Source organism: Toxotes jaculatrix, chromosome 5 (assembly GCF_017976425.1).
Source record: "Toxotes jaculatrix isolate fToxJac2 chromosome 5, fToxJac2.pri, whole genome shotgun sequence".
Taxonomy (NCBI): Eukaryota; Metazoa; Chordata; class Actinopteri; family Toxotidae; genus Toxotes; species Toxotes jaculatrix.
Genome location: NC_054398.1, coordinates 23,333,031 through 23,405,119, shown reverse-complemented (window position 1 = coordinate 23,405,119; position 72,089 = coordinate 23,333,031). Strand labels below are relative to the sequence as shown.

The 72,089-nt window shown below is 38.2% G+C and overlaps 1 protein-coding gene across 1 annotated transcript; it reads right to left on the bottom strand.

Moving 5' to 3' along the window:
- Window positions 1-25,632: 25,632 nt before the first annotated feature.
- On the bottom strand, window positions 25,633-39,703 carry map1ab (microtubule-associated protein 1Ab). Its single transcript, XM_041038319.1, has 4 exons — window positions 34,900-39,703; window positions 27,844-34,788; window positions 27,112-27,344; window positions 25,633-25,788 (listed from the first exon to the last, which is right to left on the bottom strand). The coding sequence occupies exons 1-4, from the start codon at window positions 39,686-39,688 to the stop codon at window positions 25,633-25,635; spliced, it is 12,123 nt and encodes a 4,040-aa protein (XP_040894253.1). The 5' UTR covers window positions 39,689-39,703.
- Between the last annotated feature and the right edge of the window lie 32,386 nt (window positions 39,704-72,089).

The window sequence follows — 72,089 nt, the reverse complement described above, 5'->3', positions numbered from 1 at the left end:
CGGCCAAAAAAAGTCAAAAATTTTTTGGACCTCAAAATGTCATAAAAAACGTCATAGTATAGTAAGGCGTCAAAATCGGCCAAAAAAAGTCAAAAATTTTTTTGACCTCAAAATGTCATAAAAAACGTCATAGTATAGTAAGGCGTTTTTTTTCGGCCAAAAAAAGTCAAAAAATTTTTTGACCTCAAAATGTCTTAAAAAACGTCATAGTATAGTAAGGCGTCAAAATCGGCCAAAGAAAGTCAAAATTTTTTTTGACCTCAAAATGTCATAAAAAACGTCATAGTATAGTAAGGCGTTTTTTTCGGCCAAAAAAAGTCAAACATTTTTTTGACCTCAAAATGTCATAAAAAAGGTCATAGTATAGTAAGGCGTCAAAATCGGCCAAAGAAAGTCAAAAAATTTTTTGACCTCAAAATGTCATAAAAAACGTCATAGTATAGTAAGGCGTCAAAATCGGCCAAAAAAAGTCAAAAAATTTTTGGACCTCAAAATGTCATAAAAAACGTCATAGTATAGTAAGGCGTTTTTTTCGGCCAAAAAAAGTCAAAAATTTTTTTGACTTCAAAATGTCATAAAAAACGTCATAGTATAGTAAGGCGTCAAAATCGGCCAAAGAAAGTCAAAAAATTTTTTGACCTCAAAATGTCATAAAAAACGTCATAGTATAGTAAGGCGTCAAAATCGGCCAAAAAAAGTCAAAACATTTTTGGACCTCAAAATGTCATAAAAAACGTCATAGTATAGTAAGGCGTCAAAATCGGCCAAAAAAAGTCAAAAATTTTTTGGACCTCAAAATGTCATAAAAAACGTCATAGTATAGTAAGGCGTTTTTTTCGGCCAAAAAAAGTCAAAATTTTTTTGGACCTCAAAATGTCATAAAAAACGTCATAGTATAGTAAGGCGTCAAAATCGGCCAAAAAAAGTCAAAAAAATTTTTGACCTCAAAATGTCATAAAAAACGTCATAGTATAGTAAGGCGTCAAAATCGGCCAAAAAAAGTCAAAAATTTTTTGGACCTCAAAATGTCATAAAAAACGTCATAGTATAGTAAGGCGTCAAAATCGGCCAAAGAAAGTCAAAAAATTTTTTGACCTCAAAATGTCATAAAAAACGTCATAGTATAGTAAGGCGTCAAAATCGGCCAAAAAAAGTCAAAAAATTTTTGGACCTCAAAATGTCATAAAAAACGTCATAGTATAGTAAGGCGTTTTTTTCGGCCAAAAAAAGTCAAAAATTTTTTTGACTTCAAAATGTCATAAAAAACGTCATAGTATAGTAAGGCGTCAAAATCGGCCAAAGAAAGTCAAAAAATTTTTTGACCTCAAAATGTCATAAAAAACGTCATAGTATAGTAAGGCGTCAAAATCGGCCAAAAAAAGTCAAAAAATTTTTGGACCTCAAAATGTCATAAAAAACGTCATAGTATAGTAAGGCGTCAAAATCGGCCAAAAAAAGTCAAAAAATTTTTGGACCTCAAAATGTCATAAAAAACGTCATAGTATAGTAAGGCGTTTTTTTCGGCCAAAAAAAGTCAAAATTTTTTTGGACCTCAAAATGTCATAAAAAACGTCATAGTATAGTAAGGCGTCAAAATCGGCCAAAAAAAGTCAAAAAAATTTTTGACCTCAAAATGTCATAAAAAACGTCATAGTATAGTAAGGCGTCAAAATCGGCCAAAAAAAGTCAAAAATTTTTTGGACCTCAAAATGTCATAAAAAACGTCATAGTATAGTAAGGCGTCAAAATCGGCCAAAGAAAGTCAAAAAATTTTTTGACCTCAAAATGTCATAAAAAACGTCATAGTATAGTAAGGCGTCAAAATCGGCCAAAAAAAGTCAAAATTTTTTTGGACCTCAAAATGTCATAAAAAACGTCATAGTATAGTAAGGCGTTTTCTTCGGCCAAAAAAAGTCAAAAATTTTTTGGACCTCAAAATGTCATAAAAAACGTCATAGTATAGTAAGGCGTTTTTTTCGGCCAAAAAAAGTCAAAAAATTTTTTGGACCTCAAAATGTCATAAAAAACGTCATAGTATAGTAAGGCGTCAAAATCGGCCAAAAAAAGTCAAAAAATTTTTTGACCTCAAAATGTCATAAAAAACGTCATAGTATAGTAAGGCGTCAAAATCGGCCAAAAAAAGTCAAAAATTTTTTGGACCTCAAAATGTCATAAAAAACGTCATAGTATAGTAAGGCGTCAAAATCGGCCAAAGAAAGTCAAAAAATTTTTTGACCTCAAAATGTCATAAAAAACGTCATAGTATAGTAAGGCGTTTTTTTCGGCCAAAAAAAGTCAAAAATTTTTTGGACCTCAAAATGTCATAAAAAACGTCATAGTATACTAAGGCGTTTTTTTCGGCCAAAAAAAGTCAAAAATTTTTTGGACCTCAAAATGTCATAAAAAACGTCATAGTATACTAAGGCGTTTTTTTCGGCCAAAAAAAGTCAAAAATTTTTTGGACCTCAAAATGTCATAAAAAACGTCATAGTATAGTAAGGCGTTTTTTTCGGCCAAAAAAAGTCAAAAAAATTTTTGACCTCAAAATGTCTTAAAAAACGTCATAGTATAGTAAGGCGTCAAAATCGGCCAAAGAAAGTCAAAAAATTTTTGGACCTCAAAATGTCATAAAAAACGTCATAGTATAGTAAGGCGTTTTCTTCGGCCAAAAAAAGTCAAACATTTTTTTGACCTCAAAATGTCTTAAAAAACGTCATAGTATAGTAAGGCGTTTTCTTCGGCCAAAAAAAGTCAAAAATTTTTTTGACCTCAAAATGTCATAAAAAACGTCATAGTATAGTAAGGCGTTTTTTTCGGCCAAAAAAAGTCAAACATTTTTTTGACCTCAAAATGTCATAAAAAACGTCATAGTATAGTAAGGCGTCAAAATCGGCCAAAGAAAGTCAAAAAATTTTTTGACCTCAAAATGTCATAAAAAACGTCATAGTATAGTAAGGCGTCAAAATCGGCCAAAAAAAGTCAAAAAATTTTTGGACCTCAAAATGTCATAAAAAACGTCATAGTATAGTAAGGCGTTTTTTTCGGCCAAAAAAAGTCAAAAATTTTTTTGACTTCAAAATGTCATAAAAAACGTCATAGTATAGTAAGGCGTCAAAATCGGCCAAAGAAAGTCAAAAAATTTTTTGACCTCAAAATGTCATAAAAAACGTCATAGTATAGTAAGGCGTCAAAATCGGCCAAAAAAAGTCAAAAAATTTTTGGACCTCAAAATGTCATAAAAAACGTCATAGTATAGTAAGGCGTCAAAATCGGCCAAAAAAAGTCAAAATTTTTTTGTACCTCAAAATGTCATAAAAAACGTCATAGTATAGTAAGGCGTCAAAATCGGCCAAAAAAAGTCAAAATTTTTTTGGACCTCAAAATGTCATAAAAAACGTCAAAGTATAGTAAGGCGTTTTTTTCGGCCAAAAAAAGTCAAAAATTTTTTGGACCTCAAAATGTCATAAAAAACGTCATAGTATAGTAAGGCGTCAAAATCGGCCAAAAAAAGTCAAAATTTTTTTGGACCTCAAAATGTCATAAAAAACGTCATAGTATAGTAAGGCGTTTTATTCGGCCAAAAAAAGTCAAAAAATTTTTTGACCTCAAAATGTCATAAAAAACGTCATAGTATAGTAAGGCGTTTTCATCGGCCAAAAAAAGTCAAAAATTTTTTGGACCTCAAAATGTCATAAAAAACGTCATAGTATAGTAAGGCGTCAAAATCGGCCAAAAAAAGTCAAAATTTTTTTGGACCTCAAAATGTCATAAAAAACGTCATAGTATACTAAGGCGTTTTTTTCCGCCAAAAAAAGTCAAAAATTTTTTGTACCTCAAAATGTCATAAAAAACGTCATAGTATAGTAAGGCTTCAAAATCGGCCAAAAAAAGTCAAAAAATTTTTGGACCTCAAAATGTCATAAAAAACGTCATAGTATAGTAAGGCGTCAAAATCGGCCAAAAAAAGTCAAAATTTTTTTGGACCTCAAAATGTCATAAAAAACGTCAAAGTATAGTAAGGCGTTTTTTTCGGCCAAAAAAAGTCAAAAATTTTTTGGACCTCAAAATGTCATAAAAAACGTCATAGTATAGTAAGGCGTCAAAATCGGCCAAAAAAAGTCAAAATTTTTTTGTACCTCAAAATGTCATAAAAAACGTCATAGTATAGTAAGGCGTCAAAATCAGCCAAAAAAAGTCACAAATTTTTTGGACCTCAAAATGTCATAAAAAACGTCATAGTATAGTAAGGCGTTTTTTTCGGCCAAAAAAAGTCAAACATTTTTTGGACCTCAAAATGTCATAAAAAACGTCAGGCGTTTTTTTCAGCCAAAAAAAGTCAAAAAATTTTTTCGGCCAAAAAAAGTCAAAAAATTTTTTGACCTCAAAATGTCATAAAAAACGTCATAGTATAGTAAGGCGTTTTCTTCGGCCAAAAAAAGTCAAAAATTTTTTGGACCTCAAAATGTCTTAAAAAACGTCATAGTATAGTAAGGCGTTTTCTTCGGCCAAAAAAAGTCAAAAATTTTTTGGACCTCAAAATGTCATAAAAAACGTCATAGTATAGTAAGGCGTCAAAATCGGCCAAAAAAAGTCAAAATTTTTTTGGACCTCAAAATGTCATAAAAAACGTCAAAGTATAGTAAGGCGTTTTTTTCGGCCAAAAAAAGTCAAAAATTTTTTGGACCTCAAAATGTCATAAAAAACGTCATAGTATAGTAAGGCATTTTTTTCGGCCAAAAAAAGTCAAAAAATTTTTGGACCTCAAAATGTCATAAAAAACGTCATAGTATAGTAAGGCGTTTTCATCGGCCAAAAAAAGTCAAAAATTTTTTGGACCTCAAAATGTCATAAAAAACGTCATAGTATAGTAAGGCGTTTTTTTCCGCCAAAAAAAGTCAAAAATTTTTTGTACCTCAAAATGTCATAAAAAACGTCATAGTATAGTAAGGCGTCAAAATCGGCCAAAAAAAGTCAAAAAATTTTTGGACCTCAAAATGTCATAAAAAACGTCATAGTATAGTAAGTCGTTTTCTTCGGCCAAAGAAAGTCAAAAAAATGTTTGACCTCAAAATGTCATAAAAAACGTCATAGTATAGTAAGGCGTTTTTTTCGGCCAAAAAAAGTCAAACATTTTTTTGACCTCAAAATGTCTTAAAAAACGTCATAGTATAGTAAGGCGTTTTTTTCGGCCAAAAAAAGTCAAAAATTTTTTGACCTCAAAATGTCATAAAAAACGTCATAGTATAGTAAGGCGTCAAAATCGGCCAAAAAAAGTCAAAAATTTTTTGGACCTCAAAATGTCATAAAAAACGTCATAGTATAGTAAGGCGTTTTTTTCGGCCAAAAAAAGTCAAAAATTTTTTTGACCTCAAAATGTCATAAAAAACGTCATAGTATAGTAAGGCGTTTTTTTCGGCCAAAAAAAGTCAAAAAAATTTTTGACCTCAAAAAGTCTTAAAAAACGTCATAGTATAGTAAGGCGTCAAAATCGGCCAAAAAAAGTCAAACATTTTTTGGACCTCAAAATGTCATAAAAAACGTCATAGTATAGAAAGGCGTTTTTTTCGGCCAAAAAAAGTCAAAAATTTTTTGGACCTCAAAATGTCATAAAAAACGTCATAGTATAGTAAGGCGTTTTTTTCGGCCAAAAAAAGTCAAAAATTTTTTGGACCTCAAAATGTCATAAAAAACGTCATAGTATAGTAAGGCGTTTTTTTCGGCCAAAAAAAGTCAAAAAATTTTTTGACCTCAAAATGTCATAAAAAACGTCATAGTATAGTAAGGCGTTTTTTTCGGCCAAAAAAAGTCAAAAATTTTTTGGACCTCAAAATGTCATAAAAAACGTCACAGTATAGTAAGGCGTCAAAATCGGCCAAAAAAAGTCAAAATTTTTTTTGACCTCAAAATGTCATAAAAAACGTCATAGTATAGTAAGGCGTCAAAATCGGCCAAAAAAAGTCACAAATTTTTTAGAACTGAAAATGTCATAAAAAACGTCATAGTATAGTAAGGCGTCAAAATCGGCCAAAAAAAGTCAAAAATTTTTTGGACCTCAAAATGTCATAAAAAACGTCATAGTATAGTAAGGCGTTTTTTTCGGCCAAAAAAAGTCAAAAAAATTTTTTGACCTCAAAGTGTCATAAAAAACGTCATAGTATATTAAGGCGTTTTTTTCGGCCAAAAAAAGTCAAACAATTTTTTGACCTCAAAATGTCATAAAAAACGTCATAGTATAGTAAGGCGTCAAAATCGGCCAAAAAAAGTCAAACATTTTTTGGACCTCAAAATGTCATAAAAAACGTCATAGTATAGTAAGGCGTCAAAATCGGCCAAAAAAAGTCAAAATTTTTTTTGACCTCAAAATGTCATAAAAAACGTCATAGTATAGTAAGGCGTCAAAATCGGCCAAAAAAAGTCAAAAATTTTTTGGACCTCAAAATGTCATAAAAAACGTCATAGTATAGTAAGGCGTCAAAATCGGCCAAAAAAAGTCAAAAATTTTTTGGACCTCAAAATGTCATAAAAAACGTCATAGTATAGTAAGGCGTCAAAATCGGCCAAAAAAAGTCAAAAATTTTTTGGACCTCAAAATGTCATAAAAAACGTCATAGTATAGTAAGGCGTCAAAATCGGCCAAAAAAAGTCAAAAATTTTTTGGACCTCAAAATGTCATAAAAAACGTCATAGTATAGTAAGGCGTTTTTTTCGGCCAAAAAACGTCAAAAATTTTTTGACCTCAAAATGTCATAAAAAACGTCATAGTATACTAAGGCGTTTTTTTCAGCCAAAAAAAGTCAAAAAATTTTTGGACCTCAAAATGTCATAAAAAACGTCATAGTATAGTAAGGCGTCAAAATCGGCCAAAAAAAGTCAAAAATTTTTTGGACCTCAAAATGTCATAAAAAACGTCATAGTATAGTAAGGCGTCAAAATCGGCCAAAAAAAGTCAAAAATTTTTTGGACCTCAAAATGTCATAAAAAACGTCATAGTATAGTAAGGCGTCAAAATCGGCCAAAAAAAGTCAAAAATTTTTTGGACCTCAAAATGTCATAAAAAACGTCATAGTATAGTAAGGCGTTTTTTTCGGCCAAAAAAAGTCAAAATTTTTTTTGACCTCAAAATGTCATAAAAAACGTCATAGTATAGTAAGGCCTCAAAATCGGCCAAAAAAAGTCAAAAAATTTTTTGGACCTCAAAATGTCATAAAAAACGTCATAGTATAGTAAGGCGTTTTTTTCGGCCAAAAAAAGTCAGACATTTTTTGGACCTCAAAATGTCATAAAAAACGTCATAGTATAGTAAGGCGTCAAAATCGGCCAAAGAAAGTCAAAAAAATTTTTGACCTCAAAATGTCATAAAAAACGTCATAGTATAGTAAGGCGTCAAAATCGGCCAAAGAGAGTCAAAAAATTTTTTGACCTCAAAATGTCATAAAAAACGTCATAGTATAGTAAGGCGTTTTCTTCGGCCAAAAAAAGTCAAAAATTTTTTGGACCTCAAAATGTCATAAAAAACGTCATAGTATAGTAAGGCGTTTTTTTCGGCCAAAAAAAGTCAAAAATTTTTTTGACCTCAAAATGTCATAAAAAACGTCATAGTATAGTAAGGCGTCAAAATCGGCCAAAAAAAGTCAAAAATTTTTTGGACCTCAAAATGTCATAAAAAACGTCATAGTATAGTAAGGCGTCAAAATCGGCCAAAGAAAGTCAAAAAATTTTTTGACCTCAAAATGTCATAAAAAACGTCATAGTATAGTAAGGCGTCAAAATCGGCCAAAAAAAGTCAAAAATTTTTTGGACCTCAAAATGTCATAAAAGACGTCATAGTATAGTAAGGCGTTTTTTTCGGCCAAAAAAAGTCAAAAATTTTTTGACCTCAAAATGTCATAAAAAACGTCATAGTATACTAAGGCGTTTTTTTCAGCCAAAAAAAGTCAAAAAATTTTTGGACCTCAAAATGTCATAAAAAACGTCATAGTATAGTAAGGCGTCAAAATCGGCCAAAAAAAGTCAAAAATTTTTTGGACCTCAAAATGTCATAAAAAACGTCATAGTATAGTAAGGCGTCAAAATCGGCCAAAAAAAGTCAAAAATTTTTTGGACCTCAAAATGTCATAAAAAACGTCATAGTATAGTAAGGCGTCAAAATCGGCCAAAGAAAGTCAAAAATTTTTTGGACCTCAAAATGTCATAAAAAACATCATAGTATAGTAAGGCGTTTTTTTCGGCCAAAAAAAGTCAAAAAATTTTTTGACCTCAAAATGTCATAAAAAACGTCATAGTATAGTAAGGCGTTTTTTTCGGCCAAAAAAAGTCAAAAAAATTTTTGACCTCAAAAAGTCTTAAAAAACGTCATAGTATAGTAAGGCGTCAAAATCGGCCAAAAAAAGTCAAAAATTTTTTGGACCTCAAAATGTCATAAAAAACGTCATAGTATAGAAAGGCGTTTTTTTCGGCCAAAAAAAGTCAAAAATTTTTTGGACCTCAAAATGTCATAAAAAACGTCATAGTATAGTAAGGCGTCAAAATCGGCCAAAAAAAGTCAAAAATTTTTTGGACCTCAAAATGTCATAAAAAACATCATAGTATAGTAAGGCGTTTTTTTCGGCCAAAAAAAGTCAAAAATTTTTTGGACCTCAAAATGTCATAAAAAACGTCACAGTATAGTAAGGCGTCAAAATCGGCCAAAAAAAGTCAAAATTTTTTTGGACCTCAAAATGTCATAAAAAACGTCATAGTATAGTAAGGCGTCAAAATCGGCCAAAAAAAGTCACAAATTTTTTAGAACTGAAAATGTCATAAAAAACGTCATAGTATAGTAAGGCGTCAAAATCGGCCAAAAAAAGTCAAAAATTTTTTGGACCTCAAAATGTCATAAAAAACGTCATAGTATAGTAAGGCGTTTTTTTCGGCCAAAAAAAGTCAAAAAAATTTTTTGACCTCAAAATGTCATAAAAAACGTCATAGTATAGTAAGGCGTTTTTTTCGGCCAAAAAAAGTCAAACAATTTTTTGACCTCAAAATGTCATAAAAAACGTCATAGTATAGTAAGGCGTTTTTTTCGGCCAAAAAAAGTCAAACATTTTTTGGACCTCAAAATGTCATAAAAAACGTCATAGTATAGTAAGGCGTCAAAATCGGCCAAAAAAAGTCAAAATTTTTTTTGACCTCAAAATGTCATAAAAAACGTCATAGTATAGTAAGGCGTCAAAATCGGCCAAAAAAAGTCAAAAATTTTTTGGACCTCAAAATGTCATAAAAAAGGTCATAGTATACTAAGGCGTTTTTTTTCCGCCAAAAAAAGTCAAAAATTTTTTGTACCTCAAAATGTCATAAAAAACGTCATAGTATAGTAAGGCGTCAAAATCGGCCAAAAAAAGTCAAAAAATTTTTGGACCTCAAAATGTCATAAAAAACGTCATAGTATAGTAAGTCGTTTTCTTCGGCCAAAGAAAGTCAAAAAAATTTTTGACCTCAAAATGTCATAAAAAACGTCATAGTATAGTAAGGCGTTTTTTTCGGCCAAAAAAAGTCAAACATTTTTTTGACCTCAAAATGTCTTAAAAAACGTCATAGTATAGTAAGGCGTTTTCTTCGGCCAAAAAAAGTCAAAAATTTTTTTGACCTCAAAATGTCATAAAAAACGTCATAGTATAGTAAGGCATCAAAATCGGCCAAAAAAAGTCAAAATTTTTTTTGACCTCAAAATGTCATAAAAAACGTCATAGTATAGTAAGGCGTTTTTTTCGGCCAAAAAAAGTCAAACATTTTTTTGACCTCAAAATGTCATAAAAAACGTCATAGTATAGTAAGGCGTCAAAATCGGCCAAAGAAAGTCAAAAAATTTTTTGACCTCAAAATGTCATAAAAAACGTCATAGTATAGCAAGGCGTCAAAATCGGCCAAAGAAAGTCAAAAAATTTTTTGACCTCAAAATGTCATAAAAAACGTCATAGTATAGTAAGGCGTTTTCTTCGGCCAAAAAAAGTCAAAAATTTTTTGGACCTCAAAATGTCATAAAAAACGTCATAGTATAGTAAGGCGTTTTTTTCGGCCAAAAAAAGTCAAAAAATTTTTTGACCTCAAAATGTCATAAAAAACGTCATAGTATAGTAAGGCGTTTTCTTCGGCCAAAAAAAGTCAAAAATTTTTTGGACCTCAAAATGTCATAAAAAACGTCATAGTATAGTAAGGCGTTTTTTTCGGCCAAAAAAAGTCAAACATTTTTTTGACCTCAAAATGTCATAAAAAACGTCATAGTATAGTAAGGCGTCAAAATCGGCCAAAGAAAGTCAAAAAAATTTTTGACCTCAAAATGTCATAAAAAACGTCATAGTATAGAAAGGCGTTTTTTTCGGCCAAAAAAAGTCAAAATTTTTTTTGACCTCAAAATGTCATAAAAAACGTCATAGTATAGTAAGGCGTTTTTTTCGGCCAAAAAAAGTCAAACATTTTTTTGACCTCAAAATGTCATAAAAAACGTCATAGTATAGTAAGGCGTCAAAATCGGCCAAAGAAAGTCAAAAAATTTTTTGACCTCAAAATGTCATAAAAAACGTCATAGTATAGCAAGGCGTCAAAATCGGCCAAAGAAAGTCAAAAAATTTTTTGACCTCAAAATGTCATAAAAAACGTCATAGTATAGTAAGGCGTTTTCTTCGGCCAAAAAAAGTCAAAAATTTTTTGGACCTCAAAATGTCATAAAAAACGTCATAGTATAGTAAGGCGTTTTTTTCGGCCAAAAAAAGTCAAAAAATTTTTTGACCTCAAAATGTCATAAAAAACGTCATAGTATAGTAAGGCGTTTTCTTCGGCCAAAAAAAGTCAAAAATTTTTTGGACCTCAAAATGTCATAAAAAACGTCATAGTATAGTAAGGCGTCAAAATCGGCCAAAAAAAGTCAAAATTTTTTTGGACCTCAAAATGTCATAAAAAACGTCAAAGTATAGTAAGGCGTTTTTTTCGGCCAAAAAAAGTCAAAAATTTTTTGGACCTCAAAATGTCATAAAAAACGTCATAGTATAGTAAGGCGTCAAAATCAGCCAAAAAAAGTCAAAAATTTTTTTGACCTCAAAATGTCATAAAAAACGCCATAGTATAGTAAGGCGTTTTTTTCGGCCAAAAAAAGTCAAAAATTTTTTTGACCTCAAAATGTCATAAAAAACGTCATAGTATAGTAAGGCGTCAAAATCGGCCAAAAAAAGTCAAAAAATTTTTTGACCTCAAAATGTCATAAAAAACGTCATAGTATAGCAAGGCGTCAAAATCGGCCAAAGAAAGTCAAAAAATTTTTTGACCTCAAAATGTCATAAAAAACGTCATAGTATAGTAAGGCGTTTTCTTCGGCCAAAAAAAGTCAAAAATTTTTTTGACCTCAAAATGTCATAAAAAACGTCATAGTATAGTAAGGCGTTTTTTTCGGCCAAAAAAAGTCAAACATTTTTTTGACCTCAAAATGTCATAAAAAACGTCATAGTATAGTAAGGCGTCAAAATCGGCCAAAGAAAGTCAAAAAATTTTTTGACCTCAAAATGTCATAAAAAACGTCATAGTATAGTAAGGCGTCAAAATCGGCCAAAAAAAGTCAAAAAATTTTTGGACCTCAAAATGTCATAAAAAACGTCATAGTATAGTAAGGCGTCAAAATCGGCCAAAAAAAGTCAAAATTTTTTTGGACCTCAAAATGTCATAAAAAACGTCATAGTATAGTAAGGCGTTTTTTTCGGCCAAAAAAAGTCAAAAATTTTTTTGACCTCAAAATGTCATAAAAAACGTCATAGTATAGTAAGGCATCAAAATCGGCCAAAAAAAGTCAAAATTTTTTTTGACCTCAAAATGTCATAAAAAACGTCATAGTATAGTAAGGCGTTTTTTTCGGCCAAAAAAAGTCAAACATTTTTTTGACCTCAAAATGTCATAAAAAACGTCATAGTATAGTAAGGCGTCAAAATCGGCCAAAGAAAGTCAAAAAAATTTTTGACCTCAAAATGTCATAAAAAACGTCATAGTATAGTAAGGCGTTTTTTTCGGCCAAAAAAAGTCAAAAAATTTTTGGACCTCAAAATGTCATAAAAAACGTCATAGTATAGTAAGGCGTCAAAATCGGCCAAAGAAAGTCAAAAAATTTTTTGACCTCAAAATGTCATAAAAAACGTCATAGTATAGTAAGGCGTCAAAATCGGCCAAAGAAAGTCAAAAAATTTTTTGACCTCAAAATGTCATAAAAAACGTCATAGTATAGCAAGGCGTCAAAATCGGCCAAAGAAACTCAAAAAATTTTTTGACCTCAAAATGTCATAAAAAACGTCATAGTATAGCAAGGCGTCAAAATCGGCCAAAGAAACTCAAAAAATTTTTTGACCTCAAAATGTCATAAAAAACGTCATAGTATAGTAAGGCGTTTTCTTCGGCCAAAAAAAGTCAAAAATTTTTTGGACCTCAAAATGTCATAAAAAACGTCATAGTATAGTAAGGCGTCAAAATCGGCCAAAAAAAGTCAAAATTTTTTTGGACCTCAAAATGTCATAAAAAACGTCAAAGTATAGTAAGGCGTTTTTTTCGGCCAAAAAAAGTCAAAAATTTTTTGGACCTCAAAATGTCATAAAAAACGTCATAGTATAGTAAGGCGTCAAAATCGGCCAAAAAAAGTCAAAATTTTTTTGGACCTCAAAATGTCATAAAAAAGGTCATAGTATACTAAGGCGTTTTTTTCCGCCAAAAAAAGTCAAAAATTTTTTGTACCTCAAAATGTCATAAAAAACGTCATAGTATAGTAAGGCGTCAAAATCGGCCAAAAAAAGTCAAAAAATTTTTGGACCTCAAAATGTCATAAAAAACGTCATAGTATAGTAAGTCGTTTTCTTCGGCCAAAGAAAGTCAAAAAAATTTTTGACCTCAAAATGTCATAAAAAACGTCATAGTATAGTAAGGCGTTTTTTTCGGCCAAAAAAAGTCAAACATTTTTTTGACCTCAAAATGTCTTAAAAAACGTCATAGTATAGTAAGGCGTTTTCTTCGGCCAAAAAAAGTCAAAAATTTTTTTGACCTCAAAATGTCATAAAAAACGTCATAGTATAGTAAGGCATCAAAATCGGCCAAAAAAAGTCAAAATTTTTTTTGACCTCAAAATGTCATAAAAAACGTCATAGTATAGTAAGGCGTTTTTTTCGGCCAAAAAAAGTCAAACATTTTTTTGACCTCAAAATGTCATAAAAAACGTCATAGTATAGTAAGGCGTCAAAATCGGCCAAAGAAAGTCAAAAAATTTTTTGACCTCAAAATGTCATAAAAAACGTCATAGTATAGCAAGGCGTCAAAATCGGCCAAAGAAAGTCAAAAAATTTTTTGACCTCAAAATGTCATAAAAAACGTCATAGTATAGTAAGGCGTTTTCTTCGGCCAAAAAAAGTCAAAAATTTTTTGGACCTCAAAATGTCATAAAAAACGTCATAGTATAGTAAGGCGTTTTTTTCGGCCAAAAAAAGTCAAAAAATTTTTTGACCTCAAAATGTCATAAAAAACGTCATAGTATAGTAAGGCGTCTTTTTCGGCCAAAAAAAGTCAAAAATTTTTTGTACCTCAAAATGTCATAAAAAACGTCATAGTATACTAAGGCGTTTTTTTCGGCCAAAAAAAGTCAAAATTTTTTTGGACCTCAAAATGTCATAAAAAACGTCATAGTATACTAAGGTGTTTTTTTTGGCCAAAAAAAGTCAAAAAATTTTTTGACCTCAAAATGTCTTAAAAAACGTCATAGTATAGTAAGGCGTTTTTTTCGGCCAAAAAAAGTCAAAAATTTTTTTGACCTCAAAATGTCATAAAAAACGTCATAGTATAGTAAGGCGTCAAAATCGGCCAAAAAAAGTCAAAAAATTTTTTGACCTCAAAATGTCATAAAAAACGTCATAGTATAGCAAGGCGTCAAAATCGGCCAAAGAAAGTCAAAAAATTTTTGGACCTCAAAATGTCATAAAAAACGTCATAGTATAGTAAGGCGTTTTCTTCGGCCAAAAAAAGTCAAAAATTTTTTGGACCTCAAAATGTCATAAAAAACGTCATAGTATAGTAAGGCGTTTTTTTCGGCCAAAAAAAGTCAAAAAATTTTTTGACCTCAAAATGTCATAAAAAACGTCATAGTATAGTAAGGCGTTTTCTTCGGCCAAAAAAAGTCAAAAATTTTTTGGACCTCAAAATGTCATAAAAAACGTCATAGTATAGTAAGGCGTCAAAATCGGCCAAAAAAAGTCAAAATTTTTTTGGACCTCAAAATGTCATAAAAAACGTCAAAGTATAGTAAGGCGTTTTTTTCCGCCAAAAAAAGTCAAAAATTTTTTGGACCTCAAAATGTCATAAAAAACGTCATAGTATAGTAAGGCGTCAAAATCGGCCAAAAAAAGTCAAAAATTTTTTGGACCTCAAAATGTCATAAAAAACGTCATAGTATAGTAAGGCGTCAAAATCGGCCAAAAAAAGTCAAAAAATTTTTTGACCTCAAAATGTCATAAAAAACCTCATAGTATAGTAAGGCGTTTTTTTCGGCCAAAAAAAGTCAAAAAAATTTTTGACCTCAAAATGTCATAAAAAACGTCATAGTATAGTAAGGCGTTTTTTTTCGGCCAAAAAAAGTCAAAAAATTTTTTGACCTCAAAATGTCATAAAAAACGTCATAGTATAGTAAGGCGTCAAAATCGGCCAAAAAAAGTCAAAATTTTTTTGGACCTCAAAATGTCATAAAAAACGTCATAGTATAGTAAGGCGTCAAAATCGGCCAAAAAAAGTCAAAAATTTTTTGGACCTCAAAATGTCATAAAAAACGTCATAGTATACTAAGGCGTTTTTTTCGGCCAAAAAAAGTCAAAAATTTTTTTGACCTCAAAATGTCATAAAAAACGTCATAGTATAGTAAGGCGTTTTTTTCGGCCAAAAAAAGTCAAAATTTTTTTGGACCTCAAAATGTCATAAAAAACGTCATAGTATAGTAAGGCGTTTTTTTCGGCCAAAAAAAGTCAAAAATTTTTTGGACCTCAAAATGTCATAAAAAACGTCATAGTATAGTAAGGCGTCAAAATCGGCCAAAAAAAGTCAAAAAATTTTTTGACCTCAAAATGTCATAAAAAACGTCATAGTATAGTAAGGCATCAAAATCGGCCAAAAAAAGTCAAACATTTTTTTGACCTCAAAATGTCATAAAAAACGTCATAGTATAGTAAGGCGTCAAAATCGGCCAAAGAAAGTCAAAAAATTTTTTGACCTCAAAATGTCATAAAAAACGTCATAGTATAGTAAGGCGTCAAAATCGGCCAAAGAAAGTCAAAAAATTTTTTGACCTCAAAATGTCATAAAAAACGTCATAGTATAGTAAGGCGTTTTCTTCGGCCAAAAAAAGTCAAAAATTTTTTGGACCTCAAAATGTCATAAAAAACGTCATAGTATAGTAAGGCGTTTTTTTCGGCCAAAAAAAGTCAAAATTTTTTTTGACCTCAAAATGTCATAAAAAACGTCATAGTATAGTAAGGCGTTTTTTTCGGCCAAAAAAAGTCAAAAATTTTTTGGACCTCAAAATGTCATAAAAAACGTCATAGTATAGTAAGGCGTCAAAATCGGCCAAAAAAAGTCAAAATTTTTTTGGACCTCAAAATGTCATAAAAAACGTCATAGTATAGTAAGGCATCAAAATCGGCCAAAAAAAGTCAAAAAATTTTTTGACCTCAAAATGTCATAAAAAACCTCATAGTATAGTAAGGCGTTTTTTTCGGCCAAAAAAAGTCAAACATTTTTTTGACCTCAAAATGTCATAAAAAACGTCATAGTATAGTAAGGCGTTTTTTTCGGCCAAAAAAAGTCAAAAAAATTTTTGACCTCAAAATGTCATAAAAAACGTCATAGTATAGTAAGGCGTTTTTTTCGGCCAAAAAAAGTCAAAAATTTTTTTGACCTCAAAATGTCATAAAAAACGTCATAGTATAGTAAGGCGTATTTTTCGGCCAAAAAAAGTCAAAAATTTTTTTGACCTCAAAATGTCATAAAAAACGCCATAGTATAGTAAGGCGTTTTTTTCGGCCAAAAAAAGTCAAAAATTTTTTTGACCTCAAAATGTCATAAAAAACGTCATAGTATAGTAAGGCGTATTTTTCGGCCAAAAAAAGTCAAAATTTTTTTTGACCTCAAAATGTCATAAAAAACGTCATAGTATAGTAAGGCGTCAAAATCGGCCAAAAAAAGTCAAAAATTTTTTGGACCTCAAAATGTCATAAAAAACATCATAGTATAGTAAGGCATCTTTTTCGGCCAAAAAAAGTCAAAAATTTTTTGGACCTCAAAATGTCATAAAAAACGTCATAGTATACTAAGGCGTTTTTTTCGCCAAAAAAAGTCAAAAATTATTTTGACCTCAAAATGTCATAAAAAACGTCATAGTATAGTAAGGCGTATTTTTCGGCCAAAAAAAGTCAAAAATTTTTTTTGACCTCAAAATGTCATAAAAAACGTCATAGTATAGTAAGGCGTCAAAATCGGCCAAAAAAAGTCAAAAATTTTTTGGACCTCAAAATGTCATAAAAAACGTCATAGTATAGTAAGGCGTCTTTTTCGGCCAAAAAAAGTCAAAAATTTTTTGTACCTCAAAATGTCATAAAAAACGTCATAGTATACTAAGGCGTTTTTTTCGCCAAAAAAAGTCAAAAATTTTTTGGACCTCAAAATGTCATAAAAAACGTCATAGTATACTAAGGTGTTTTTTTTGGCCAAAAAAAGTCAAAAAATTTTTTGACCTCAAAATGTCTTAAAAAACGTCATAGTATAGTAAGGCGTTTTTTTCGGCCAAAAAAAGTCAAAAATTTTTTTGACCTCAAAATGTCATAAAAAACGTCATAGTATAGTAAGGCGTCAAAATCGGCCAAAAAAAGTCAAAAAATTTTTTGACCTCAAAATGTCATAAAAAACGTCATAGTATAGCAAGGCGTCAAAATCGGCCAAAGAAAGTCAAAAAATTTTTGGACCTCAAAATGTCATAAAAAACGTCATAGTATAGTAAGGCGTTTTCTTCGGCCAAAAAAAGTCAAAAATTTTTTGGACCTCAAAATGTCATAAAAAACGTCATAGTATAGTAAGGCGTTTTTTTCGGCCAAAAAAAGTCAAAAAATTTTTTGACCTCAAAATGTCATAAAAAACGTCATAGTATAGTAAGGCGTTTTCTTCGGCCAAAAAAAGTCAAAAATTTTTTGGACCTCAAAATGTCATAAAAAACGTCATAGTATAGTAAGGCGTCAAAATCGGCCAAAAAAAGTCAAAATTTTTTTGGACCTCAAAATGTCATAAAAAACGTCAAAGTATAGTAAGGCGTTTTTTTCCGCCAAAAAAAGTCAAAAATTTTTTGGACCTCAAAATGTCATAAAAAACGTCATAGTATAGTAAGGCGTCAAAATCGGCCAAAAAAAGTCAAAAATTTTTTGGACCTCAAAATGTCATAAAAAACGTCATAGTATAGTAAGGCGTCAAAATCGGCCAAAAAAAGTCAAAAAATTTTTTGACCTCAAAATGTCATAAAAAACCTCATAGTATAGTAAGGCGTTTTTTTCGGCCAAAAAAAGTCAAAAAAATTTTTGACCTCAAAATGTCATAAAAAACGTCATAGTATAGTAAGGCGTTTTTTTTTCGGCCAAAAAAAGTCAAAAAATTTTTTGACCTCAAAATGTCATAAAAAACGTCATAGTATAGTAAGGCGTCAAAATCGGCCAAAAAAAGTCAAAATTTTTTTGGACCTCAAAATGTCATAAAAAACGTCATAGTATAGTAAGGCGTCAAAATCGGCCAAAAAAAGTCAAAAATTTTTTGGACCTCAAAATGTCATAAAAAACGTCATAGTATACTAAGGCGTTTTTTTCGGCCAAAAAAAGTCAAAAATTTTTTTGACCTCAAAATGTCATAAAAAACGTCATAGTATAGTAAGGCGTTTTTTTCGGCCAAAAAAAGTCAAAATTTTTTTGGACCTCAAAATGTCATAAAAAACGTCATAGTATAGTAAGGCGTTTTTTTCGGCCAAAAAAAGTCAAAAATTTTTTGGACCTCAAAATGTCATAAAAAACGTCATAGTATAGTAAGGCGTCAAAATCGGCCAAAAAAAGTCAAAAAATTTTTTGACCTCAAAATGTCATAAAAAACGTCATAGTATAGTAAGGCATCAAAATCGGCCAAAAAAAGTCAAACATTTTTTTGACCTCAAAATGTCATAAAAAACGTCATAGTATAGTAAGGCGTCAAAATCGGCCAAAGAAAGTCAAAAAATTTTTTGACCTCAAAATGTCATAAAAAACGTCATAGTATAGTAAGGCGTCAAAATCGGCCAAAGAAAGTCAAAAAATTTTTTGACCTCAAAATGTCATAAAAAACGTCATAGTATAGTAAGGCGTTTTCTTCGGCCAAAAAAAGTCAAAAATTTTTTGGACCTCAAAATGTCATAAAAAACGTCATAGTATAGTAAGGCGTTTTTTTCGGCCAAAAAAAGTCAAAATTTTTTTTGACCTCAAAATGTCATAAAAAACGTCATAGTATAGTAAGGCGTTTTTTTCGGCCAAAAAAAGTCAAAAATTTTTTGGACCTCAAAATGTCATAAAAAACGTCATAGTATAGTAAGGCGTCAAAATCGGCCAAAAAAAGTCAAAATTTTTTTGGACCTCAAAATGTCATAAAAAACGTCATAGTATAGTAAGGCATCAAAATCGGCCAAAAAAAGTCAAAAAATTTTTTGACCTCAAAATGTCATAAAAAACCTCATAGTATAGTAAGGCGTTTTTTTCGGCCAAAAAAAGTCAAACATTTTTTTGACCTCAAAATGTCATAAAAAACGTCATAGTATAGTAAGGCGTTTTTTTCGGCCAAAAAAAGTCAAAAAAATTTTTGACCTCAAAATGTCATAAAAAACGTCATAGTATAGTAAGGCGTTTTCTTCGGCCAAAAAAAGTCAAAAATTTTTTGGACCTCAAAATGTCATAAAAAACGTCATAGTATAGTAAGGCGTCAAAATCGGCCAAAAAAAGTCAAAATTTTTTTGGACCTCAAAATGTCATAAAAAACGTCAAAGTATAGTAAGGCGTTTTTTTCGGCCAAAAAAAGTCAAAAATTTTTTGGACCTCAAAATGTCATAAAAAACGTCATAGTATAGTAAGGCGTCAAAATCGGCCAAAAAAAGTCAAAATTTTTTTGGACCTCAAAATGTCATAAAAAACGTCATAGTATAGTAAGGCGTCAAAATCGGCCAAAAAAAGTCAAAAATTTTTTTGACCTCAAAATGTCATAAAAAACGTCATAGTATAGTAAGGCGTCAAAATCGGCCAAAAAAAGTCAAAATTTTTTTTGTCATAAAAAACGTCATAATATAGTAAGGTGTCTTTTTCAGCCAAAAAAAGTCAAATTTTTTTTTGACCTCAAAATGTCATAAAAAACGTCATAGTATAGTAAGGCGTCAAAATTTGCCAAAAAAAGTCAAAATGTTTTTGGACCTCAAAATGTCATAAAAAACGTCATAGTATAGTAAGGCGTCAAAATCGGCCAAAAAAAGTCAAAATATTTTTTTGGGTAAAAATATCATAAAAATGGTCATAGTATAGTAAGGCGTTTTTTTCGGCCAAAAAAAGTCAAAAAATTTTTTGACCTCAAAATGTCTTAAAAATGGTCATAGTATAGTAAGGTTTACCTTCATAGGACTACAGTATAGGACGTGGGTAACGAAAGACGAGTGTTTTGAAGTTTGTTAAACACGTATTCACTGTGTTTAATAACCTACAGGTTTTGTTTCAGTGTGCAGAAACCGTCCACAACATAATTTGGGGGTCACCGCAACTAGGTTGTCCTACAAAGTTAGTAAGTAAATGTTAGTCACTTCCTTATACCTAAGTTCAACTGGGTCCCTTTTTTTGTGTTTGATTTTCCATTTTTCCATGTTGTCACTTTTGGTTCCACTGTCAGGATGAATTGTAATAGGTATGGTAACCTTTACTTTTACTATCGTACTTAAATTCATGACCAAACACCTGCAGAACTAATGACACTCTCTTCAGCCACTTGTATTTAGTGTCAGGTGCAAATTAGCTAAGACGTGCTAACATGCTAAACTAAGATGTTAGTAATGGTAAGCGTTATACATGGTAAACATCAGTATGTTAGCATGCTAATGTTAGCATTTAGCTCAAAGCACTGCGGTGCCAAACTAAAGCCAAGTTAGAAAGGTGGGACTTATGTCATTTTACAGTTTAAGATTTAGGCAGTTACTTACAAAAACATGTTTACTACTCTATGCTTAACTATAAACTTTTTTTTTTCCTCCATAGGACAGAAACCGTCACCAGCACAATCTGAGAGACACTGCAAATAGAGTAATAAGGTAAGACCTGTGGCCATTAATATAATTACGTATTTTCTTTTTTTCTAATGTACAAATCTCTGGCTATGTTTACCAACCATATTTATTCATTAAATACGTCTAAGTGCATAAAGCTGTGCTAGGTCACAGCGGTATCATGTTAGCATGAAGATGTTAGCTTGTAGCTCAAACCACCACAGCCTCTAACTGCGGCCTTGCATGGTGGCTAGCGTTATGGACTGAGAGTGAGACAATGGGCCCCTGGTATCAAGTCTCTTTCAAGGATGCTGAAAGAGATTCAAATTTATTACAAATGGGGTGTTGTTTGTAGTTATTTTGTGGTTATTTGAGGACATTTTGCATCTCTGTTGTCATTTTGCAGCTCTTTGTGGTCATTTTGAATCTTGTGCAGTCGTTCTTTGTCTCTGTGGTTGTTTTGAGTCTCTTTGTAGTCATTTTGCATTTCTTTGGAGTTGTTTTTGGGTCTTTCTGTAGTTGATTTTTCATCATTCCGTGTCTTTTAACAGAGCTCTGTAACATTCAGACAAGATTAACAGTGACTTCCTGCAGAGGCTGTGGACCAGCCTGTAATGTTGTTTAGCCATAGATGATAAATTACTTTCCATTTTATCTTTTATGTGATTATGATTACTCTAATACTGGTATCATTTTGAATAACTCATTAGGATGTAATTGGCTACTCCCTAACACTCATACATATATATAAAAGAGACAAAACAACACCCATTTAGATTTAAATGTACTTTAATTGATGATCACCAGGCTGTTTCCCTTTTACAATGAATCTGCAGTAGTTCTAGTTTAACCAGTTAGATTTAAAGAGACAGAGAGATATTGAATATTGCGCTGAGGAAGAAAAACATAACTAAGATTAATACAATGCAAAAGAAGAGAGAGAGAGAGAGAGAGAGAGAGAGAGAGAGAGAGAGAGAGAGAGAGAGAGAATCAAACAGAACTATCAATACAGCGTCTTCTTAACAACATGTTAATAGGGCAAACAATAAAAGCACAGCCCAGTATTATATTACTGTAGGTCATTTCAGTACCAGTTAAGACAATTAGCTTTTTTCAAATATACCTCTTTAAAATAGCATTGTATTTTTTATTATTATTTCCATGTTAAACAATTACATTCAGGATTATAACTAAATAAATCACATGCAGAAAGATTAGATGGACAGATGACACCATGTTGTGATCAAATGATATCTTCCTTTTAATGTAGATATGGCGATGACGAAAAGAAAGATGTACTGTTTTTCATTCTGTATCTTGTCAGCGCTGTGTGTATTTCTCTTGGTTCAAGGAGTAGTTAGCAGTTTTGATCATACGGTCACTAAAACCAGCTAAAATGAACAGGTGTCACAAGAAGGATAGTTTGTTATATCTTTCAGTTTTGTTCTTTCCGGAGCAATATGTACACTTCATTGTACAGTACATAAGTGTACATGTAGCATTTGTTTAATTGTATTGATGGTTTTTGAGTCTGCATGTGTTTCAAGTCGTATTCAGGAAAAGGAAAAAGTTGCAGCTGCAGTTATTACTGTTTCTGAGTTACTTTTAATGTGTTTGTTATGGGATCTCAGTTCAGAAAATCAAACTTCTCTTCCTTTGGAACAGAACTATAACTGAAATGACAATTTGTCAAAACAGAAAACAGTGTCTGCCCGCTTTCTGTGCTCTCGAAAAATTTATTTCTGTCTTGGTTGGTGTGAATGTTTTTTTTTTTTTTTTTGTTGTTGTTTTTATTTATTTTTTGTCTATTGTTTTTGTTCCAGCAGCATTCGTATGGTAGTACCAACTCTACATTCAGAAAAATAGATCTCCTGTATAGTGCATTCAGCTTCTGTATAGTCATACAGTTCAGTATTGAGTGATTCACAGCGTTCTGCTAATGCCTTGAACATTTCAAGGCTGGGTATTTTGGAATCTGCAAACTTAAAAACATTATTTAAAGACAGTAAAACACATCAGACCATCCACGAAATCTGATCCATACATTAAAAAGCTTCTTCCTGTTTTGGACACATTTCCATACAGCATTGAAGAAGGGGTGAAAAGGACTTTGCTTGATCGTTTCACAAACATGTAGGTGTGAACTGAAACAGGGAGCCATTTTGAACTTTCACTGTCCCTTCTGTGTGCATGTCTTTATGTGCCCTTCAGTTAATCAGCTCCCTCCAGACTAGGGTGTGTGTGTACTTGTGCGTACCCAGCTATTTAAATACAACCTGCATCAAACTTAAGATTCTCCTCAGTGGGATTAAAAAAAAAAGAAGCTATGTGTGCCTCTCAAACATCACAAGAAATGAGATGCATATCAAGGCTTACACAGTGCATAATTGACAAGTATTATGCTAAAGAAAAAAAAAAAAGAAAAACATTCAGTGGCAATCTTATAAATCAGCTGGATTTGAAACTAAAGGCAGGCCAGGTAGGGCAGAGAACATGGCGGCTTTGGAAGATGAGGTATAAAGTAGTGCTAGTGTTGCGAGTATTGCAGGGAAAGAAAATGGCACTGGTCCCAGGCTAGTACAAGTTAACAAGATGTTCTAGCCTTCTAAAGGAGGTTTGTCCATATTGTTTTTTTTTCTATCAGGCTGAGGTAAAGAGCTGGGTGAAGTTAAACTGTGTAAGCAAAGGATCCTCCCTGCTTTTGTTGGCAACATCCTCACAATCAATCTGTTGTCAATAGCTCAAACAAAGTCCTTTCTGGAAATCCAGGCCTGCCCTGCTTCACCCAGCCTGGCCTGTCCCCTAGATTCAAATCTGTCTTCAACCAAAAAAAAAAAAAAAAAAAAAAAAAAAAGCATGAAATGAGCCATCTTGGCAGAAATCTATTACATATTTAGACAAAAATTAAAAGTAAGCACAAATTTGGAGAAAATGAAACTAATTGCAAATGTAAATCTGTTACTCTAAAAATTCAGATAGAAATAAAGAAATAAAACTTGGCCTCATGTAAATTTAATGTGAGCACACATATGAGATACTCTCGAGTCTGGTCGTGAACAAGCAGAGAGACCTTTCACACTGAGCCCACAAAAACACCTCACTCGCCACATAACCTACAGAAACAAACCATGCTGCATTATAAAAACAGCTATTCAGTGTGTATTGTATACTCTCACACACACACAAAACTACCTCTAAAACATTCCTTTATAACTGCGTCCAGTACAATCATAATCATCACATTCATGCTCATTCTATAAATATTACTCTGGGATTAATATTAGGTTCATATTAAGATGTCGTCCCTCGCTAAACATCAAGCTCAATTTGGAGAAACGTCTCAAACTTCATTTTATTTTACAGTGAAAAGTTATTTTCTGCTGCTACACTAACTCTCTGTGCTTCAACTACAAACACACACCCGACTTCTAAACTCTCCTCTCCCACCTCAGAAAAGTGCGTTCCTATTTGGTGCAATACCTTGCTCGAAGACATTCATATAGTTTTCTAAAGTGGAGTTTCAGGATGTGGAATTAATGCTTAATTAGATTATACAACTCCAAAGTTATTTCAATAGTTCGAACAATGTGTGAGTGTACTATTTTTTTGAATATCCTGGGTGTGGATTCAGTTTGTGTGTGTACTGTATGAACTGATTGGTCCTCTGTTTCAAAGCGTGTACTTGAGTTACCCTGGTTTCTGGCTCTGCTTCAAAATGTCCTTAAAATATATCCTGATCTCTCCAAAACCACAGGCTAAAGGCACATGAAAGAAGCCTCCTGTAACACGCCTCTTTTTCTCCTGAAAATTAACCCCAATACCACATATTAATATTGCAGTTCCCACTAGCGTTTTGTTCCCGCTAAAGGGACGAACAGACGAGCTTTCTTTGCTACATTTGTCACAGGTCACTGCTTGTTTTTTTTTTTCCCATCGCTTTGTGATATTGACAGAGACGGTAAAATGTAGCTGAACAGGAGGAAATGACGGAAATATTGATTAAACCTTCTCAAATTCATGATCAAAAACGCTGCATTCACCTCAGGATCATAATTTGCTGCATCATCACAAAATATATCATTTATTTAACATAACCTCTGTACTGATATAGAAACATTTATCCTATGTGTATACTGGAGTACATACAACCAACAAAGACCATGATAAAGACTTAAAGAAGAACCATTACATCCAGCAGATATATGATTAGTGTAGAAACATCGTCCCTTTGCCTGGCGCCTACTGAATTCAACTGAGCATAGACAGCCAAACAGTGTAGTAATCTATCTACACTATACTGCATTCCACATTTGAAGGCTGGCTAAATTAAGGATAAACCCTATGCAGTTCTCTCTGAAAAAGTCCAAGCTAAAACACAAGCATCATGCACCAGCTAAGCTGTGAAAGCCGAGAAGAAAGACTTCAAAGAATGGCAACTTCAGGCACCTCCTAAAACTTCACCACAAATGACAAGAAAGAACGTTTCTTTTCTTTTTTCATGTTTTTTTTAAACATTACATCAATTTATGTCATTGTCGAGTTAATCCAAACACTATTGTAGTGAGAGCAGAATTGCAGAGGATGAGTTTTGTTGTGCGCACTGATGGAAAAGAAAGCCTCAAACTGAGGAACAATTGAGAAAAAATCTACTCCTCTAAAAACAGAATTTATTGATTGCTGGAGATAATTTAGGAGATATTTTGGAGAAGTTACTTCATTCACATAAGAATTCATGTTTTGGCACTTGAATTGGCCTTTTGGATGTGAAATTTGCCACTGGGGAGTATACAATTTCTTAGTTAATCGTAATTTGAGCCACAAGTGTAAGAGCTACTTCCAACTAATCTATAATTCAACTGTGGCATTATGCATTTGTGGTAAAACTATGTCCATTTGTCTGTAAGATATGAGGCAAAGAAAGCTGTCAAGTGTGATTATGTTGTTGAAAATGATTTGAATTTTTACTACAGCTGTTAGTGCTAGTATAAGAAGTGTGTTAGGGCAGACATTTAACTCACAGAAGAAAACAAACGTAAAAGTACGATTTTACTTGCGTGATAACCCCACGGTCACAGAAAGCATAAACCCAGAGGTTTGACTTTGATTTCAGCTAACAGAATCTAGTGTTTTGAGGGCTGCAGCAAATGTGTTTGAGACTGCTACCACGAGAGAGCAAGGAGCTTTGAAGAAACAGAGTGCGCTGTTTGCTCTCGCTGTACCTCCGTTGTGAGCAGATGACAGGGATGGGGAAGATGGGAAGGACGGCGGGTGGGGGGGGGGCACAGCAGGGCTCATGAAGCTCAGAACTCGATCTTGCAGGCAGGGAAGGACTCATCCTGCATGACTACTGTGCTGCTGGAGGCCAGGACCATGATGTTCAGGTCCTGCTGCCTCTCGTGGGTCTGCTGGTACCACTCACGGGTCACCTCTGTGTCGTGGGTCGGGATCAGAGTCACCTGACAGGGACAAAAAGAGACAAAGTGAGAGGAGAAATAGCAGGAAGGGAGCGAAAGAGAAAGCGGTTGGCTTTGTGTGACGACGATGACAGGACACTAAATTTAAGAAAGGGCATTAAAGGAACAGTTTGACGTTTTGGAAAATAAGCTTATTTGCTTTCTTCCTGTGAGAAGACTGATAACACTCATGTCTGTACAGTATGTTCTGTATGTAGCTGGAGCCAGCAGCTGCTTAGCCTAGCTTAGCATAAAGGCTGAAAATAGAGAGACACAGTGAGACTGGATCTATCCAAAGGTAACAAAATCAATCACCCAGAAGCTGTAAAGCTCACTAGTTAACAGGTTATATCTCATTTGTTTAATTTGTTCAAAACCAAAGAGTAAAGATGACAAGTTGTGGTTATATGCATGTTTTTTGTTACGGTGCAGTGATGGGCAAATTAGTGTATTTCTCAAAATGTCAAACTATTCCAAACCTATCAGTATTTTTGAATGTGTAGTTCAATCAGGGTTTGGCTGAAACATTTGGACTCTTTGGAGATTTGGACCTTTAATTCTGAGAGCAGATATTCTCTTTTTTTTGTCTTCACTGAATCTGCTACCATGCACCTGGCCTAAATATAGCATGGGATGTGCACACTACTGCCTTTGTGCATCTTGGTGGAAATACTTTATAGATTTTTGCAAGAGTTCTGTCTAAACTCAGCAGTGTCCCGCTGTGCAGACAAGTGTAGTTAACTTAAGACAGTGCAAAGGTATCTCCATGATAGATGGTGGCCCTCAGGCAATGTTATTGGTCAAATCCCTACCCTCCATTTGGCATGGAAGAACAGAGAGCAGGGTTTGTTGTTGAATCAGATAGTTTAATATACATACATATATATACATACACATTTCAAGTTTGGTAATAATGTGCTTGCTTAAGCTTTATTTGCTTTCTCTTCACAGGTGGGAGTAAAGAAATCTCATGATTTTCTGCTGATGTAGACCATCCACAAGGTAAAATGAATTTTTTGTGTTCTGAGTTGCTCTTTTTACTGAGCAGTCATTGGCATAACTGTGGTAGTTGTTTGGATACAGCTTCCCTCCACTCTGTCTAATTAGCAAGACAATGTTGCCCTCTGTTACTTGCCTCTGTTGAGATTGTTCTTTTTTTTTTTGACAGTCTCTGTAAACTCCAGATTGTCCTTTTATTTATGCTTAACGTATAAATATGTACTGTGATTAAGTGGCCACTACATGTATGAGCACACTCTAAACAGGAAACAGTACCCATACTGTGGACAAAATCCTGTGGAGAATTAAACAGATGGACAGAGATACCTGTAAATTGGAGCCCCACTGAGCTTTGCCTTCCAGCAGGGCGTCCAGGACTCCACGGCTGGGCTCTCCGCTGCTTGGGTCGTTCCCACTCACCACGTAGTACGCAGCCCGCACTCTCTTGAAAAATTCTTGGTCCACATTCTTGGCACTGCAGTGGTTGGGCACATAGGCCAGGTCGACGTAGACAGGTGGTCCAGGGGGGACAGCTGAACTGGTTTTCTGTGAGTTGTTACCTGGAAGTAAACAAGGATACAAACAGGCATTAGAGCCTAATAAGAGTACTTATAATTTCTTTCTCAACTGAACAAATTACATTCTGTTAACTAATTTATTTATTGAAATCAATTATTCTGAATAAAATGACCATAATGTGTAATTTGCACTTTTTGTAGAATTAGAAGTTATACGTACGTTATACTTATGCTGTTTAATGCACAGTATATCACTTCACATGCTAATGGTACAAATTTTAACTATTTTTGAAAAAATCCCAGTTAGATCCAAGTATTTTATTGGCATTTCAAATATGATCCAAAAGCTGGGATATATTTTTTGTTATGAAAGTTAAAACACATCTCCAAAATGCCAGAATATTAGGAGCTCAACCTTGCTTTCACTGTTTTGTGTGCAGCACTCAGTATGCAATTCTGAATCAGTTAAATCAATTAAAACTCAACAGTAATTATTTTGAAGGCAAGTTCATGTTGTGTTGTGTTGTGTTGTGTTACCCACCTGAACTGCTCTTCACACCATTGACCAAGCCTTTCCCAGGATTGAGGATCTCACTCCTGGAGCCTTGAGTCTCAGACATCTTGATCAGTCTGGAGCTTCTCTCCGTGTCCTTCCTCCTGAGGGAGGCTGATCGTGGTGAGGTGGAGTCCTTACTCTTCACTGGAGTAGAGGACCTCTTCCTGACTTCTCCCTTACGAGCAGGGGAGGCTGACTTGGGCTTGCCCTTTCTGAGACCCTTGGTGGTCTTGTGCTCTTTCTTGAGAAGTTTTTCTGTGCTGCTGTGGTCATTGAGAAGAGCCTCTGGATCTACCATGCACGCATCGGGGTGGGGAGGATGAGGAAGAGGGTCCTTCATCGGGGCAGGGGGAGGGTCATGAGTCCTCTGAGATGATCTAGGTGATGCAGGGTGGCCCCCTCCAGCTCCAGATGCAGATAACTTGTCCACGGGCAGATGCTCAGCATCTTCGTCTGAGTCCAGATTTCCTTCAGCTGTTATGGACGGACACTCCTCAGTTTCTGGAGGGACGTCAGAGTCCGACTGTGATGGCAATGATTCGCTCGCTGATGTCGGAGGTGTTTCCTCTCCAGCTAATGTCACAGCCAACCCAGATGACATGGCCCCGGGCATCTGGTGTGGCCCCTGTCCAGCATCTCCGCGGTAACTTTGAGCATGGTGGTGCCTCTGCTTGTGCGACCTCCTTTTCACAGAGTGCTGCTCCTGTTCGTCCTCGTCCCCATCCTGGAAGTGGTCACTGCGCCCGTCCTCCTCACCCTCGTCACTGGAGAGCTGATGAGGACTAGGGTTGATGAATGATGGAGAAAGTTCTCCTTTGCGATGTTTATATTCGCAAGAGGAGTAACCTGGAGGGGAGGTGGACGAGGAGGTGGCACCGGTGTTCAAGTCACAGGGACGATCACTCTTTATGTCTCCTCTGCTAGATGATTCTATCTGATAGGTATCCTTTGAAGAGGACATTGAGGTACCGTGGACACTGGCCATCCATTCCATTGCCTCCATTGCCTCCTCTTCTTCCCCTTCTGCATCACCATAACCTGGAGGAGGGGCACTGGGGCAGTCATCAGGCCTCTGTAGTAGTTCCCAATCAGATATACTGCTCTTCCTTCTAACTTCTAATCTCTCTGGAGGCTTGTCCAACAGGCTTTTCTCCTCTACTCTTTCCGCCTCTTTTCCTGTCCCAACTTCTGCTTTTTCACATATCTTTGGATCAGTTGTAGCTTTCTTCTCCTCTGTGCTGTCTTTACGTGTCTTTTCTTCTGGTTTCGTTTCCTCTGTTTTCTCCTTGACCTCAGTGTCTTTTTTATCAATCTCTTTCTTTTCATCTTTTTCATGTGCTTCTTTTTCTGCCACCTTTGCATCTTCCTTCACAGGTGCAATAGCTCCATTGGTCTTTTCTTCTTTTTCCTCTGATGTTTTGTCCTTTTTCTCTTTATCCTCTTCTGTTTTGGACACATCTGTTATGGCACATGAGGTTTTGCTAGCTCCACTATCACTCAGTGGAGTAACTGAGGCTGTCTGTTGAGTTGTTTGCGACACCACTTCAGGTTTAGACACAACAGTGGTAGAGGTGATGGTGACAGTCTTTGTCTGTGTGGCATGTGTGGTACTTACCACATATGACTCAGATATTGATGAAAAAGTCTCTTTTTGCTCAGACACTTTGATTTTTTGACATTCTACACGACACGGTAGGGTACTGTCCTCCACTTCAAGTGTATCAGGCTCCTCGTCTTCTGCTGACCCTTGGGAGCCCTTGTCAGAGGAGTCAGCCCTTTGGAGAGGAGAGACATCAAAGTGAGCCTCTGATGTGGATAAACCCTCTGACACCTTCACCAGCTCAGTATGTTGTAGAGATGGTGCTGTGGAGGATGTTGTAATCTTTGTTTCTAGCATATAAAAACTATCAGTGCTTGACTTTGTGTCTGTTTCAGGCTTTGTAGGTCCAATTTGATCCTCAGTCTGTTTGGCAGTGGTAGATAAGACTGGAGATGATGGTTTGGTCTCCTCAAACTGACCCAGTAAAGAAACCTTTGTTGTAGGTTTCGTTGTCACCTCCATATACTCATCCCTCTGAAATCCTCCAAAGCAGGTGCTTGTAGACGCTTTCGCAAAGGATGGCTCCTGTTTAACCAGAGGTACTTCAGAGCTTGATCTTGTTGTGAAAGTATCAACTTTGTCTCTGAATTGTTGGCTCAAAGGGGCAGGTATTGAGGCTGAGGACGAGTAACTATACGATGTGGAGGAGTATGTTGAAGTAGAATATGTTAAGGTGGTGTATGTGCACGCTAATGAGGTAGTTTCCTCATGTTTTGTGGTGATATCTGAGGTCTGCCTCTCATCTAGACTTTCTTCTTGGGTGTCTCTTTGGCTGCAATATTTATTATCACTTAGCTTGGATAGCTGGGAGGTATCTGAGGGCACATGTGTTTCTTTCTTATCCTCCTTCATTTCTACTTGACTTTCTTCATGGTAAAAATGCTCAGAATAATCTCCAGATCTGCGCTGTCCGATATCAGCATAGCTGGCTGTTAGCAAAGGGGATGGACTAGATGTAGGCTTGGACTCTGAATGATCAGGTGGCAAAGAGCTACCTGTCAAGCTGCTTGTGGACGTAGGTTGACAAGTTTCCTTTGTCAAAAAGCTTGGAGATAGAGTCCCTTTGTCTTCGTCTCCTTTTTTTGACTCTAGTATTTCAGAGGAGGTTACATCCTCTGCTGATGACAACCTTCTCTTTGTGGTTGGCTCAGGGGACAAATCCTTTTTGTCTGCATCCTCTGCCTTCTTTGTTTCAGGAAGCTTTGGTGCATCTGGTGCAGCAACACCAATTTCATCAATTTTATGAGCACTTGGACCTAGTGATGGAGTTGTTTTTCCTACATCTTCACTCTTTGTCTCAGGAGGTTTGGATGTAGCTGTATCAGCAGTTGTATTCTCTTCTTTGAGTGGTTTTGTGTCAGGAGATGGTGGTTTTTTAGTTACGTCCTGCTCCGTCTCTGTGACTTTAGAAGCTGAGGCATCACCAGGTGTTGGTTTGCACACTGTTTCATCTTTAAGGAAGCTTGATTCAGGCATCTGAGATTTCTTATTTGAGTCCTCTCCCTCTGCACTTTCATCAGGACTGAGTCTGCACATCTCTTTTTCAGACTGCTCTCTGGCACCCTTCTCCATATCTACATCACTTAACTCCTCCTCTTCTTCTTCCTCCTCCTCGTCTTCATCTTCATCATCATCAACATTGAAATCTTCCCCCTCTACAAGTAACCTTTTATCTATCAGGCTCTCTTTTCCTTCAGGAAAGTCTAACATGGATTTACAAGTGGCAGAGCTGCTAATTTGACTGTTATCAGAGGCAAGAACATTATCATCTATTTCATGACCTAAAAACGTGGTGGCAGGGGCAGTCCTTGAGTCGGCTGATGTTTCCTCTCTCTCTGGAGGTGATGCTTGTTGAGGTAAAATGTCTTTTTCTGCAGGTGAGTGCCGACCAGATGGAGAGCCCTCTCTTTCATGATCAGAGGACTCCATTTTGTCTTTCAGTGACTCAGCAGATTTTTCCTTCTCTTTTTCTGATGGTTTCTTCTCTGTGAATTCTCCAAACATTACAGGAGTAGGTGAAGCTTGATCTGAGCTCCACGAGGGAGAGGGTGTCTCTTGTCTTAATGATACGCCTGCTGATTGAATGGCAGTGCTGGTGGAAACTTGATCACTTTCTCCTGTTGCCCCTGGTTGAAGAGCAGCTGCAGCCCCTTCCTTCATATCTTCTTTCTCTTTCTCCGACTTCTCCGGTTTGTCCTCTTTGGGAGTGAAAGAATAAGACTCTGCAGCTTGGGACATTTTGTTGTCTTGCATGTCTATGGATGAAAAGCTCTTGTCAACGTAAGGTGTATCTGGTCTTTCTTCTCTCTCACTCTCCTCCTCTTGGCCTTTCTCTCTGTCTTCATATTTAGGGGAGGCACTTCGACTGTGGTGGCTGCTTCTTTCACTCTCTGTGAGGGACACCGGGCTGTAGTCAACTCTGCTGAAGGACAAGGGCTCTTCTTTGTATTGATCGTCAAGGAGGAACATGGCTCCTCCAGCCTCCGTCTGGCTTGTTCTTCTGTTATCGTCAATACCGATATCAGAGATGTGATCAAAAACTAAAGAAACCTCACTTTCTTCTCTAGAGTCCAAGTCATGATCTTTTGGGATGGGTTTTTCGTATGGGTCATACTTAGATGCACCAAAGGTTTGTTTTTCATCTTGTAAGCTTCCACTGACCGTCTCCTTCTCTGAGACCATTTTTTCACTAACCTCCATTTTTGCAGCGTCTGATTTTACAGCATCGGTGTGTCCAGTGTCCTCAGAATCTTTGTCCAACATAAAATATGTACAAGGCCGTGAAAATCCTGGAGAAGCCACCTCTCGTTCTCCTTCCATCTCCCTTTCTGCTTCCTTGCCTGGTTTCTCATCTGGCTTTGTCTTTTCTGTAGCACTACCTCCTGGGCTTGTCTGAGAGGGTATCTGTTTCTCTTGTTGTAGTGTTTCCTCCATACTGGACTGGCTCTCAGTGCTGGAAAGTGTACAGCTCCTGTGTTGACTGTCTGTGCTTGATACTGTTGACAGCACAGGCTTTTTTTCAGTTGAGTCTGACACTGGTTCTGGTTTAGCAGCTGAGATATCAGAAGCCGGTTCTTGTTTTGGAATAGAGGTTGCCTCCTCTTTTGATGTGACAATATCAAAGAAGGGCTCTGGCTTGGCAAGAGGTGCAGACGTGGTTTCTGTTTTCACATCTTTGTCCTCTTCAGGTGAAAGTCTGGATTCTTCTTTGCCAGACTCTTTGATGTCCTCGTCAATAGAGGGTTCCTGCATTGTAAGTGTAGGAATGACCACTGTGGTCTGTTCTGATGTTCGTGGTTTAGTTTGGTCACTTGTCTCTGCAGTTTCAGATAAAGGCAGACCTGCAGAGGAGATGTCATGGTCTGATTTTCGCGGATCCACTGACAAAGGTCTGGAGCCTGCTCCTCCCATACAGATGTCCTCCTCCTCTTCATCTTCTCTGTCTTCATCAGAGGACTGAACCACAAATGCAGGCTTGAAATCTGAAATAGATGCCACTGCTTCTCCTAATATTGTCTGTGCAGGTTGTCTAATGGTTTTGTCCTGGTCTTTCTCCTGTAATTCCTCTCTCTCCCACTTCTCCTCTTTGGTGTGGTCTGCATCAGAGGAGTCATACTTTTCTTTCTCTGTGATCTCAGCAGCATCTTTGTCTTTAACCATCTTTTCATCCTCTGCTGGTTTGGTCTTTTCATCTTTGATGTCTTCAGTCTCATAGCTGTATTCTTTTTCTTGCTCTTTTTCCATTTTCTGTTCTTTGCTCAGTTCAGCAACATGTGCGTCATCTTTTTCTTTCTCCATCTTCTCTTGACTAACCTTTGCTTCTTCATCTTGTTCTTTTTTCTCCTCCTGGATGTGGTGGGGAGACACACGAATGTCATCTTTTGCTGGTTTCAGGTCTTCAGTAGATTCTGTTACAGAAGAGTCTTGCTGCATTTCTGTTGATGCAGCACCAAAAGTGTCCTTTTCTGTCTGAGCTCCAGGAGGCATAGCAGAGGTTTCTTCATATATATGCTTATCACTAATGTCACAAATGTCATCCTTTTTAGTCTTCTCTTCCTCCAAGGTGTGAACCACAGGAAGATCTACCTCTTTTTTATCATCCATCTGGGGTTCAGACTCAAAAGGATAATCATGTTTGTCTTTTTTCTCATCTTTGGTGCTAAATGTCTCCTGTTTGATGGATTCAGCTTCATAACTGTCCTGTTTGAGTGCATCTTTTATTTCCTCCTTGATGGCTTCAACTTTAGATGTCTTTGTCTCTTTGGCATCCTTGGATTCCTCAACAGTGGCATCAGTTTCTTTCTCTTTCTTGGTGTCATCCTTTTCAGTTTCTTTATACTTAAGTTCCTCCAAAATGGGTTTATGGTCAGAGATGTCACCCTTTTCCTGATCTTTAGCCTCCTCTGTTATTATTTGTTTGTCAGAAATGTCAACTTTTTCCACCTCTTTGTCATCCTTTGCCGTTTTGACAGAAGTGTCTACAGTGTCCTTCTCCTCTGGCTCTTTAATGGATCCAAAATCAGAAATATCTGTCTTTTCTTTCTCTTTTTCCAGTTCCTCTTCTTTGACCTTAAACTCTGTATCACATGTGTCCTCTTTTGCCTCCTCCTTGATGAGTTTTACATCAGGTGTAAGGTCTTTCAACTCTATCTTCTCGTCCTCATCTGTGATGGGTTTTACACCAGCAGTGTCTTTGCTTTCCTCCTCCTTGGCAGATTTGATATCAAACATTTCTTCCTTAATTGTTACTGTGTCTTTTTCCTCCTTTACAGGTTTGATATCAGCACTGTGATCCTGGATTGTCACTTCTTCCTCAGATGGTTTGACAGTGAAGGCTTCCTCCTTTTCCACTGCTGTCTCCTTTTCTTCTGTTGATTTGTCAGCACAGGTATCTTTACTGATATCTTTCTCTTTTTCGTTTTGTGTGGTAGGTTTAGCAACAAAAATGTCAACCTTTGTGCTTGTTTCGTCCTTCGATGCTTTGACAGTGGGAATTACAACATCTTCTTCCTCCATCTTAGCAGGTTTGATGGCAGAAGGGGCATCCTTATCTTTACTTGCCTCTTGCTCCTTTTCTCCTTCCATGTCAGGTTTGACTGCATCTTTGAGTGTGTCTTTTGCTTCTACCTTAGCTGGTGTGGCAGAGAAATCATCATCTTTACATACTATTGCATGCTCTTCCTCCATCTTGGTAATTTTGATACCAGCAGTATCATCTTTACTTTCCTCTTGTTCCTTTTCTTCTCTGGCTGTTGGTTTAACAGCAGAAGTATCTTCCTTACTTGGCAGTTTATCTTTTTCTTCTTCTTTGGTAAGTTGTATAGAAGCAGATTCATCTTTACTTATTTCATTCTTCTTGTCTTGTTCTGTTGTAGGTTTGAAGGTCTGAGCATCATCCTTGCTCGCTGCCATATCTTTGTCCTGCTCCTTGGAAGGTTTGGTGTCTGAGATATCATCTTTACTTGTCTCTTTCTCCTTTTCTTGTTCTGGGGTTGGCTTGGCAGCAGGAATCTCATCCTTACTCACTGTTACATCCTTTTCCTCCACCTTGGTGAGGCCTGTGGTTGAGACGGCATCTTTACAAATCTCTTGCCCTTTGTCTTCTTTCATGGTTACAGCAGATGTGTCATCCTTGCCAGTAATTTCTTCTTCTTCTTTGGTGAGTTTAGAAACAGTGATGTCACCCATCTCTTTCTCCCTTTCTTGCTGCTCATCTGTAATGGGTTTGATAGTAGAAATATCTACCTTTTCCATCTCTTTCTCCTCTTTCTGATCTTCGATCACTTTGATGTCAGGTGTTTCTGTCTCCTTTTTCTTCTCCTCACTTTTAGAAGGTTCAGTAATGGGCATATCCGTCTTTGCCTCTTTCTCCATCTCGTCTTTAACAGGTTTGATATCAGTGGCAAGGACCTTTTCGATGTCTTTCTCTTCAGTCTTTACAGAGCTAATATCAAATACATCAACCTTTTCTGTCTCTTTCTTCTCCTCCTCTTTCAAAGTCTCAACATCGGACACGTCATCCTTCCCAACCTCCATCTCTTTGACCTCACCTTTGGTTTTAAGGTCAAACTCATCATCTTGTTTTGTATCTTTCTGCTTCTGCTCGTCTTTGATTTGTTTGGCCTCAGAAGCAACAATTTCTATCTCTGCTTCTTTAGTGGTTTTGACTTCAGGAGCATGGTCTTTTTCAGGCTCTTTCTGTTCATCTTTAATGGCTCTATCAACAGTGACAGTGTCCTTTGCAATTTGCTCTTCTTTGACAGGTTTAATATCAGAAGTATCATCCTTTACTGCCTCTTTTTCTGTTTTCTCATCCGTGATGGACTTAATGGCAGAAACGTCTTCTTCGATGACAGATTTCTGTTTCTGTTCATCTTTGATTATTTTGACATCAGAGGTGTCGTCTTTTTCTTTCTCCTGTTCCGCCTTGACGGTTTTAACTGCAGATTTATCATCATGATCATCATCATCTTTCTTGCTCTCGTCATCATCATCTAAGAAACGACTCTCCCTCTCTGGAAATTTACCTGCAACAGGCACTTTAGGTTCTTTGTCTTTGAGCCCAACGTCACCGTCTTCCTCTCGTTGTCCAGATGGGATGAGGGAATCCCTCCCTAACGTGGGTGGCTGAACTTCTGTTAAAGATGCAGCAACAACAGGGACAGTTTCTGCCTGTTTTCCTTCATCCTTTGGCACTGCTGAAGTGTCTTTTTCTGGCTCTTTCATCAGTGGAAGCTCTTTTATGTCCTTTTCAAATGTTTTATCCAGAGATGTTGCAACTTCTGCTTCATGCTGATCTGCTTCCTGTTTGTCAGCATCTTTTTGTGTCTCAGTTTCTGGCTCGTCTTTCTTTTCAGCTTTGTCTTCAGTTTCAGTGACTTCATGGGGGAGCTCCTCTTGCTTTTGCAATTCCACATCAGGGAAAACCTTCACCTTGTCTTCCACTGGTGACTGACGAATTGGAGAGTGAGCTGCACTGGAGGGTCCAGACTGTGGAGGGGAGGCCATTTTCACAGTGACATCATCCGGACTGAAGCAGCGCTCCTCACTCTCTGAAGTTACTGAGTCTGAACCAAAAGGTCTGGTAGGCACAACAGATGAAACCTCTTTAGGTGCAACTGCATCTATATTTTCCTCTTCAACTGGCAGGTGTTCTGGTTTGGTGTCTTGTCCAGACGTGGAAACAGGAGACACTGAGCCAGCAAGAGTTTCGATGTCTCTCTCTTTACTCTGTAATATTTGGGATGAAGCATAGCTCTCTTGGAGTTTTTCAAGTGAAATGTCAACATTAGGAGTTTGATCTTCTTCCTCCTCTTCTTCTTCTTCCTCCTCCTCTGCATCGTGAGCATCAGGAGCTTTAGCCGCTGTCTTCACTTCTGCAACAGGAAGCTGCATGTCATCAGTTGGAGATTTGGCTTGCTTGTCATCTTCTAAAGAAGGCGGTGAGAGAGTTCCCGTAGAGGGCAGCTGCTCTTTGCCTTGTATCGCATCAGGTGAGACTGACAGGGGAACAGGGGTTTTGGGTGGTTCCTCTGCCTGAGCTGCTGTGACAGATGCCACAGACTGATCCTCAGCAATAGAAGTAGGGAAGGAGGACATCTTGTCATACTCTGTGATGGACGTTGCAGAAGACACATGCTCCTCTTCTGCCAGAGGAGCAGTGATGATGTTGGTGAAGACAGACACTTGCTCCTGCATAGCTGGGATAAACCCTTTCTCAGTCATGGCTGCAGCTTGCATCTCCCTCATGCCGTGAATGTTGACAAAAGATTCGGTCTGATCCGGAACGGAGATGTCATACGCACCAACGTCATACTGAAGGTGTGGTATCCTCTCCTCTGCTTCTTCATGGATCTCCTCATCAGAGATGGTTTGTTCTGTCTCAGAGTAGCCAGGGATGGTTTCGTCTTGGATGTAGGAGATGGGTTCAGCTGCAGCCGCCCCTTGAGCTACTGAGGTTATGGGAGCTGTGGCCCCTCCGACATGTGACAAGTAACCTTCCTCCTCCTCCTCTTCCTCGTATTTTGCTGTAGTCAAGATTTCAGCAGTTTTGCTGTCAGTGACCATTTGCTCTTCAACAGCATCTTCAGGTTTGACCTTAATCTCTTCATCTGCTATTACATCTAAATCTTCCACCTCCTCTAGTTCGGCTTTCTCCACTGCCTCCTCCTCCTCCTCTTCTTCCTCTTGCTCCTCCTTGGATGGAGTCATTTGTACCTCCTCTTTTGCCACAACTTTAGCTGAGAGATTTTCTGACTTCTCCATTTCTTCAATCTCATGTTTTCTGTCAAGCCCATCGTCCTTTGCCTCCTTCCATTTTGATTCATCTTCCTCTTCACCTATTCCCATATCTTCCTCCTCCTCCTCCTCTTCTGCTTTCTTTTTAGCAGCTGGGGGTTCTTCTTCCTCCTCTTCCTCTTCCTCATCCTGAGTTGCTGCTCCCTCATCCTCAAACTTCTGGGCCTCTTCTAGTTCTTTTTCTTGTGTCATTTCCTCGTCTTTGTCTTCAACTTCAGCTTTCAGTTCTGGGGCTGTGACCTCCTTTTTAGGAGACTTTGTGCCTGCTGGAATATCAGATGAAGTTTCTTGTGCTGTTGGCTCAAATGAAACTTCAGTACTGTCCGGTGGTTCTGCTGATACAGCTACAACCTCAGCTTCTTTCAGTTCTTCAAAATCCTTGGTGAGGTCCTCAGGTGTGGAGGGAGCGGACGTGCCCTCGACAGCTCCATTCTCTATCGGTTCAGGTTGAATAGTTTCAGGTTTTGGCTCCTCTGGTTTGGGTTCAGCCTTTGCTGCTTTGATTTTTCCAGTTTTGGATTTACTTGACACTTTAGCTTTATGCAATGTCTTCCTGACCTCTGGTGTAAGTGGTTTTAGGTCAGGCTTTGTCATTTTTCTCAGCTCGGGTTTCGACGCGTCCTTCTTTTTGTCCTCTTTGGATTTAACATCTTTCTTCTCATCCTTTTTAGCAGAGTCGTCTTTCTTTACTTTCTTGATCTCCTTCTTTTCCTTGTCTTTTTTCTCGTCCATTTTTGAGACCCTTTCCTTGGAGTGCTTTTTTAAGGATTTTTCTTTCAAAAGCTTTTTCTTTTCTGGCACATCAGTTTTAGATTTTATTGTCTTGGTAGGCTTTTTCTCCTCTTTTTTCTCAGATATATTTTCCTTCACAGAGTCGCTCTTTGCCTCTGTGGCAGCTGACACATCATCTTGTCCTTCAGTTTCCTTCTTTGTTGCCTTTGCAGTGGTCTTCGGGGAGGACTTCAGACTCTCTTTGCTATCTGTTCTTTGTTTTAACTTGGTTTGTTTTATAACAGAGGGAGGAGCTCCCGAGGCTATGTCCTTTTGTGTGGCTACAGGATATCGTAAGAAGTCAAGGTGCTTTAATTTTTCTAGCCCCTCCAGGATCTTGTTTTGTGGTGCATTCCCAGGAAACAGCACTCTGACGATCTTCTCTGCAGGGTTGGCAGGAAGCCAGACGACTAAGGCTGTAACTGATGTCAGGTACGGCACAGATATTTCTCCTTCTTTCCCGTTGGGCAGCACAATGCCAGTTTTGGCCTTGCTGTTTCCGGCCCACTTCTGCATTAAAAACTGCATCTCTTTACTGTCTTTTACAGGGTTGAGAATATACATGTCTAACCTGCCTACTCCCATCTTGTGGAACAGAGTAATGGGCTCAATAGTGTTGCTGACCACTCGAAAGAGAGGCTCTGGTTTGATTCCTAGCTTGTTGAGGTACTGCAGAGTTAGCGAGGCCTCTTCAATGCTGCGTTTCACTTTGAGATTAGATTCTGGCATACGGAGCTTCTCTGGTACATTGAAGAAGACCACACCTAGTTCAGGGGAGATCAGGTTCTTCATCCAGTCGCTGTAGTTGGTGGAGCCTTGAGACTGCTCCTCATCTTGTTCTGCTATCTTCCTCTGAAGAAGCCCATTGATACCTGGGAGATTGTCTGCGCCGATGTGTGTAAGTAGAATCGAGTCGATGCGGTCCAAGTGACGGACAAGCTTCCAGAAGCAGGATTTCCGTTCAGAACCTCCGTCCACTAAGATGTTGAAGCCATTCACAGCAAAGAGAGCAGAGTCTCCTCGTCCGCCAGGAAAGATGTAGCAACATGGCTTGGACAGTTTCAGGAAGCCTCCCGAGGTGGGAGGCTCCAGGAGGTCAAAGGGTGAAGGGACGTCAACCGTCTCAGAGATGTACTCTGTGAACTCGGTGACGCCCTCCATCTTGGTGAGAACAGGTTCAGGGTTTAGTTTGTAGTCCAGGAACTCCCGTAGGGTCTGCTGCTGTCCCAGGGAGCTCCAGCCCACCTCCCCGCGGCAGGACACAGTAAGTGTAGCCTGCTGCTTGGGGGCTGTTGTGCCCAGTAATTCACTGACCTGCAGAGGAGACACCCAGACACATTAGTTAGGGATGCATGCATAAATGAGATGGACTTGTGTTGTAAAGACATACAAAAAATAAAATGTGTTGCAATAGTCAGAATTTCTTTGAGTCTGTTTTTAAGAACAAAATGATCAATTCAACTGGAAACTGAGAAAGTACGGGCATGAATATTGTTCTCCACCTTTGCTTTTCTCATTATGGCACCATCTTGTGGTCAAATAAAATAAAAAAACAAACTCCTGAAGTACTGTACTTGTAAAAAATAACTTGCAACACCTCCACTCAGTCCACGTGGCAATAATGTGTTTAGTTAGTTTATAGATTCAAAATGCTTCTTATTTCAAAGGCTGATCCAGATAACCACCTGATGGATGGTGCGATGATGTGCTTTGTTTTAACATTATACTGTTTGAATAAATAAGAAGAAAAGAGCAAGTCTGTGTGCAGTCCTCCTCCTTCAAACTATGGGGGAAAAAAAATCCTCACATGTACCAAAGTGTGTACCAATCCTTTCATGTATACTTTTCAAGTATTTTAAACAACACACATGTATTTACAGTACGAATGGTCAGTGTAAAACCTTCATCAGATTGTTATTGTTAGAGAACAGCAGATTTGACTCACCCCAGGATCAGTAAAGACACGTGAAAAGGTCTGGTAGGTGAAAACCCCAGTTTGAAGAAGAAGGCCACCGTGATCTGAGCTCTGGCCGCTCAAGACCAGAAGCTTGTGTCCTGCTGAGTCTGTGACTAGAGACTGGATCTGGGACAGAGAGACACACGGAAGGGGGGGCGGGGGGGGGGGGCACCAGAGGACAGTTAAAGGAGAGAGAACACTGCCAAGATAGAAAGACAAATACCTGTGTCATTGTGAAAAGAGGATGCACTTTAATTGTGTCAAAGCTGGGAAAAGGGGTGATTTTCATGATGAATATCTAATATGGAATATGAATAATATGGAATCTAATCTCAATACTACTTTGCCTGGCTATATTCATTTTCTTAGATCAGATAGATCCTTTAAATCGTAATGTTGACAGATTTAGACTCTGTTTTAGTCAGGCAAAGTTGTACAATAAAGGTTTTGCAGAAAAATGTTTATATTCCTCTAAGCAAGGTCTTGGAATTAGGCAGAGCCCGACTCATTATTTTTGGCTGGGCCAATATAAGCTGATCACACATATAATGGTATTGGTATGTTGCAAGTACAAGAAATTCTCAAGTAGAAAAAAATCCCACTGATATTAATTGCAGAAATCAATTAATGGTTGGGCTACAGAAAAAAAAGAACTGTTTTGGTATCATTGGAAAAACTTTAAGCAAACAACACACTGCCTTATTGGGAACTGACAGGTAAACTGATACACAAGCATACATCCAACCAGAAGGGAACCGTACCTCAGTATATGTTGACTTACCTCTGATACAACGGTGTCTTCTGAAGGGTTGACAAGCACCACAGTCTCTAGGACATCACTTCTGTGGTGGAGAGTCCTTTGTCCTGCGGGAGAAAATTAAGAACATTATGTTAACTTCTTTCATGTGGAGACATTGAAGCCTAAAATTCAAATGAGGCATGAAGGTCGGACGAGGTAAACAAGTTGACCGACACCGTTGCCAGATTCTCAACTGTCTGGCCTGAAGACATCCTGCTGGATGCCAGCCAGACCTGATCTGGAAAACCTCTTTGAGTCAGGGAGATTTACTATACTGCATTCAGCATCATATGTGGGGCAATCACTATATAGAGACAGGCCACCCACTTGTGCATCAACACAAGAACAAAAGTTGGAATAGGAAATAGGTCACTGATGTCTGCTGGGTGAAGTTTAAAATTAAAGCCATGAGCACAACACAAAGTTGAGACCAATATTTACCACTCACTTTACGTATTAAATTTGATTTCATGCTTTTCCATAACTTGACTTCTGGCAGTGGATGGAAACATAGGCCATTTAAAACAAGTAACAAAAATATTAAAAGAAAATTCTGTGAGTAAAAACACTAATTCACAGAAATCCACACAAAAAGTAAAGGAAATCTCACAAAATGCATTCAGTTTCCACAGAACATTTCCATACATCCTTATGCATATTCAACATAATTATGCGTCAACACTTTGTTCCATTCAGAGGTGATGTTAAGCTTTTAATTCCCCTTTGTTTCAGCACAGATGCAGGCTCTAATATTAGAGAGGTCTAATAATAGGGGATCTCATTGACTCCACCGGGATCTTCAGCGCATCCCCTGAGTTTGCAGTGATACACTGTCTTTGTAAGGATCTAGGCTGTCAACATGTGTTTTCCATGAAAGACCTTGGATGTGACAGATACTTCGATGGCAGGAGGACTGGTATACTGTCAGATTATAAAGAGGCATTATCAACAGTTAAGATGCAGAAGAGTTTGAATGAAACTGATAAATGAAATTTCACACAGTAAAGAAAAATAAAAAAACGTCGTTGCAGACATGATTCAGCTTCTCTATATCAATAAGGTAATCAGAGAGGTGCACATTTAGACCATCTGAGAGGCAGGAAGACACAGTCAATGAGTATCTGTCCTATTACAGATGATAATCACAGCTATAATATCTTCTTTCAGTTGATGATTGTACTTTATAATTTCTTATTCTTCCCTGAACTAAATGGCATTAACATTATAATACTGATGATAAAACCTGAGCTGAATCAAAACGCTTTATATTCAACCACATTTTCCTCTTATCTAGAAAATATTCATCTGTGACATTTTCATTTAAAGACAAGTCAGAAGTTTTTTCTTTTCTCTCTCAGTGATTCCAAATATAATCAGATCATGAAAACTGCAAGTTTCAATGAATGGCTGCACAATTGTTGTGGAGGAATTTTATTCAAAAACACTATTTTCAACCTCCCTGTGGCGCTAGAGGTAAAGTCAAGGGGATCATCAAAATGATTAAAATACATCATTGAGTGACCAAGAAAATCTAACCAGCAGCTGTTAAGATGTTTTACCAAGTCCGAAGGTCACCACAGTGATGGACAGACTGTGAGGCCGACACTCGCACTGCTAACATGGGTAAAATCAAAGAAATATGGACACACTACACCCACTGTCAAATCTCTGCACTGATTTCAAAATACTGAAATTTAAAATGATTAATTTTACTGTTTTAACTTTGTTGTTAATTGTTTTTATTTTTCATCTTATTCTGTTTTAATTGTTTAATGCAACCTGAATTGTGCTGTGTATGAAATGTGCTGCAGTATTTAATTAAAGCCGCCTTGGCTTGTGGGTACAAGCGGCAATAACCACGGCTGATCAGACAATAAGAGGAGTGCCACGATAAATCAGAGACAGAGAATCCAAGGTAACAATACTGGCACAGTATTAAAAAAAACGAGCCTAACCTGAACCTGAAGACTAAGAAGAAAACAATCAAAAGAAGAAAAAGGATGACAGTGGTTCAGATAATAAATTCAATGTTGGCATAACCTATAGGGTGAATGTATACTCACATGACAGTATATAAACAAACATTCAGAGAGCATCACTGAAGCAAAACTAGAGGATGCAGCTGCTTCTGTTGATGTTACCATAGCAACACACTGACAGCCATATGGGTTTGTTTTTTCATCCTGCAGACACACTGCAGTTACCGTCACTAATGTGAGACAGAAAACAATGATTTTTTTACCAAAGTAGTCCCAGCATGAAGCGAGAGAGGAGAGGGGAGGAGAGGAGAGGTGATTGAAGGATTTTGTTGATGGATGTAGAATGATACCCTTCGGCGTTCAAATGAACACGCTGGTACAGCAGTCAGGAGAAAATCTGATACTTCAGCAGATCTGCCCACAGACGCGTCCGGTTTCACAGCGCGATGACTAAGCTGCGAGGGTGAGGGATGATTTGCAAGTTTGCTTTGATACTTCCAACGCTGACAAGTGCAACACACAACACTGATGAAACCTCATCAATAACAGACACTGGAGAAACAGATTCATAGCATAGAGATATGCTATGAATCTGTAAATCCACTTTCAGGAAAATGAAGCCCAGAGGGACAGTGTGTCTCCCTTTGACCTCCTGATGTTCTTTTCTTAGGTGAAACAGAGGAGAGGACACTGCATTAGCTGCTGCTGGAAATGGCAGGCTGCAGGGTGACAGCTCGCTAACACTGCAGACTGGTACAACGTGATACTACAACAACAAAGACACTCTAAGTCAGTCTGAAACGCTGCCGTTTTCCCCCCATCACCCCGGGCGAGTCAGAGAACACCAACAATGCAGGGCGCCTGAGAGGACTGTCACTGCCACTGCAGGCTGGAGGTCTCTCCGATCAGGTTCACTTTCCCTCCCAAACACAGCTAATGAACGGCAATCTGTGGAGGTGACTCCACAAAGGTCCTTTAATACTTTGTTTTTAAATGATGTGTAACTCAGGTTCAGACCATTGTTCTTCATGGCACTTTGTGAATTATTATTAAACTGAATATCTTTGGATTTTGGACTGTGGGTTGGACAAAGCAGGATATCTGAAGATGTCGCCAGAGTTTGTGGAAAATCATAACAGGCATTTTTCACTATTCTCTGGTGTTATGGACAAAAAGATTTAATGAACAACTGAAAAAATCAATTGTCAGATAATCGTTAGTTCAGTCCTTACTGATGTCTATGGTGAAGTGCATGAGGTCTTACCATACAACTGCAAGGTATAAAATGAACATTCAGCTTCATACAAAATATTATGTAACATGCTACTATTGTATGACTACATGAGCCTCAGGTTTCTATTTTCAGCCTGTTCGGTTAATGAACTCTTTTAAAAATCAGGTTTAAAAAGGGTCCAAACTAGCTACTAAGCTAAAAATCAAGATCATTCATGTGTTTCTGAAAAAGCTGATACTGATGATACAAGGCTTTCGCTGCATCAGAAGCGTCATATAATCTTTCTAAGAGTTTCTAATAAAGACCTACTTAGTTCTGCTGAGACTGCACTGAGACAACAAGACGTGTAAAGCGAGAAAGTGAGAAATCAGCAGAGGATTTGAGATGGTTGTAGGCAAGTGAATGTTAAGGCTCTGTGTTTAGTCATCCCTCCTACTGAGGAGATGGAACAGCAGCAATGAAATGTTTACATTTTCATTTTCTCTTTTATCAGTTGTGCTTTTTACAGGATCTTTGGGCACAGACGACAGTGCTATACGCTGTTCAAAAAAGTTGGGTTGTTGTCAGATGTGGGTGTCTTGTTTCTGTGTCTCAGACTGTATTTGTGTTACTTTTTAACACAACATGCCCAAGCACATATGTTGTTTTAGTATGTGTTTCTATTAATTTATGCAGTGACACATGATACGCAGGACCATTCAACGTAAACCTAAATACACCTCAGGTTTCCATACTTGTAAACATGCAGTAGAAACTAAACTAAATTTGCTGCGATGCTTGAATCATTTCCATGGAGATATTTGAAGACAAATAGAGCTGGAATTTATTCTAGTCTACAGACACACAAGTGGCTCTGTGAGACAATCCATACAATAACTATACAAACATTTAACTCCAAACAACAAATGTCAACTTTATGGTGGTGCTTGAGGAAAAGTCAGGGCATCACTCAAGTTGCTAAGATACACTGAGAAATTTCAGTCTGAACCAAAGCGGTGGACTGACCAGCTCCTCCATTCCTCGAGGCAGACTGCTGTATAAAAATGCATATGTGCATGTTAACATCTATCTCTCTGCATGGGGCACTGACAAACGTCAAATTTATGTGCAAGCATCGCGAAAGTTTCTTCTTTACAAAATGATGAATGTGCTCAGTCTAAAGAAAGCTGTCAAATGGAAAGACTGATGGATATTTCAGTGACTTAAGGTGGGAATATCTGCAGTGCGTCAGACATGCCTTGATTAAACACATCTTCACCTCCCATATGTCCACACACCAGCATGTCAGCCTTTTTCCGCCTGTGTCCTCAAAGCCAGGAAAGGCCAGGAGAAGTAAACAGTAAAACAAAACAAAACAATATAATGCGCTTAATCAACAGAAACCTGAGTCAGTTGAGTTCTTTCCAAGCTATTACGTTTTTCCAATTTCAAACAAGTAACTGTGGCACAACAGTGCATATCTTTTTTTTTCTCTGATAAATAACAGTCAAGTGTCTCTGCTGGGTAAGAGAGCTAACACGTGTGTGGTATTCATGACAAACATCCATCGTCATATTAGTCTCTTAACCCTGTGCTCTGCAAAATGCAATAAATAACAAGGCTGTTACTGGAAATTACAACCCAGTGAAGTGAGTCAGCCTTCAGGGTCACAATGCATCCACTGAGGTACAAACAGTGTGAAGCTGAGGCATCCGCGGGCAGGCCAGGCCAGCTTCTGTTCCTAAGCTTCAGTGTGTTTGTTTAAACAGTCCTTTTGAAGAGTGCGATGTTCAGCCAAGTTGCCCTCAACTATTCATCCCTGTGGCTTTCCTTCACTGGCATCCCAGGCAGGGAAGAAGGAGCATCATCCTATCACATGAAGTGACATGCAGCCAAAGGCAGTTTGAGAATCTCAGTTAAAAAAAAAGGAGACTTATGAAAATATTCATATTGGTTGATAATTTCTACTTAGACTATTTTAAAGCCCATCTAAGTTCTGCACAGGCTTCACTGCTGTTGCAGGCTCCCTGCTTTCATTTTCAGCTCAATCAGTCTTAAGTACTCTTAGCTTTTTATCACGTGTTGGCTCTGTAGCTCGGTAATATGCCTGTGATTCTGAACACCAAAACGGTGCATTTCATTAGCTTATCACTGTGACACATTTCTGCAGCTCGCTCAGTCCACGACAAAAGACACAGCAACTGAATTTGGGATTAAAAGACTCAACCTCCTTCTGCAACTAGAGGCTAAATTTGTGGATTTTTAGTATTTGTCAACAGTCAGTCAGGAGGTGTCAGAGCCAGAAATCCTGTGATTCTTTGCTTTAAGAAAAAAAAAGACATCATGTTGAGAGAGGGCTGAAAATAGAAAGAGAAAACTTTTTCCCTAATGAAGGAATAAATATAAGAGTCTAGCAATTCATCAGTTTCATAAGGATTGCTTCAATTGGGTCATTTAAGAATTTGGACCAAGACTGAGACATTTTACAAACAAACAAAGGTGACACTGTTTCTAAACTACCTGACTACCTTGGCATCTCTGTACTGCAACTTCTTTTAGTTTATCAGTTGACTTATATGCAGATGCCAACAATAAGATGTAATATTGTTATATATTTTATTTATTTATTTATCTCTTAACAAATAAAATATATATTGTTATATATTTTATTTGTTAAGAGATAAAACTTATATTATAAACCAGGGAAAAGTCTCAGTCAGGCTCAGTTATATTTGTAAGAGGAGTGTTCAGACTCTTTAATATTTTAATTAAACAGCTAAGATCTAATATTTTACCACTCAATATTAAAAGTGGAAGAAGAAAACCACATTTTTTTTTTTGCCTTATCAGTGATAGAAAATTAGATTCATTTTGTTTTGTATTGTCCTTTTCACTGGAAACCATGCAAAACTTTGTTTAGTGAAATAAACAGGGAGAAACCGATTTAAAGCCTGTCATTTGAGGAGCAAACTGCATTTCTTGTCTTTTTTCTGCTAATTGACAATCAAAATTTGAAATTTTACACATAAACATACTATTTTAAACTATATAGACCAACATATAATGTAATTGTGGATATTTTTATATTCACATATGTATATGTGTTACCAGAAGATGTCTTGTTATATTTCTGATGTATGACATACATCAGAAGTGGTGCCTCTTTATGCCACATGGCATTACATGGTAATAAACCTAATTAACTTTCTGACTAATTGTACATGTATTCTAGTTCTTCTATCTGTAATGTATGCCATTCTTCAGTGCAAGCAAATCTTCCTAATACAGACATACTGTATGAGCCTTAAATGTGAACTGGACCAGTCACTGTCCTAGCACCTGGTCTGATCCAAAAAAAAAAAATCCCTTGTGAAGTCAAACGGTCCAAAGAAGGCTTCAGTAATGTTTGATCCAGCAGGCCATCTGCGTTAAGCGAGATCACACGTCTGCAATGATCCACTTTCTTGACAGAAATAACTTTGGTGGGAGAGTAGACATTGTGTGTCATCTGCCCTGTTTCTGTCGGTTGACTAAAGGATCTCGGGGAGATGAACTCTTCACTCGGTCTTTGAACGACTGTGTTCATAACTGCCAGGCCCAGAGGAGGGAAGGTCGTTTGTCAGACAGAACTTAGTGTTTCTGCTCGTTCCGGCTCTTCCTCAGCTGACCTGCTTGATATAAATATCCATGTCTGAAACTCCCAAACGAGAACGCTCTGTTTAAAGGCGACTAAAACGGAGCAGTGATCGACCGAGGCCCAGCCACTGCACTGCTCCAGATAGCATGTTCCACATTTACGGTGGCAGGGGGGTGGTGAGAGGAGGGTTCAAGGAATTTGAAGACTGCAGGTAAAATTTAAAAAAAAAAAAAAAATCAAGGAGGACCTACTGTACTGCTAAGGAGACAGACTCTAAAGAAATAAAGTATATAGTTGAGTCAATGTTCACCAAAAATCAAACTGCAGGGAGCGATTCCCATTAAAATGTTGTTTTTAATATAATGTATTTTAAGTATAGAGCAAACTATAAACTGGGCGATGGTTCTGAGCTGATGTTGAACAATGATCAGCAGGTGATCAGTGCCTTAGTTTCAGCAAGAGGCCATAAAGTACAAAGCTGAAAATGATTCGTTTTCCAAGGACAGATTCTATTTCAAACATAAAAGTCATCATTCTAATGTAAAGCAAGACAGACAGCCGACATCCCGTTCTAAAACCAATGAGGCTGACAGATTCACACAGATGCACACATGGTCAAAAGGCTGACTGTTGGTGAGGCAGATTTCGAGCCTAGATGACTGCAAAAAAAAACCAAACAAACAAACGCTGATGTTTAATGTTGGAGCATGCGTAATTACTTATTATCAACTCTGAGAGATACTTAAATAATTTTTCAAACTTTTTGGCACTGCCTATTGAGACTTTCAATACAGATACTGTGGAAGAAAAATTAATAAATGAAATTTAATAACTGAGCATATATGCAATGATTTGCTTGGTTTTCTCATAATTTTTTAATAATAAAATAAAATCTTTGGCTCTTTGAATGTTTGGACTTGTGTGCGCGTGTGATGAGCATTTGATATTATTTTTGACATTTTATGGAATAAAACAAATTCACAAACCAACAAAAGAAATGTATCTGTACTCCTGACCTGAGGGAACAGGATCAGCATCTCTGTGGCTTAGCTGGTGTGGCTGAGCTGTCATCATAACATCTAAACACAATTTTCAAGTCACAGGGTGTCAACACCGACTAAAAACCATTTAACACCCAAGGATCTCTGCTGGTACACCCCAAAGACGCGACAGTCCCCTGAAGGGGAACAAAAAGAAAGCAATGGTGTACCACATGACAACCAACTGGAGTCGAAAAAACAAACTGATTTACCAAGTTGTCAACCAACAGAAAATCGGCAACTGTTTTGATAATAAATCCAAACATTCCTCAGTTTAAGATAACACCAGAAGCTTAGGAAATTGTGTCAGGCGTCCATTTTTATTTTGGTTGCTTGTTTTTTATCTGGGAAGGGGTCGGCCTCCCAGGAGTGGGAGTATGGCTGGAGAAATATCAAGGATCATGTTCACGCCACCGTTTTAAAAAGGATCATGAAGCGTCTCAATTAGTCGATAAATTGTTTAGGCCAAAATCCAAAGATATTTAATTTACTCCTGTAAAACACCAAAAAAACAGCAAAAATTCACATTTCAGAAGCTGTAACCAGTGGATTTTACATTTATCCTTAAAAGTTGCAGATTAATTTACTAAACTCTAAACTGACTGTTTCTTCTATTATACTGTAAATGCATTGATTATCTGAAAATAAAATAAAAATATTTTGTAGTTGCAGGTCTTCTAAATATGCTCTTGCTGTAACTCTGGCCATGTTTTCTGTTAAAAGTAAATCAAGTAAAGTTAAGTAACAAGTGAGTTAATGAAGCTGAACTGACGCCTCAGGCTTCATCCTCATACACACATCAGATCAACGGAGGTTGATTGAAGCTGACATCAAAAAGTTATTACCCTGTTTTTAATCTCATTTGCCTAATGTGAGCTCATTCCTTCCCCAGAACTCTGGAATATTGCTGGAGCTTAGAGATAAAGTGGTGTGAAGTGGGTTGGAAAATTAAAGAAGCCAGCACAGACTCGACTGTCTCCACGCTCATTTCAGGACTGCATTGTCACCCGGCAGTAAAAGCCATGCATCAAAACTACACGTCGAACCATTTGTTTGTGTCTACAAGCTTCAAGTGGCTGCTGAGTCACTGTTGCAGTCTGCAGTGCAGGCCACTGAAAGGCAAGTCCTCTAACTCTGAAATATGTCAACTTACTCCCAGTGTTTTCACTGGTATTCTGATGAACATAATTACTGTCAGGTAATGGCATTGTATCATTTGTCTTATCTAAATGAACAGTCAAATATATGCCATGCTTACTACCTGCTGTTTACTGTAATTAAGTACATAATTGATTAATTACAACCGCCTTAGCCACTGTAATTAACCCTCGCCAGCTGAAGACGGGATACATGCCACGGTAATGACATGTATCCCAATTTTACCAAGGATGTGAAGAAGTAATCTCCAGGATTCAAACTTACTTCTTGAACCACCGAATCACTGTCATTGGTTCACAACAGCAACAGGAAGCCAGAGTCTTAGACCCTGATGCTAATCCTGGTCCTGTGATTTGGCAGCACTGAATGATTGGGCTGCTAAGCCAGTTAAAGCCTTTATGCCAGTAACAACCAGCTGGTAAGTTTCTCTAGGAAAAGCAAAAAGCACAGTATATATCCATTTAAACTGGTCAAATGAAATGATAGGTATTGTCCAAAACTTCCTAAACCTAATGGCATAGCATTTGCTAATCTTCCTTCCTTCCTACCTTCCTTCCTTCCTTCCTTAATATATGAAGCCTAGTTAAAAGAAAGCAGCTGATCTTATTACAACATAAACAAATCAATGACAATGACATAGCCATCAAAAATTTCAATAAATGGTTCAATGTTCCACATATAATATAAAAAATAAAAGCAAAGAATTTGCCAAAGTACATTTAATATACAACCATCTCTAAAACTAAAAACTAAAGACAATATTCATATATTTGTAAGCACTTGCTGATTTCAAAATATCAGCTTCTACTTAAAATCCTTTATAGTGGCGTCCTGTAGAGTCAGGAACACAGTGTTGGTTTAAGGAGTGACTGCAGTGGACATCCAAATCCCTGCAAATCCTTCAAATTTCCTCACAGGAATCGGCTGAAGTGTATCTTATCTTTAAAGAAAAAAAAAAAACTTCACAGCTTAAATATGTACACAAAACCATCAGTGGTGGGTTTTGACTGAATTCTTCTGAATTAATACCATGGCATATTGTTGCTGATAAATTATGCCTGTGCTAATGCCAGAATGGTGATAGCGTTGGTATAAATGGTTCGCTTTGGGCCAACAGTGAGCCACGAATCTGCAGCAAACTGCGCCATAATCAGGCACTTTGAAAGTAGGACACATGAGAATCTCATCAACATCCAACAAACACCTGATGAATGTAACCCTATAAAAGTTTAAATGCTTTAATTTATTTATTTATTTCAGTTTGGAAGGGGACTGCAAAGGCTTGCTTCTCTTCTCTGAGTCACTGATTAAAGCCAACAACTAAAGCTACAGGTGTGCTTAGATTATCCAGTTATTAACCCTGAACCTTCGTCTAGTTTTGGTTTGGTTAGTTCCATTTTTGAGGCAGATTTGTCCATAGTGGAAATAATTATTATTCGCAGTCCTATATGAAAAGATTAGAAATAACCTCCACCTCAACCAGCTACAGTACAACAGTAACATTTTACTCATACATTTAATCTAATTAAAAAATATAATATAATATATAATACTGTAACTGTCACAAGGGTGTGCTTTTTCTATATACTTTTCCTTTAGTAACATTTTCAGTTCAGGACTTTTGCTTGTAACACAGATTTACTGCAGTGTGATCTTAGTACTTTTATTTTGGTAAAGGATTTGAGTACTTCCTCCACTACTGGTACATGCCTATGTTACAACAAATCAGTGTTGTCACTTTGCCTGATCCCTCATTACCCTCAAAAGCTATAAGGCGACTGTGATAAAATATTGTTTAATTAAAAACAAAGCAAAAACGATTTGGTTCAAATCACTGTCCTCACTTACTTTAAACTGGGTTATTAAATAGCTCCAACTCATTATCAGCACATGAGTCACTGAGCCATTACCACATGAATGAAGGAGATGAGATGACTGCCAAGTTCTTTACTAACTTGTCCAGTCTTTTCAGAGAAACCTTTCACCTGATTTAACACAGGACTGAAGTACTGGCTCACAATTATCATCATGTCTGACACTTTAAAAGAAGAAATCAATGGGAATAAGAGGAGCAGACAGAGGGCAAGGAGCTGTCGATGGAAGAGTCACAGCTCTTTGGTATTTCAGTATGTAAGTTTCACAGTGTTTAAGGCCAGACTTATCCAGAGCTAGTTCAGCTTCCATAATACCAGCCATCTCAGTCTAGTCCTTTTCGTGCCATTCCTTGAAGGGCCTCTGAGCTCCTTTTGCAAGTCTATTATTCAGTCTTTGTTGCTGCAGACTGCCATGGTGATGCCCCACACTTCTCTCCATATACACACACACACACACACTTGCACACACAGGCATTCAAGTGAACACTAACGTCTGATAGCAACAGATTTGTGCAGAAGTTGCTGATGCATTATCTGCAAATGTGACTGTTTTCTAGTCCATTTGTTGCCTTCTCACAGATATATCAGGAATACAGAAATGTGACTAAAAACATGCTAAAGATATCTTTAATGTAGTTTAGAAAGAGTGTCCACCAGAGCGCACTGACAAGCTTAAACTATAAAATGTCCCACTGAGTTCACATATTTGTGTCTATTCTTTAATAACCAAATTTATTTTTAAACTCCCAAACATAAATTTCAATATGGCCTAAAATCCAGAATCAGTCAAGCTAGACTTCTTACTATTAGTCTAATCTTGCTACAGAGGTGTAGGTTTTCAAATGTTATTTATACCAAAAGAGAACACAAAAACACATACCTGAATAACCACATGACCAATTAAATTCTGAAAATAGCACATTAAGCTAAGACCAGACAGAACAACACTGTATGGATAAATAATGAAGAATCTATGTGTTATTTATTAGGCAGCTTGGTTTAAACACATAAACCTACACACAATAAGCTTTAGATTAAAACTTTGAAACTGCCATGTTTGTTGATGGACTTACGGTAACATTTGCCCATTTATTTGTTAAATAAGCTGGTTTGCTGAAAGATCTTCAGGATAAACTTTATAGGAGTAGAAGAGAATGTAATCAGAGTGAAAGTGAGAGAAACAAACCGACCGACAGGCCGACCGACCACCGTGAGAGTGAGGACAGGCATGAAAATGCAGCGAGAGCTGCTGCTAGAAAAGGGCAGCAGGAGGACATTGGCAAAGTGTCATTGTCTCTTAGAGTTCGGTCCACATCGAGCCAACTATGACATCACTGCTCCCCCAGTACTCCTCCTACCGTCCCACCCAAAGAGGAGCTGAAAGCAGTCTAAATTCAAACACACACACACACACACACACACACTACGCTTCATGCTGCCAAAACATCACACTAAAATGTGTCAGACCATCTTTTTAAGGCCACCACAAACATCTCCCCACGCTGTCCAGCAGTATAAATACCTGTAGTAATGGGCCTTTTGTCTTCCAGCGGTATCTAGAACAAGAAGTCACATTCAGACATGTCTGCATTATTTGCCCTAAATGAGCTTGTGTGGCAGTGTGTAACGTTGTACTAAAACATGGGCGGTATAACTTTTAAACTTTTATTTTGAAGTGTAATTATAAAAACATATTTTCAGCTCCAATGCAGAATTTGAACACTTTCCTATTAAAGGGAATGTTCTTATTAAGTTTTTAGTAGTGTAATGTTTTGACCTGCAGAGGTCTTCACCAGGCAAAACACAGAGTATATATACAGACAAATGTTCTGTATCTTAACAGAAAGTTTAGCATCTGTTTTATTTTATGAAATTTGTGTGTTGCACTTCCACAATGAAGCAGTCTGACATAAACATATGCTGCATCACACACCCACACACACATATGCTACATGCCCACGTCTTTTTACAACAGGACATTCCTCATTTTCATCCCTGAAGTCTTGCGGTGTCAGGAGTGAGGCACAATGATTACAAACGGGCTGTCAGCAATACGTTGACGAGCAGGGACGTCCCATTCATCACGATGACGGACACGAGACAGGGTCTCTGGGTCAGGCACATACAAGAGAGGGAGAAGACAGTTATGAAAAATAACTGTTGACGTGACCTTCCCTCACACAATGACAAGATATTCAATCCCTCGAGGTGGGACGACCCAAAGAGGTGGAGAATGCCGAGGAGAAGCTTTACCCCCCCCCCGACAAAGAAGACTTCGAGGACTCGAGAGAAATCACAATCTGTGGGAAGAGAAAATTGGTATGGAGAGGTGAAAGAAAATGCCATTCAGAAGTCACAGGCTGTTAAATTGGCTGCAGATAGACTGCTATTTGTTTGGAGCTTTTTTCTGCAGCGGCTCCTGGGTGAGAGGCACTGGCCCTCAGGGATTTACTCTCAGCTTAAGGTGGTTTTAAAACCGCCAGCGTGCGGGCTCAAGTTACTGGCTGCTCGCTTGGTAATAACAGCTTATCAGAAACAACAGCCTCATAGATACGTGGCTTTGGATGCAGGGTGACTTGGATGCTGATCCAGTCTAACATGAACAGAAGCTTCTTTAACTGAATGAACATACAGTGATTATATGGCACTGTATCTTGCAGTCAAGGCTCTCGGAGAAGGACAAACTGACGTAGATCCAAGTCTAAGACTTAGTCAAGCTGAAAAGGAAACTGGAACATGCAGCCTGTGCTTTCACTATTATTTATTGGCTGCATTCAATTCAAAGTAATAATAAAAAAAAAAAAAAAAGCGAAAAAAAAAAGCTGTGTGTTCCAGTTTCCTTCTGGGCTCAGCTTCTCATAGATTTGGATCTACGTACACACAGGCCTTTCTTCAGGACTTTTCCAGCTTGGCATGGTGGATGTTTTTCAGTCGGCTGTTCTGTTTGCAGGTTTAGGAGACTGCAGGAGGATTTGAAAGATTTAAATTGCAAAATTAATCATCCAATATTTGAAAAATGTCAACCTCTGACGAAAAACCCACTAATAAAGACCACTAATAAAGACCTAAGCTACTCTAAGACTTTTGTGTGCAAAATACTTTAATAAAATACTCTAATAAGATGCTTTTTGTAACTGTAGCACAGTCTTCTGAAACAGATGCACGCCACTTATATGAAACTGAAACTAATATAAAGATGTCTTTATAAAGGCACACAGCAAACCAGAGAAGTTCACATTACAACAGGGTTAAGTGAAGGACAGGTTACCATGGACACTGGCCCCTCATTAGTTATTGTCTCCCTGCTCATTTGCATCTCCTGGTCGCAGCACACATTTAAACCTGCTATGTTCAGCAACACACAGGTCCTCAGGTTAAGCTTCATTTTACACATCGACAGTGTGTCTTGTCCAGGTTTTGTCTAAAGAACCAGTAAAACAACGTTCTAAAGGAACCTGAATCAACAGAACTTCAGTCCAGATCTGAAGAAACAAACTCAAACATGAAGCTGATTTGTCTCTTAAATTCTCAGTTTACTTCAGTTTATCATGAGGTGTTGTGATTTACTTCACTTCACCCCACAGCCTCCACTGTTTACATCTTTCTAAGCATTTTCCTACATTTCCAAGAATATCCTAACAGATCTGAGGTATAACGGCATAAAGGTATGACAGGTCAAAGGTGAACATGGTCTATGAACTGTGATGAACAGTGTAGGTAACGCAGCATATGTTGCAAAAAGCTGCTTGAAAAAGGGAAAAGGGTTTGTGTCAGTGTGGATTTTCCTTTAAGGTGTGACAAAGCTGAAGGTGAAAATAATAAAAGGTTACACTCGCGCTGCCCATACACCGATGGCTCTGCTGAGGTCGATCCCCTCGGAGCCTGGGTGTGTCAGACACATTTCTGTCAGCAGATCAGAGTGGACACGGGGATGGAGGTTGGGGCCTCTGGGAACAGCCCCTGATGGAGGGATCAATGTTTACTGCTGCTCTGCACCATCAGAGGGAAACGACGGTAGACACTGAGGCATCACGTCCACACTCCGGCCCAATATGGCTGCCATCAGCATGAATTGACTTTCTGCGGTGTGAATACTCTGTCTCTCTCTTTGTCCTGTCCTATTTGTCTCTCCATCCGTCTGTGTCATTCATTGTCCCTCTGAAATTCGCTCTTATTCAGACTCTCGTTTATTCCTATTTCTTTTTCTCACTCTGTCTCTCACTCTGTCATACCAATGCAACTCCTTTCTTCCTCTCTCTTTCTTGCTTTGTCATTCAGACCTTTTCTTTCTTCTTCTTGCTCTCCATCTCAAAAAGGCTGCATAATGGTGTTCTTTACTCTATTTCAGTTCACATATCTATCCCTCTCTATTTCTGCTCTATAAGCCCCAGGGTGCATAAAGAAGAAGAGAGAAACTGAGATTGGTTTCTAACTCTGTCCATCCTTGATTTGGATCTGCTGGTTGGTGGCTGAGTGTTTAAGAACCATGGTATGTGGGTTGCATGGCTGCAGAGATAGAAAAAATAAAAAACGAGATATTTACGTAGTTAAAAACGACAAAGGGAGAGCTCCGGTAGAGAAGGACTAAGGGCTCGTCAAGCACAATGAAGCAGAGACATAAACCGAACAGGGAGACAGAGACTGTGTCTGAACAGCTTCTGTACCTTGAGACTATATTTTCCTCAGAAAAACAGGGACTCTAATCTCAGCAGTGGGTATTTGGGGAGCGGAGGGAGGGGCAGATCGGTTCGTCGCATTGGTCTGTGTTTTGAGTCGAAAGAGTCTCTTTTTACATTAGTATAACAGAAGCGCAGCATGGCTATTTTCTGCATCTCTGTACATTATCTCTCTCTCTCTCTCTCACACACACACACACACACACTAGCAGCAGGAAGAGCTGGCTAAAGCAGCAGAGCAAACAGGGAGGCGCGAAGCACTGCAAAGACTGCTCACTGCTGCATTCTCCGAGCCAGAACCTCCCCTCTTTTCTCTCCATTGTTGTCGACGAGTCCCGAGACTCTCGGCTCAGTACCCGTCCTCTCTGATCCCCTCCTTTGTTTTGTTAACTCTACCCAGGGTTTTTAGATGCAGAAATAATATACAGACCTTTATGTTTTATGCAACGACAATGGATGTTCGTATTTATGTAACTAGCACTTCTTTACTGTACATAAAGATCAGGAGGTAGGATTAACTGTATTGTGACAAATTACGCAGTGGTTACCGAGCCGCTGTTGCTTAGATAGAGATCAGCCTCACAAGGGTCTAACCAGTGAGGCTTTGTGAAACTGCAGTGAAAGTATATACATATATTTTTGACTTTAAGACACTGCTTTGTAAAGATGTTCCTTGTGTTAATGCCAATTTTCATGTCCTCCAAATATACAAGTGCAGCACTCGGTGTTATCTCTGATACAGCAGTGAAAAATGGGACATTAAAACTCTCCACTGAAACCTAAAAAGAATTTTGGGCAGGTCGGCTGAGGTGGGGTGACACAACAGCAGCGGAAGGTCTAGAATGCATTCTGCCCTTATGTGATCCACTTCTAAAAGACCTAACACCAGAACTCCTCGAAGGACAGCTACAGTATGTCTGTAACTTTTGAATACCTACAGTCTTTGCATTTTCTTCGTCTATGCTGACCACTGCACATGCTCTCTGACTGTGAGCCACGGAAATCAGAGCAAAACAACGGTTCTGTAGCAGCGGGACTCAGAGTCTACGGCCATGTTATCGACTCTGTGAAGCTGTACTTAGGTCACAGCTTTGCTTTGAGCTAAATGCTGATGTCAGCATGCTAACAAACTCACAATGCCAATTACCTGTTAATGTTTAGCAGGTGTTTACCATGTTCACCATCTTGATTTAACATGTTGGCATTCTAACATTTGCTAAGAAACACAAAGCACAGCTGAGGCTGATGAGAATGTCATTAGTTTTGCAGGTACAGTATTTGGTCATAAATCAAAGTACTGATAACCAATGTTGTTACGATTCAACCCGTGGAGGACATAAATATCTGTACCAAAACCACAAATGTCACCTCACGGTGGTAAAAGAGGAAAAGTCAATGAATCCAAAGTCATTAGGATTCATCGTGTGGGGACCATGAATGTCTGCACAAAATTTCACAACAATCCATCAAACAGCTCCTAAGATATTTCACTCTTTCACCAAAGTGGTGGACCACTGTTTGATACACTACTTCCACATGGCAAGTTGACAACACAGCATCAAAAACATGTACAAGACAAATAAATGTCCTGAGCAACTTTTAAGTTAAATCTCTAATAGTCTTATCTCTTCATGTTTCACATGGAAGCTGATTCTAAGTAACAGCACTGAAATGCTTAGAATGACATGTATATAGGCAAAAAAAACATTTTAGGGAAAAAAAACACAACTAAAATATCTAAATAACTAAAAATAAAAATAACGTTTAAGTAGCTGGTGCTACTTGCCAACCACACTTGGATGAGCCAAAAAGTTTATTTTGGACACAGACTACACTGATTTGCAGACAGGTTTTCTCAAGGCAATGAGCCAGCAGCATAATGATTCCCGTTTTCCTGGATTGGCTTTGTAATGTTCTCCCTTTCCAACACACTCAGTGTTTTTCAACAGCATTTATCATTGAGCTGATGCTCTTATCAGAACTGAGCAGGTAGGGGCTCAGTGTTGGTCCCCTCCAAAGAAAATGCTGCTGTTGATGGAAGTCGGCATCAAGGCCACGACTTCACTGCTGCAAGTCTCTGTTTCTAACAACTCGACTAGCCTGCTGGGGCCTGTGGAGACCCGATAATGGCAACTGGACTTTGTGAGACGTATGATTGGGGAAAAAACAAAAGTTTCAAGTAGTTGCAGATCGCTGGACTTTAATGCTGAAATGAATGAATATTTTTTTTCCCTACTAACAGCAGATCTTTTTCCACAACTCCCCAACCCAAATGGACGGCTCAAGGTCCAGCTGGTACACAAAAGAAGCTGGTTCAAGCCGATTTCAAGCACTGCTCTCCAACTGCATTTACATAATCAAGTCGGTCACTAATTAGAAAGCCATCTAATGTTCCCATTCGAGCATTTACCCTGTGACATAAGACGGTTAATACTTTAATAAGACGGCGTAATGAAGTATGTCAACGATCACAGTGGTCTGCATCTCAGGCTCTGCCAAGTCCTGCGAGAATCATGAGGGCTTTGGGGTGCCTTATAATGATCGGTGCTTAAGCCATTTAGAGACATTACAAATGGGACAGAGGTGTGTGTATGTTGTACTTGCGTAAAGCTGTGACTTTGTGTGTCTGTGAGTGTGACTTCGAATCAATGAACTTTATCTAAATGTGGTGTCTGCCCTATCATGTGATCCACCTCCCCTCGGCTGTGTTAAGCTGGCCAGTGGCTAATCTGAGAGCGAGCGCCATTCATTGTCTCCATCGAAATCCCAAATCCTTGCAGCTTAACAAATAAGCACCTTTTCGAGTAGGTAAGAGTTAGTGATTTGAAAACATGCAGCTGAGACTGTTGAAGCAAATTATACACAAATAATAACTGAGGTAATCACCAGTGGGCTTGAATTAATGGATATTCAGATCACCTGATTAACTGACCTGCCAGTTTTCCTAAAATAGTTAACCAGTTTTGCTCCCAGGTATGATCCACACTGCAGCTGAAACGATTAGTCGATCAGTTGATCAAACATGACCTTTTACCTCTTAGCAAAGAAAAAAGATGGGTCTCCCTAAGCAATCAATTAAAATTATCATATTATCATCCGTTATTATTGGTCCTCTGCATCTCATCTCAGAGCTTTTTTTATAGTGAGAAACATTCATTTGAGTTTTTAAAGGACATTCGCCCAAAGTTAAACTTTAATTTTACACATTTTCCTGAAATGGCTGTAATTTCATTGCTGTGATGCCTCCACATTACATCGTAAGACTTTTTTGATGACGTTCATCTTTTAAAAAACTGTTCTAGAAAACATGAAAATGGTGCTACCATGTTTCGGCTTTAAGCCCTTGTGTACACAAGCTCTTTTACAACAGTATCATGTTTAGACTTTCAAGTGAACAGTGTAATAAATTAATAACCAGTAACTCCTCTCAGCAGCTCAGATGTGAATTCGAGGCTCAGTGGCATTTCATCTGTAGATGCTGATGAAACACAACAGCTACTCATTCATTTCTTTTCCTTCTCCGCTGAGATTTACATTTTGTGGTTTTAAACCTGTTCTAACCTTTACGCTGCAGCTGCTCGATTAACTGGAACACTAGTTGATGTCTAAACACTGTGCCAGCGTTAGCACTCCCTCCAGGGTTATCAAAACCGTATCTGATTCAGAACTCCATCCCCATTAACTGACATTTTCTATAATCAAAGAGACCCCAGAGGATTTATTAATGACTTTCTGTTTTATGATAAAAGACTAGTAAATCTGCTGGACCAATCAGCTTCAAAAGAAAACAGGTAGAAAACTAAAGTCATTCACAGCTGTTGGTTTCCACAGTACTTTTTATAGTTCATGTAGATGCTTTGCATTTATGTAGAGTCAGTGTGGGATGTGAGGACTAAATCGTGGGAATCAAATGTCAAAAAGTGACTCAGCACTCTCAGTGCAACTACTAACTGTTGATTCACTGCCAGGCCGAGCAGCTGGGCTAAGTGCACGTCACTCCTGAGCTGCCTTGCTTCGTGGTACTTCAGCAGTGACTGTTAATGAAGAGGCACAGGGTGTCACCGCCCCCGGGGATTTGAATACTGCTGCTCTAAGTCTGTTTCTTTAACATGTACAACATATTGACAATGAGATGGGAAGCAATAAATGTCAAACTGTGACTCAGACTCAGAAATGTTTGCTGAGCTGGTAACAGCTGATTCACTGGCAGGCCTAATAGTAAGGCTAGATTTTTACTGTAGTTTGGCAAAGAAAAATGTGCTCAGGATTCCCAGCATGCCAAGGGCCCAGACTGTGGTTTAGGAAGCATCAAATTTGTCTCCACCAATACAAGAGCAAATTAACAGAAACACTCTATTTTAGTACAAATTGTAAAATGGACAAAACCCTGCTCCCATAAATCCATGGAAAGCACAACACACAGACACACACACACATATATACAGCTTAATACAGTGGTAGAGCTCTTTCATCTAGGCCATGTTAGCTCAGTTTAACTCAAGCAGAATGTTAAAGTACCCTGGCTCCAAAAACATCTTTCATGTCATCAGAGAGTCTAATTTAACCGCAGGACGCCATAACTAACACAAAAAAATGATTACTGCATATTCTGCTGTCAAGCACTTGATTTTTCTTTTTTTAACAAACCAAGTCATGGACTGATTTGCAGCATCCTTGACCAGCGAAAACCAAAGCTGCACACCAGAGGAAATCTTTCATGACACATGATTAGAGAAGTTGATGGCTCAGTTTTACCCCCAAAATTAAAGTTGGGATTAGTATGCAGCAAAGTAATTATGGAGACACAGCCACGCATGCAGACAATCACAGTTTATATCACAGAGCCAAAATAATCCTGCATGCAGACAGACACTCAATTAGATCAGTAACACACACACACACACACACACACACACACACACACACACACACACACACACACACACACACACACACACACACACACACACACACACACACACACAGAGTGTCTGGGTCGAACCACCTTTGCTGAGTCACTGGAAATATGCAGTCCCAAGAAGCTCATACAGGAAACTAGAGCAGCCTATTACATAAAGATAACTCAATAACACAGGATGAAACCTGACTAATACTGAAAAATAACAGCTTTTCTTGGCATCAATCGTCAGACCACTACACACACACACACAGGCAAACACGCAGACTGGGCTGGTTTAACTTCAGCAGTAACGGCAACGTTCTCGGCATGAATGAATCATCAGAAACACAGTTATCTATTTTAGAGTACAAATGACGGCTGGTTGTTTTGCGACCAAAACACATACAGCCCCCGCCCCCCCTCAGACAACCCCCACCCAAACACACTCTCTACCCTCCGTCTTTGCGCACTCAAGTCTGAACCTGCACGGTCATTTATCCTCCTCTGGACCAAAACAGTCTGAGACTGACTTCATCCCATTACGTTACCAGCATGCCAACTGGAAACCATAGCAATGACACAACTAAAGCAGATTTTGGGGTTTTTCTCCCCCCCCCCCCCTCCCCCCATGTCTGAAAGGGGTGGGTGGGGGTGTGTAGGGGTGGCACTGGGTTCATTGGCATCACATGCATCTAAGGTATTTCTCATATTTATCCAGATCCACTCACAATGACTGGGCAGAAAAAGGCTCAGTTTAGGTATCGAACCTGTGTCCTTGCAGCTACAGGACAACCTCTACACCACCTCTAACCACGACATCATCCCTGCAACTCTAATCTTTAGTCAAGTTTTCTAATAATTATTTCACTGATAAAAGTACAGGTTGTGCTTATTTCTGTAAAAGCTCATACACATTCGTTACTGATCTGCTGGCTCATGTACAGTTTATTTTCATAGAGAAAATAGGTTAAACAGACACCGACTGTTCTATCACCTTCATTAATCCCGTTACTTGGATAAAGACCGGACTTGCTGAAATCCCCTGACTGAACCTTACATGCCTCTTCTTATGTCAAGGTAGATTTAAAAGGACTGATTATTTAACGAGTTTATGCTGTCTCATGCCCTAATTTCTCCCAGACATTTCCCTTCCCATTACGCGCCATCAAAAACACTGCGCATAAAAGTAAACGTTCCGTTCCCGGAGGTTGGAGGTTGGATGCTTGGTTGGATGTTATTAAAAACAGGCACAAAAGAAAACCGATTGACACGCAGTGGTTTGACGATGAACGTCACGTCTGCGCGGAAAGAGAAAAATCAGAGCTTGGAATAAAAACGGGCAAAAAATACGCAGCAGTCGCTCCAGAGCGTCCCACTCAAGAAACCCGCCGTCGCAAAAAAAAAAGAAAGAAAGAAAGAAAAAAAACTACGGAAAATAAACAGTAGAAAAAGATATAATACACATCAGTTGGTGCATTTCACAAACAGTTTACGTACCGTTGTGGATGATGAACCACTTTACCGGAGAGTTGTGTGTCTAGAACCCGGAGAGGAGCGTCCGCGGTGCGTGTGCGTCAAGCGGAGACAGGAGGACAGAGGAGATTTGGCACATTTGGAAAGGAACGCAACCTGCTGGCGGAGCGCAGCGCGCCGGGATGCGGCAACATCCGTCTGCAGACAGCCGACCAGCGGCGTGCGGTCTAACCAGGGAGGGGCGCACCAGGCTCACACACTGCACCAGCAGTAACTCATTCACTGCCAAGACGGTGTGGGTGGGTGGACTGCTTTTGTAAGCAGAGAGCGAGAGCGAGCGAGAGAGAGAGAACAGCAGGTCTGTGCTGTGTGTGTGTGTGTGTGTCTGAGTGTTTGTGTTGTTATGCACCACATCTCAAAGCTTAATAAAAACATCTTCTGTCAGCCAATCGTCAGTTTTACAATGACACGAGGATATTAACAACCGCGGCTTTATGTCGATCACGGGCGAAACGAGATTCAGAATAATAATAATAATTGAAAAAAAAAAACACCAATGCAGCAATTTAAAGTATGTCACATTAAACCCATTAACTGACAGTATGTGAAATCATAGGAATATTATAGGGGAGTTAAAATAGGATACGCTCACTTCACTATTAACTTGATATGGAATTCACCAGAAACATTAGTATCATGACAATGCACAAATTATACTTCATATATTGTCTCTATAAAGGAGGGCCACATGGGGCCAGGTGTGTTAACGTCACAGGTTAACCTGTACAGGTACCTGAGTGAGTAGGGCTTAACAAACCACCTGACAGTTAACTTAGTCTTGGTTAAATTAATGCAGAAAAGTGGACATTTTGTCCTGTTCTGGCACTGCAGGGAAGATCAGACACTCACCAAAATCATGAGGGGAACCAGACTAACAAAACCAAATTCCATGGCAACCAGGGCCTAAGGAACCCCAACAGGACAAGTACATCTAGAACAACCCAGGTTACCCGGGGCAAAAATGGGGGCCACAGCTACCCTGCACACTTACACAATAAACACAAATTTACCCAGAAATATGAACAATGAACACACAGGAGGAAGTGAATTAATAAAGACCGTAAAACTATGTTTTAATGGTTTTCACATTCTGGTGTGAAAGAACTGGACTGGTCTGCACATAACCTTGACCTCAACCCAATCCAACATCTACAGGATGAACTGGAACAGTCTGAGCCAGGCCTTATCACACAGCATCAGTGTCAGACCTCACTAATGCTGCTGTGACTAAATCCCTGCAGCCAGGACCCAAAATCTGGTGGAAAGCCTTCCAGATGAGTAGGAGGCTCTTACAGCAGCATATTAATAACCATAGTTTTGCAATGAGCCATTCAACATTTACACAACTGCAGTGTTTGTGTGTCAATAGTACTTTAATAACTTTGTCATCCTAATTATTAAAGAGAGAAATATAACAAACAACAGAGCTATGATCTGACCTAAACAGGCTCTGCAGTGACAACACTGATGGTTACTCACTGGATAATGTCCACACACAACACTGATAAGTTTGTTTAGTTGTTAACTTAGTGTTAAATGATGTGACACCAAAGAGCAGTTCACCATCTCTCTCACTCTCTCCCCAGTCTTTGATGCTTCTCTCTGCCATTTTCTATAATAAAAATGGCTTATAAATGATCATAAAAGTAAAACTCTTTTATGATCAATGTTTACGCTCCAGTGAAAGGGATTGTGTGTGTGTGTGTGTGTGTGTGTGTGTGTGTGTGTGTGTGTGTGTGTGTGTGTGTGTGTGTGTGTGTGTGTGTGTTTTCAGGGGATTGTTGTTGCCAAGTGTTGTTGTTAAAGTGTTAGATGCAGCAGAATGGCAGCTGGTGCAATGTACTTGTAGCACCAAATAGTTGTCTGATATGGCGAGAGGTGGCCTTATGCGCGCACACACACACACACGCCATCTATCTCCATCTCCTTTGTCAGTGGAATAAAAACCCATCAGCTGATCAGATCACCAGAGCCCATTCAGGACACACTGAGACCACACCTCTCTGCTCAGTGTGCCCCCACCTTCTCACTTAAACTGCCAGTGAGAGGAGCTGAAAGACTGACTGACACGTCTCTGAACGGATAAGGCTGCAAACCCTCAACCAGGGGGAAAGAGTTTCCTTTTTCATCTTGTCTACAAAACATCTTAGTCATATCTGTGGATGGGTGGCAGAGTTAACGGCAGCCTGGTGTCACCGCATCTGAATCACTTCCCCCACAGCTCAGACTTGGTGTTGCTCTCATGTGCAGCTGCTGGAGACGCAACCAAACCTGCGTGTATGTGACCACAGAAGTAATATAATTTAACATGAGCTTTATTTTCTGAGAGTTCACCTGTAGCAGTGTTAGTGACTAGAGACAAGCCCGTACTGAAATTTTGAAGCAATTATTAAGAGTTCAGAAACAAACACACTATGTAACAGCGACTGGTGCAATACTGATTAGCATTCTCTGTAAATTTGCTTAACACAGTTAACTCTACACTGGTAAAGGTTTCTGCTTTAAGTAAAAATAAATCTAGAGAGTTTCTTATATTTAAAAAGGAGACTTACAGTCTGACAGAGCCATTTCACTGCATGACTGTACCACCTGATAAATCACTTTACAGAGGCAAAACATATCAGGACAGATGGTGTTCAACACTGCATCAGTTTCAAACTCAGTATTGCTTCTCACTGGCTGCAGTAAAGCACAGACAAGGCTGACTTCTAAACCTCATTTGACCCATTAACAAGGAAAACAGACAGATGTTCCTGTGAAGTAACAGAGAGACTGAGTGTCTACATCAGACTCTCCACGGAGGCTGGTATCTGCCAAGGTCTGAATCTTGGCTCTGTCAAGTCTACATATTGTTTGGCCCTGCAGGGATGTCTCTCATGATGTGTGGAGCATAAAGGCACTGGTCCCAGAGGTTTGATATTTTCCTAAAGCTTTCTCTCTTTCTGTTCCCTCTGAAGTAACGTCTCTGTCTTCTTACTTCTGAGGTAACTCCTTGGTTGTAGGTGCTATTTTTATTCATGAAAAACAAAATTTCCTGCAAAGGTGGGAAAAGAACTCATGACTGCGGGATGTAATCCTGTCCTGCCATATGAGCATGTGTCAGCGCATGTCTCCATCTCTTTCTTACTTTGTTTTCTGTGGATTACTCCCTCCTTCCTTTCTTCATGTATTTCTGTTTCCTTCTTGCAACACTTTAACTCTCACAAGTCCCTTTCCTAGTATACCTCCCTCTTCCTCTTTTATTTATTTTCCCAGTCTTCCCTTTCCTCCCTTATTCCCCCCTCTTCCTCACCCTCACTAACTCTCACTCTATCCCTCAGACTGCAGTGATGGCAAGCACTGGGATCAATATCAAAGCTTTGCATAATTCAAGAGCTGCCTCAATAATGTATGACGCAATGAGCCACTTTGGAAAGATGCCTCCCTCTCTGTCTCGCTTTGTCTCTGTCTTGGTCCCCTCCTCTCTCTCTCTCTGTCTCCTGCTGTCTCAGCCAGGTGGAGTCAACCTGCACTGCTATTTGCATTAATGACATAAATGTGCAGCGCTCAAACAACAAAGTGAACTTACTTTAGTGAAATTACTTTATGAATGCTGTCCGTGCTCCGATTTGCTATGATCACATAACGACTAAACAAAATGTCACAGAGCAACAAAAAAAATAATAAAATAAAACAAAAACCAGGATGAATCATCAAGCTGTGCATCGGCCTGTTGGATCATCGCGCCTCACCTCTGCAATCAGTGCTGCTGCAAAAGAGCATTATTGTTGGAGTGGAAGGATTCATTCAAAATCCAACTCTGCAGTGGCCGGCATTTCACACTTCGACATACCATACGATGGGGATCAAAAGCTAGCCTGCAGAGCACAACACTACAGTGACCACAGATCAAAGGCAGCAAAGTGAGCATTTATTCATTACTTATTCACATTTGTCTCACTTATAAAATAGAGCAAATATTTGACATGTTTTACCTGAAAAAAAATTCTTTTAGACGTCAGCTCTCACATTTCACCTTGTTGTCTCAAATTAGCTGTCCTGGGTGGGTCGTACAAACTGCAGGAAAAAAAAATTATCCATTTATCGCCACTTCCCGGTAATTTCTCTTAAGGAGGGAAATTAAACTCGAAGATAACAGAGAAATATTACACCTTAACAAATACACATCCTCGCATTTGCCCACATGGGAAGGTTCAGGCTGATGGCTGAGAGAGATTACAGTGGAGTAGTCCATGATGACACTGCACTTTGAGCACTGCTGGATTAGCATTAGTGCACACACAGTTGTGGATTCACTCAGGTCCGTTCAACACACAGTGGAGCTGTTTAAAAACACTCTCCAGAGATTCCATCACCGCAGATATGAAAATGTAAGGTTTCTGAATCATCAGCTAAACCAGTTAATGTCACAGCAAAATGAGTTTCAGCAGCTGCTGAGAGTGAATCTGTGTATGACTGGATCCACTGTAATAAGATGTTATACTGTGTCGCCAGCTAAACATTTGCTACCAGGCGGAGGACTTTAATGTCTCTATTAATCTTAATGAACACAATTACACTGAGGTTCTGACGTTAGCATTTTATTAGTATTCAGTATGTGGCCATTATTTAATACCTTTATTCTCCTTGATTTCATGGTAAGGGTTGCAAATTCTGAGGAACTGCTGGTTCCCGAATGTAAAATCAGATTTTTCCTCTATGTTCTACAGAAACACAGGAACAACGTAATAACACTAACTGATGTTAACTGAGTTTTGATGATCAGAATTTCAAGTTAGTTTGTTTTTCTGAGAAATTGTGTTTTTTCTGTCAGTGGCTCTAAAAACTACAGTACCCATGAGCCTTGGCCACCATAGCTTTATTATTGAAATTGGGAACAAAACATAGATGCTGAATTTCATCCAAAGTTGACTCTTTATTGATTTCAGAAACTGAATGTTTTATCGGATTTCTGATAAAAGGTCATGCTAGTTTTAAGCGAAGGGGTTGTTTCTTTCTGAAATGCACCTTAAGTGACCCGTCTCTCTATGTAGGCTTGTATTATTTTTGACTATTTTGTAACACAGCCATGCTCTTTTTTGGTAACGATGATTCAACCAGATTTCATGCCAATCCAGGTCCTAAAAAATGCCTCATAGCCTGGTCTATGTGGAAAATGAACTGGATTTTTACTTCTAGGTCTGTGGACACCTGAAAGAACCGCTCATGCTTCACAATTCTATGTTCACAGTCAGCTGAAATAAAACAAACCTGTCTGAAGGGTTCATTCAAGTTAGCATTCTGCTTCACCTTTAGCATTAGCATTCCTAGTGTGGGAATGGTTCTGAATGAACCAGTCTGCTGAAGACTACAGCCTGACGACAACACGAATACTAGAAACAAGCATGAATTTTTTATGTTACACTAACTGATGGAAACCAGTGGCACTCGTGAACTTGAGGGACTTTAAACTCTTCACCGCACTCACTGCCACCGGGGCACTGGGGAGTGTTTTACTAGAAAGCACAAGACGAGACGATGTGCAGAGAGGCAGAAAAAAAAGGAGTTGACTAAGCGCAAAGGGCCTTTCCACGCTGGTTCAACTCAGACCCGGTGAAATGGAAACCGACAGCTCCTCAGATGCCATTATAACGATAGCTGATGCTGCGGGTATTTGTGGAGCAGGTTGTCATCTGAGTGTGTCTGTGTGTGCGGGAACATACAAACACAGGGTTAATGCATTTGTATAAAAAGGAGGTGTGTGTGTGTGTGTGTATGAGAGTGTGTCCTCAGCAGGTCTGTTTAGAAGGGTTGAAGTGTCCCAGAAGTGAGTCTCTGTGACCTTGGCTTGAATGGACGCATCAATCCCCGAAAGCACAACAAGAGCTTACACACACACACACACACACAGATACACTCTTCCTCCCATTCCTGCTGCGACAAGGTGAGAGAACAGAAATGCTGTGTCACACTGTGGGTCAGGACACTGTTACACAGCAAAATTAAAATGGTGGTTACCTTGAGTGCTGTAACAGCCAGTGATACACAGCTGATGATCATAAGTCTCATCCCATGATGGTGTTTGAAGGGGAAATTTACACATAAAAGTTTGTTTGCAGGTCTTGAGGAGTGTCACTGAATATGTGAAATTTATAAAGCCTTTTGTGGCTCCAGAGGGAGCTGGGCGAGGTCTGATAAATCGCCAGCATTAGCCATTACGAGCATCACACACACGAATCTCTGATGAACTGTCGGCAGTTGAGTTGCATTGTGGGCAATGAAGACGTCAGGATTTGACAAGAGCGAAGGATACCTGGAACGGAGAAAGTAGAAATCCCTGGTTCTGCTGCATCGATTTTGACCCTTTCTTTTTTTTTTAATCTGTTCATTGTGAGTCTGACAATGTACTCTTTTAACAATGTGCTGATAAGGTAGATCCCCTGACACAAGAACAGCATCTGCTTTAAAATATAAAACACTGACAGAAGTAATAAATGGTTGTGCACCACCACCACAAGTAGTCAGGAAAACAGATTAGAAAGAAAATTATATCCACGCCCTTCCACACACTAATTCAAAGAATCCATTAAAAAAAAAGCAGGCAAAGAACACACACTGTACATTACTTTGTCATACAGTGGGAAGTACAGATGCTGCATCTATAATTTAAAGCTAATAGCAGAGAAATCTGTTGGCACTGAGGACAATGAAGGTTATTAAGTTCATTGTGTTAGTGTCTTAATTATGTTTAGTGTTACAGAACAGTGGAAAACAATTAAAAAAAAAAACAAAAAAAACCAAGGGCTCAGTTCAGGAGCTCTGGAACATCAGGCAGATTGCAGCCAGGAGAAGGAGGAGCCCACACTCCTCCTTCTCCTGGCACAGGGGAAAAGAGCCTCCAGCTTCCCAGCCATAACTTCTACTGCCACTGTGCTCAATCGATTCCATCGAGGCAATCTAGCAGAGCTTAACAGTGATGAAAATGTCTCCTTCTCACCATCCAATATAGGAGACAGACACAGAGACTGACACAGGAAGAAACAGTTCAGAGGAAGGAGGTGATTGGCGATGGGAATACGAAGGAACAATGGTGTCATAAAAGTGAAAACGGCAAAGTTATTACTCTGCCCTTTTGCTGTGTAGCTTCAGAAAAATTGTACAACATGTGAATTTGAACGTGTTGTACATTGTACATGTCTGATGAAGGACGTGTGTAACAGCTGCAACTATTTTTCCAAAACGGAGTCTTTCAGTCTCTAATTTCTCCGTCGATATTCTCATTCATTCAAGAAACCAGAGAAGAAAAAAAAGAACAAAGCCTCAAACCAAATATTTTGATATTCTCAGCTTGAACAACTTGAAAAACTTTTATGATTTTTCACTGACAAAGTCTTTGTCAGTTTTTGAATTGAATAAATTCATTTCAGCTTCCTCACAATCACCAGTATTTTTTTTTGTTGTTTTTTTGCTTTCTGTCTCTGTGACACATGCTTTGGTCTACCTGTACACAGCTCATCATGCTGTCTCACAGTCTTGCTAACAGTTGATGGGAGGATAACTTGGTTTCTTGCAACAGATCCTCCTGCTAGTGCAAGTACTATGAATGAATACACAAAGTTTAAATTATTAAACAGAAATTAAATAGAAAAAAAATATATTAAATAAATAACAGCAACTCCAACAACTTGCGCAATCAGATCTTCAGACCTTGAGTGTCTACAGCAAAATTCATGAATTACTAACAAAACATTTACTACATAATACTGAGGAAATTAGACTAAAGATATTAAATTAAATAGTTTAATATTAAATTACCTTCTTTTAAAAGGTTTTGAGAGTTCATCTTTTAATCATCTGCACACCAGAATACTTCAAGGGTTTGTCGAGCCACTTAAGGGAGAATTAAAATTCTTAACTCATCATTTAACAACATGAGTCAAAATTTTGATTTTAAGTAAACTGATCAATTACAAATCACAATCTCAAAGAGCCATGTCATCGCCCACAAGCATACAGAGACAGTACTTTCATAGAGACTTTCCCTCTCACTTATACATTCAACCTTCTTTTCAGCATGAATGTAATGGGATCCAAGATCTCCAACCCAACAAGCTAATACATGTTTCAAAGTTTAGAGCCAAAGTGCAAATACTGCTGTGACCAGGGAGCAAGTTCATGTTAGAGAGGAAAATGTCAGGAACTGAAATAATATAAGAACTGAGGAGAGAGATAGAAGGGATTTTTGTAAAGCAATTAATGCCATTTACCGCTCAGACTTTATGTGTAAAAATATTACTTTAAGCCCAGAATGATGACGTGAGAAAGAAGTGCAAGAAATAACAGCAATGAGAGCTCACAGGAGAGGTAGAAGGGTTTTTCTTTGCTTCCAGATAAGCATACATTTCAGCAAGTAGTGGAGGAAGATTTAGGAGAGGGATATCACACAATGGGAAGATGAATAAATGAGGCACTGCTTCCTAATATGCAGCAATCTCAAATCCCATTCATGGGCGCACACGTTCAGAAATACTTTAGTTTTCTATCCATTATTTCTATTTTCAAAGATAAAGTTTTTGACTGGCCGTTTGGTGAACTTTTACATTAGGCATTAAAGTAATGATTACAAGCTCAACGTTAACACTTCAGCAGGGGTTAGGATAACATCTGATCAGAAGTTCTTATAAGTATCTAAGTAGTTATAAGTATCTAAGTATTGTAAAGGTCTGCTGAGTCATGAAACAAAAAAAATTAGTGGAGCTGATATGTGAGCTGAACACAAGACAAGTACATATTCATAACTTCAGATATTCTTTTTGA

Bases quoted from the DNA above. Each gene is read 5' to 3' on its own strand.
- map1ab (XM_041038319.1), bottom strand. From the start codon at position 39,688: ATGGAGGGCGTCACCGAGTTCACAGAGTACATCTCTGAGACGGTTGAC. The intron at 34,789-34,899 runs CCAAACCTTCCA...GTAAAGATGAAT, and splicing joins TAAAGATGATATCTCAGACA to CTGCTTCTATACAACTTACC. The intron at 27,345-27,843 runs GTGGGTAACACA...GTTTACTTCCAG, and splicing joins TGGTGTGAAGAGCAGTTCAG to GTAACAACTCACAGAAAACC.